The 70,590-nt window shown below is 51.2% G+C and overlaps 1 protein-coding gene and 2 long non-coding RNA genes across 3 annotated transcripts; 1 reads left to right on the top strand and 2 right to left on the bottom strand.

Moving 5' to 3' along the window:
• Window positions 1-10,334: 10,334 nt before the first annotated feature.
• LOC132249441 (ral guanine nucleotide dissociation stimulator-like 1) lies at window positions 10,335-26,416 on the bottom strand. Its single transcript, XM_059724572.1, has 8 exons — window positions 26,082-26,416; window positions 21,533-21,710; window positions 21,206-21,321; window positions 19,128-19,208; window positions 15,385-15,566; window positions 13,755-13,909; window positions 10,591-10,662; window positions 10,335-10,373 (listed from the first exon to the last, which is right to left on the bottom strand). Exons 3-8 carry the CDS (start codon window positions 21,316-21,318, stop codon window positions 10,335-10,337), a joined length of 642 nt encoding a protein of 213 aa, XP_059580555.1. The 5' UTR covers window positions 21,319-21,321; window positions 21,533-21,710; window positions 26,082-26,416.
• Window positions 26,417-29,825: 3,409 nt separating this feature from the next.
• On the top strand, window positions 29,826-33,977 carry LOC132249662 (uncharacterized). Its single transcript, XR_009461184.1, has 3 exons — window positions 29,826-29,916; window positions 30,529-30,706; window positions 32,984-33,977. It is a non-coding gene; the product is annotated as an uncharacterized LOC132249662 (long non-coding RNA).
• A 9,663-nt stretch (window positions 33,978-43,640) lies between these two features.
• Window positions 43,641-46,650, bottom strand: LOC132249666 (uncharacterized). The gene is made up of 3 exons (XR_009461193.1): window positions 45,531-46,650; window positions 44,336-44,982; window positions 43,641-44,236 (listed from the first exon to the last, which is right to left on the bottom strand). It is a non-coding gene; the product is annotated as an uncharacterized LOC132249666 (long non-coding RNA).
• Between the last annotated feature and the right edge of the window lie 23,940 nt (window positions 46,651-70,590).

Here is a 70,590-nt window from a genome sequence, read left to right as displayed (position 1 = left end):
TGCTGCCTCTCTACAACCCCAGTGAGAGACTTGTCGTGTCCCTCGCTTAGGAACAGAGGCAAAGAACTGGTTGAGGAGTTCAGCCTTGTCCCCCCTGTCCGTCACCAATTGCTTCTGCCCATTTAGCAGGGGTCCTATTCCTCCCTGGGCCTTCCTTTTACTCCCTATATATCTAAAGAAGAATGTCTTGTCCTTTACTTGGGATGCCATCCTCAGCTCCATGGTAGCTTTGGCCCATCTAACTGCCTCCCTACAAGCACGAGCAGAGGAGGTATATTTGTCTTTGGTGATCTCTCCCTGTTTCCACTTTTTATGTGCTCCCCTTTTGGCCCTTAGGCTGCCCTGGATTTCTGCGGTCAGCCAAGGAAGCCTCCTGGCCCCTTTCCCTCTTTTACCCCGCATGGGGATCGTCTCGCTTTGTGCCCAAAGGATCGATTCCTTAAGGCACAGCCACCCTTCTTGGGCTTCCATCATTTCAAAACTACTCTGCAGTGCGTCCTTGACTAATCGCCTGAGTTCACTTAAATCAGCTTTCCTAAAGTCTAGTACTTTCACCCTACTAGTTACCTTACCCACTCGACGTCTTATGGTGAATTCTGTTATTAGGTGATCACTGTCCCCCAGATGGCTACCGATCTGTAGGTCCCCTACCATGTCATCCCCAGTTGCCAATACCAGATCCAGTATGGCATTCCCCCTAGTGGGACCATGTACCTCCTGTGTCAGGTGGAGGTCCTGTACACAGGTTAGAAACCTGCGTGAGTGGTGGGACTCCAGACACTTCACAGATGAGAAAGGGACATGATGTGGTGGGGACAGAAGAAAGGGAAGGTGACGATTTTACTCATTCCAAAACTAGGTCTTACTTTGTAAAGCTGTATTCCTGCTGGGAGTCCCTTCCCTACTCAACCTTGAGTATATCTATATCTGTATCTGTAGCTATATCTATATCCTCCATAATGGTCCAAAGAATTTTGGAGAAAACTCAAACGAATTGGAAATCGCTAGGTATTCGTTTCTCTGAAGAGTCTCACGAGTAGGCTGCTCGTTCTCCATGCCCACTTTCTGCTGGACTTGTTTCCCCAGTACCAAGTGTTATCTGTGACAAATCTGATTAGGAACAAATTGTAAAAACGGTTCTCTATTTTCTTCATTTCCTACTGCAGTTTTCTGAGCAGCGGGTTGGGGTCCTGATGCCGGAGTCATTCAAGAGCTAACTGTCTGCTTTCCTAGCAATTATTTTCACTTTCCCGAGGGATGTCTGAACACCTGACGGCTGCTTGAGCATCCCAGGGCCAGGCACGTAGAAAAACACCAGCTAATTCCTAATGTTATCATAATTTCAGTAAAATATTAATAAATGTTGCATCGAAGAAGCATTCTGCCTTTTGAAAAGACATCTTGTTCAGGAGAGTACAACTGTTTAAAAAGATAACCTTTACCAGGACTTTTTAACTAATAAATATTTAATTGTCTTAAATAATAGGAACATAAACGTTTTAACTATATACATTTTGTCATCTCAGGAATGGAGGTTGTACAGCCATTCTGCAGACACTGTCCGGGTGCACGTCTGTGCTGTTGCCATGTTTAGACGAAAACTGGAACTGACACAGGCTGGGGGCTAAAAACCTGATCCTGCCAAACGTTCCCAGACCCCAGAAATCCCCTGCAGATCCTGCATCCCCATAAACCCTCCCATGGATTGTGCTTAGCCCGCATCCTCCCACAAATTGTGCCAACCCATTCCCCACCCAACCCCCCATGGCTTGCACCTGCCCCCCCACCGCCACCCCCCTGCAGACACCCTCTGCCCCCTGCCCTCTGCCGATGCCCCCCTATCTAGGGTTACCGGGGGGAGCAGGGAGCTGTGGGTTGGGAATGAGGAGCACCAGCGGGGCTGGAGGGTGGGAAAGGGGCTGTGGGTTGGAAGTGGGGGGCACGGGCAGGGCTGGGGGAGTTCAGAAGTGAGGGATGCTGGGAGGGCTGGGAGGGAGCAGGGAGCTGGACACCTGAGATGGAGCAGGCATTTTTCAGTTAAAAATGCTCTATGCACCCAGCCAGGGGTGTACACCGGACTTCAACAAGCCATTTATATGGCAGACGGATACCTGCAACGTGGCGTTAGGTGCGGTGCTGTCCCAGACACAGGAGGTGGGGGAACATCCAGTGGCCTACATTAGTCAAATTTGTTCTTGGGTCTACTTCCTGTGGGAGACACGTGGGTTCATGCCCATAGTGTTCCTGGGAGCCAAAGACCCGGACCTCCCAGTGAAGAGTCAGGAGGTAGGAGCTGGGCTGAGAGAGAGGGTGAGTGAGCACAGGGGAGCTTGTAGGGGGCTGAGGAAGTGTGAGCATGTGTGCAAGATTGTGTGTGCATGTGTACGTGTGGGGCCGTGCCGGGCAGGACATGTCGGCTGAGTGGAGCCCGGGAGGGAAACCCCCCCGCCCAGGTCCCTCCTTAGCTGAGCCCCCCGGGAGCCCTGCGAACAGAGCGCACAAGCAGGCGCAGCCCAACTAGGGAGCAGCGGTTTGCACGGGAGTTCGTGCAGAGGGGCGCGCAGAAGGCGCCCAGAGGGCTGGTCCGAGCAAGCGGCCTGATCCCAGAGGCCTGAAGAGCAGCTGCTGAGACCAGGTAAGTATGAGACGTAGCTCACAGCCGTGGCAGTGACTCGCCGTGCCCGTCAGCTTCAGCTTCCCCGCACGGAGACCCCACCCAGACAGAGCGTGCAGCCCTGGCCCTGGACTGCGGGGGCTGCCTGGGGTGGCAGCGGCTGCTGACCCCGAGCACAGGCGCTCCCCCACGTGTGGGATGTGCTCCTTGGTGGAGCCCCTGGAGCGCCGAGTGCGGGTGCCTGAGCAGGAGCTACGCCAGCTACGCACATCAGGGCCCATGAAGGCTACACTGACAACTACCGCTGGGCCCTACTCCAGGGAAACGGCGCAGAGGAAGGATGTGCAGGAGAAGGGGGAGGAGGTGGCCACAGAGAAGACTGGCAACAAAGACCCCCTGCAGCCACCTGGAAAACAGTTGTCTCCAGGTCCAGAGCATGCAGAGCTGGGGCCACTCCTCCCCGGCATGGCACATCAGCTAGCTCCCCGCACTATGCAGGAGGAGACTCCCACAGAGACGCCAGAGGAGGAGATAAGTGTTCAGGAAGTAAGTATTCCCACCCCGAGGAGGACACACCAGGTGGGGATGGGGACTCTCTCCTGAGGGGCACGGAAGGACCTATCTGCCATCTGGACCACTTTTCCCGAGAGGTCAGCTGTCTCCCTGCTGCCTGCATCCAAGATGTTGTGGAGAGGATCCCGAGGCTTGTCCATCCCTCTGACTATTGTCAGACTATGTTCTCTTCTGTGCTCCCTGTTGCAGCCTCCTCTCATCCAGGGCACAGATCTGGGAGGGCTACTGGGCTGTGCTGGACTCCTAAGAGATCATGTTCACACTTGAGCCCGGCCTCTTCAGCTTCATGCTGGCGCTGGGCCTCCTTGTCCACCATCTGCATCTGCCTCAGCTCCAGGTCATGCTTGAGGTTGTGCTCCTCAGCTTCCAGCTGCAGCTGGTATTTGCACAAGTCCCACTCAGAGGATGGCCCCTCAGGGTCTGGATGGACTCAAGGAGGTGATCTTGCAGCCTGGTCATCATCGCACAGGATCTTAATCAGGTCTTCTTTCTTCTGCTCCTTCTTCTCTCTTTCATCACCTCTTTCAAGCTGACCACAGGCATGTGGTCATACTCGTCAGTCACCCCAGCTATCTACACTGTCCACTTGACCAAGTGCCAAATGAGAGATTGTTTGCTCAAGGGTTTCCAGTGACTCTGTTCCCTTCCCCAAATGATGCCTTCAAGACAGCAGGTTGTCAGAACCCACCACTACTATCACAAGTGGTGGGCCAGTAGAGGGTGCTCCTGCATTGAGCCATGTGTCTCACTGCGCCCAACCACCTTCCAGGCTCCAAGTGCTTCTCTGGGGGTAATGAAGCCACCAACCATGATCTGGTCTGATCTTGGCACTATGCCCCATGGGCAACACAGGCCTAGTAGTCCTTGATGGTATTTGATCCACTGCAAGAACTTGGGGTGCTTCTCTGTCTGAAGCAGAAATAGTGGTTTCCCTTACTCAGCCGAACCAAGGGGATCCCAAGGTATAATCTACACCCTCTCCCAATGAGTCTCCCTTGCTAGGTACACAGGAGAAATGTATTGGTTACAAGAAGTAGGTTAGGAATATGGCACAGGATAGAGCAATATCAGAGAAGTCCCTTAGTGCAAACGGTGGCATGGTAGCCTTTGATCACACATGTGAGTAAATGCTGGCTATCTATTTAGTTAGTGAGGCTGTGCAAAATTTTGCCAGCTGTTTCATTTCAAAGCTGTTTAAAAATGTTTCAAGCTCAAAGCAGTGAAATTGAAACACAACTAAAGGAGTCAAAATGAACTAAGGGCACTTGTAATATTTCAAAAGCTTGAACCGATTTTGAATTTTGAAACAGGGCTTACTTGGCCTCAGCGCTGGTCTCTGACAGCAGCAGCAGCCTCATCTTATCCAGCTCACAGATCTAGGGGCTTGCATACCTGGGAGGAGTCTGGCACAACCCAGCAGCCCTGCCAGGGGTGTGAGCGCCCAGATCAGTGTATCAGATGAGGGGAGGCTGCAGCTGCTGCCTGGAACAGGAGGCAGCAGCAGTTCTCTCCGGTGCCGGGTACACTCCATGCCCAGCAGAAATCCAGGGGCTTGCACCCCGGGAGGACTGCTGGGCTGTGCCACACTACTCTTGGGGGACCAAGCTCCCGTATCTGTGCTGGATGAGGGGAGGCTGCAGCTGCTGCCTGGGACAGACAGCAGCAGCATTTATCTCCAGTGCTGGGTGCAGCCTGTACCCCGGGGAAGGCTGCCAGGCTGTGCCGGACTCCTTCCAGGGATGCGAGCCCCAGACCTGTGAGCTGGATGAAAGGAGGCTGCCCTGTCACCTGTGACTGGTGCTGAACCCGAATAAGCCCAGCTTCGAAACTTAAAATATTTTGACACTTTCGAAATGTTCTGAGTGCCCTTGTTTCATTTCAAAGCTGTTTCAAATCCTTTTGTCTTGTTTCAATTTCACTGTTTTGAGTTCGAAATGCATTGAAACAGCTTTGAAATGAAAAACCCAGCAAAATTTTGCACAGCCCCACTAACTAAATAGATAGCCTGCATTAACTCAGATGCGTGATCAAAGGCTACCATGCCACCATTTGCTGGAAGGGATTTCTCTGATATTGCTCAATCCTGTGCCATATTGCAAACCTACTCCTTGTAACTAATACATTTCTCCTAGCATGGGAGACTTGTTGGGAGAGGGTGTAGTTTATGCCTTGGGATCCCCTTGGTTTGGCTGAGTAAGGGGGACCTCTATTTCTGCTTCAGACAGGGAAGCACCCCAAGTTCTTGCAGTGGATCAAATACCATCAAGGACTACTAGGCCTGTGTTGCCCATGGGGCATAGTGCCAAGATCAGACCAGATCATGGTTGGTGGCTTCATTACCCCCAGAGAAGCACTTGGAGCCTGGAAGGTGGTTGGGCGCAGTGAGACACATGGCTCAATGCAGGAGCACCCATTTTCCCCCTCTCCCTCCCACTCCTTGTGCCCAACATCCCTCCTGAACATAAATTATATTCCCTTCTGCTCCCCATTCTCACCTAACCCCATCCCTCCCATGCCTGCACCCCAACCCCCCACAGGTTCCCAGTCTCCCCCAGCCTGAGAATGGTATTCGTGTCAGCTCCTTGTCAGGATGCTTTCATTCAGGTCTGACCCTGCTGCCTCTAAAGAGGCGAGGTAGGCGCCTCCTCTTTTTCTTGTCTGCAGCAGACAATGGGGAGGCACGGAAAGCTGGCTTTCTTCTTTGGCTGATGTCTGCGTTCCCCTGGCTGTTCATATAAGAAAGCACATTTGCTTCCTGTGGGAAGACTAGCTCTGCAGAAAGAGAAAAGCAAAGAAGCGTCGAGTGATTGACTCTGGATAGTAGCACTGCAAGCAAGCATAGAAAACTGGTGAGCATTCAGAGGTGCATGCTGGCTGGACACGTGCCACTTAGAAGTCCAAATAAGGTTCTTTAATTTGGTTTTTACTAATTATAACATCTCCTTTCCCACCAGCAAAAGTATGAGAAGATGTTGTACCGTCCAAAATTATGCTTCTGGAAGTCTGATAACACCAAACTTACCTGTGCACTACATGAAACAGTTTTCTGGCTCTGAGATCATTGACTACAGACAGTAGCATGACGTATACACACAGGGCTGTACATTTAGGTTGAAAGGCAATCATTTGACTTGCTTCCTTAATGCATCATTTCCATGTGTGGTTTTCTACAGCTTGCATGTGTTGGGTCCTTTATTCAACAAAAAGGTCAAGGCAAATTCTTTTCCATTCAGCTGAAACAACCCCTTTACCTCATCATTAACCAAGAGCAGGGATTGAACTTTGCCTTTTGGCATCAGAGGAGATTGCTGCTCCCTGAGCTCACAGGTCCCTGTCTGCTAGCAATGGGAGACAGCTGTTTTCCAAAAAGGTGCCTGTGTGGGGAGGGGGGACACTGGGGTGTTGGGTTGCTGGGTCCCAGAGGCGAGCAGAAAGAAACCTGCTCAACCTGGCTTTCTCCCCTCCCTTTGCATCCTCCCTCTCTTCACTGGCTCTGAAAGAGGGCTGTAAATCCAGTGCAGGGCCTGATACTGCTGCTGATTTGATGGTGATGATAGTTTGACCTCGCAATGGTCAGGGATTGATGGTAGACTCTCCTCCTGCCACTCAAGATACTCAGCAGGCTTAGGGCTTGCCAAACACTGCAAGTACAATGCCTACAATCCAGTAGCCCTCTGTGAAGGTGAAGCTATTCTGTGGGTGATGCTCTGGATTTATACAGTGCTTTCCCCAGTAGGGTCTTTGACCATAAGTATGGCTTTTCGCATGACAATAGTTCAAATAAATAGTAAAGATTAGCGTGGGCATGCAAAACCTCAAACAACTGGTGGCCAGGATCCCATGGACAGTAAGTTTAAAGGAAAAAGGAATCGGGGAATTTGGTTGTACCTTCGAGAGAATATTAAGGGCACTAGGATATGCCATCCCTGTGTAAGGAAGGTTAAGAATCACATCAACGGACTGGCTTGTCTAAACAGCAAATGCTTTTGTGACTTGAAACTTAACAAGGAATCTCTTCAAATGTAGAAACATAGCTACAATACTACAGATGACAAGAAAGGAAAACTCCAGGCAGACCAAGGCACTGCAATACAGGTAGTCCGAGACACGCAAGCATCCTGTGAAGTTACATGTCAAGGACCAAAGGAAGTGCAGGTCCATTACTGACTGGGGAAAGGGAATTAAAATTGCTCAATACGGAAAAGGCAATGTGTTTAATGACCTCTTATCTCAGTCCGCATAAAATGTGTCCTAGAGGTCTCAAGGAATTGAGCATACACTTAGGAAATCTGCAGATGATGCCAAGCGAGGTAGGACAGCAGATGATCTGGAAGATAGGTTGAGGATTCTCAATGACCTTGACCAATTGGAAAAAATGGTCTTAAATTAATGAAAGGATAGTATAATAGTTACAGGAGTAGAGCACAAGCTAAATATGAGTCATCACTGCAATATTCATACAAAAACTGATAAAGAGCAAGAGCATATGGGGCTGTATTAACATGCATGTTGTGTGCAAAGTAGGGGAAACCATTTTTCAATGATATTCAGCATTGGGGAGGCCTTAGCTGGAAAACTGTGGCCAGTTCAAGGCATCGTGCTTTACGACAAACAGATGAACTGGAAAGAGTCTGGAGAAGAGCAACAACAATGAGGAAGGGTCTAATATTGTCCTAGACAGGAAAGTTGGAAGACCTGGATTATGTAATCCTGAGAAAATGGAGGGGGTGTTAGAAATCTTCAGAAAGGGTTGTTACTTGTAAAGAGGATCTCTAGTTGTCTGTGATGATAGCAGGTATAGTAACGGGCTTCCATTGCAACAGGGGGCATTTAAGCTGGAAATGAGGAAATACTTCCTAACTCTAGAAGGTGGGGCTAGGCCCTGGGTGTCCTGCTCCCTGGATGAGTAGCCTTCCCATTAGCTTGAACATTAAAGTATGGGAGGGCCCTCATTCTCCTCCCACCTCTCCAATGAGCTTTTGGCCAGCCAAAATGTCATGACTTATAGTACGGCCTAGTGAGCGCATCTGACCTGTTCATGGCTCCAAACATGCTGAGCTGCAGCACAACCCTATCCAAAATGGCAGCTATGTGGCTGTGGCCACGCTGCTTAGGCACACAAGGTGAAGTGGGATATAGCCCCGTGACTCAGTTTACATGCACGAGGAAGAAAGGAGCTGTGCCCATTTGAAACATCTAGTAAACTTCAGTCTTCTCCAGGAAGTTATTGAAGTCAAGGATGTAATCACTCACAAGGAGACGGGACATATCAGGACAAAAAACGGCTTCAGACAATACTTAACTAACTGGAGGAGAGGGAGGCTGTACTGTGCTGCACCAGAATTAATACCGTGATGCGGAGATTACACAAGTCATCACAAATTCCTGGTGCAGAGGTCGTAGATTCTTTTCAAGCAGGATGGATTTCAGGGAGTGGATCTGGACTGTGTCGTCCCTGTGGCTTTCTGGGCACCAGTCAGGGTACAGGTGACGCTCCCAGACCTTTCTTCTGTTTCATTTGGCCCTGACTTCAGACAGCGGGACACATGTCAGCGCTGGATCTCTAATTGTCAGTCTTCCCCAGCTGCACGCGTGACATCCCAAAGGGAGTAGAGGTGTGCTGACTCCTACCAGGTAATCAAGAGGGAGGTCTACTCCACCTGGCTATGAGATGCAACAATGCACTATTTCTAAAATGGATTCATAGGCATGTTCTGCAAATATGAGGAGGATATTTGAACCAGCAAAAAGTTTTGCTCTCTTACCTTTGTGTTCTGAAATGACCTGCACAAGTTGGTAGTTTCCAGCTTCCTCCATGTCCAGATCATATTTTCTCATAATTTTTGAGATCACATCTCTAGTTGTGTCTTGGCTCATTAACTGGAAAAAGCATTTTGCAGTGAAATATTTTACTTCCTTGTTTCTTGACATTTGTTTTCACTTTATCTATCTGGCATGTTGGTTTGGTGTCTCATCGCTGAGGTACAGACAGTGCACAAATGGAAATTACAGAGAGATGGAAATAGTGTTGTGCACAGAACATCCTAGCAAAGGGTGACGGTTTCTGTGTGTATTTTACTCTACCAAGCTGCGTCTCTAGATTTGGTTTGTCCCTAGTGTAAAAAAGACCACTATGAATGTTGTTTTATTTTGCCTCTGTCTCTCGGAAATCTTTCATTGCAGCGTGGTCACCCACACGTAGCAGAGTCTCAGAAGCCACTAGGCTGGTCCTATGCCATCAAGGCTTTACTTGCCTAAATCTACCTTGGGCCAGTGAGATGGCACAAGCAGCATCTCCCTCACCATGCATCTGGCCCAGGGTTTCCCTCTAAACGGTTTCCCTTTCACTGGAAAGTCCCATACAACCTTCTCACAAACAACTGGGAGAAACATGGGGAAAAGCAAATGACTCCAAAGCAGATAGACAACTGGCTCAGCAGCCACAAGCAAAGGTCATTCTGCATGGATCCAGGTGGGAACGGCAGGAGGCTTTGAGTGGACTCCTACAGGGATCTGCCCTGGCTCCGCTGCTGTTCAGATGATTTGGATGCAGGAATAAAGAGCTTCCTGAGCAAATTTGCAGAGAACTCAAGACTGGGAAGGACAGCAAACGCACTGGGAACACTGTCTCTTGGCTGGGGATTTGGACTCGGGTGTGCTGATTGCTCTTGTTAGAACTAAAAAAACCTACAAGTTCCTGGGTTTTGCTTCTCTGCTCGGGGTCCTACCAAGCACCACATTTGGGATTGGACCTCCGCCTCCTTGCTTTAACTGTAGCGGGTTATGGTTCTTCTTGGTGTTTTGGGCATTGAGAATAGTAGTTGTGTGGGAGGTTGGTTTCTGCAGTATTAAGAATAGGTCAGACATAACTTGAGTGGAAAGGTTTAGTTAGGAATCATCCTGCCTTCAGCAGGGGGTTAGATTAGATGGCCTCCTGATGTCTCTTCCAGCTCTACTTTTCTAGAAGAGAAAATGAGGGGTAATACACTATGATATTTAGAAGTATATGCCCTTTGGGATCCTAATTTTCTAGTGCTATACAGCATCTTTCGGTGACTTGCCACCAAGCTGCTCTTCAGTGTATCTGTCTGCCTACCTGTGCAGACATGCCCATTCATACAAATGGCGTGCATGGTTTCTTGGTACCTTAGTCAATGACTGAGGACAAGTGGTGGATATTATCCAGCTGAAAGCCCAGAGAAAAGTTTGGGAGGTGGAATGTACTTTGACTACTAAAATAACCATGTCAATTCACCTAAGAATCAAGGGCATGAGGTGGCCCCTAATATTTCAAAGCTTTGTCTTGGTGTGAATCAGAGCAGCAGAGAATTTACATGTAACTTGTCATCCCGAGTGAAAACACATCCTGTAATAAATCTACACAGCTCTTCCACATCACTTACCAGAATGCCTTTGTACACAGCACCTTGACTGTTCGGCACTGAGCAGTGAATGATGTAGGCATCTTCGTTCTTCTGGGAGTAAGGTGCAGACAGAGCAGATCAGAGGTGGAGGAAGGAGGAGGTGATGAACACGCGGCCATGGAAGGTACGCATGAAGGAGATGATGAGCATTCAGAGAGGTAAATAATGAAAAATAAATGAAGGGAAAAAGTCAGAAACATGATGGAAGCAGTAGGGATGAAAGAGCAGAACCAGAAGCAGGTATTTTGGGTCTATGCCTGGTTCTTGAATGTTGTTAGTGGTGGTGTCCTACCTCCAGGAGTAACTTGGTTTGGTATTTGTAATGAAGTATTCATATTTAGTATTCCATCTACAACTAACACCCCTGAAACACAGAAGATATCGATTTTTGCCGTTTGAAATGGGTGTTTAGTTGGTCTAATAAAAGACAGCACTTTTAGCCAAAGAACCTTGTCTGCTGAAAGAAATGGTAGCATTCCTGACTGCGCAATGAGCTTTGCTCAGGAAGGAGCTCCTGCAGGGCCGATGCGCCTACTGACCTTTCTCTGCCATTACCTATTGGGCAAGGTTGTGATATGGAAAGTAATATTCCAAAACCCTGGAAGCTTTGCTTCCATCTTCTGCACTCCTTTGTGTTTACAGACTCCTCTGACTTCTGCCCAGCTGGGGAGGGATGCATGGGACAGGGGCAGGAGGGCAGGGGAGCCTGGGATGCGGGCACAACAGTGCGGGGAGTGGGGGATATGCCTCGCTGCCTCTTACCCAGCCAGGACGGATGGCAGGGAGGGGCACAATGCAAACTCAGCTTGCTCCAGGCGGAAGGGGGCAAGCAGTAGCAGGGCATAGACCCCACTCCCCGCACTGCTGTGCCCACATCCTGTGCCTCTCTGCCCCGGCTGGGTAAGTGGCAGTAGGGCATCGCCCGCCAGTTCCCCATCTGGGGTGAGGGGGCACAGAATGCAAGTGCGGCAGTGCCGGGAGTGGGGGCTATGCCCTGCTGCTGTTTGCCCCCTTCCACCCAGAGCAAGCCGCACCACCCCCAACCCCCTCCCCAAGTCCCACATCCCCCTGCCCCGGCTGGGCAGCTTGTCCCAGCCCCAGCCCCAATCCCTTCCTCACTGGGGGGGCAGGGCAACTCAGCCGAGGCCTGGCCTGGTTTAGTATAGCACCATGCGCTTTTGGGTAGCTCTGGGCCACTCATGCTGTCACTTGCGGGTGCCCCGTGCCCCTCACGGGGACTGTGTGTTGAGGCGGGATGGGTCCTGCGTGCATGAAACAGGCCCCACCCGATGGCACGTGGTGCCCATGCACACAGGACCTGGGCCAGCATAACAGGTGGTCTCCGGGAGTGGGCCCAGGTGATGTGGCAGAGCAGCGGCCAGTGCCAAGCCGCACTGCTGTGCCACATGAGGGGATGTGCCAGGAGGCCCCAAGTGCCCTAGTGCTCACTGCTGCTCCCAGTGAGCTGCGGGCTGTGCATGGGGGGTTGAGGTATTGTGGGGGTAGGTTATGTCGGGGAGCTGTGGGCCCTGCAGGGGGCATGTGGGCCTGGCAGGGGGGGAATGCTGTGGTCCTGGGGGCGGCAGTCCATGTGCTGTGTTGGGGAGCTATGCCCTGTTGGAGGGCAGAGGACCCACCCTACCTGAGCAGCATCCTCCCACAGTCCCCGCCCACCCACAGCCCCCCCACAATCCCCCCACACCTATCCCCACCCCCTGTCCCACCTCACTCCTGCAAGCAGCTGCTGGCCCCAGGCTCTATCTCCCCCTCGCTGCAGATCTGGGAGGAGCTGGGCGGGCTTATTTTGCCCCAGATGGCACAACTTGCCCCACACCAAAGGTTGTGGCCAGGCATTTGGTAAGGCAGAAATCCCCGGCTCAAATACATGCCGCTCCTATTTGAGATGCTGCAAGCACACATGCTGCATGTGTGGACGTGCCATAAGGGTGCAGAGAGAAGTGGAGCTCCCAGCTCTAACTCAGAATGATTTTTGCAAAGCGTTCTGACTTCCTACATTGCCCGAGACCAAACAGAAGTTCACTGTTGGTCTGGAGGGGTGGGGATCTAGCTGCCCACTGGGAGCCTGCAAGCAGGTTTCCACAACAAGGGCCAAGCTCTGTGCCAGTGTTGGCTGTTTCAGAATGGGAGGGGGGAAAGGCAGTGGAGGGAGCTTGTTCTTGGTGCTCTGCAGCTGGTGTTGAGGGGTGGAGTGGGTGAATTGGAGCCACCCCACTTTGGGGGGCCTGTAATACACTGGCCGCACTCTGTAGGGGGGGCTGAAAAACCCTAAGACTCAACTCCTTCTGCTCCCTTGCCCCCCTCCCATTCTGAAAACACCCACAGGTTGGGAGCCCCAGCAGACACACGTTACACAAGACACTACGTTTTGAAACATCTTTAGCTGACACCACATGCAATGAGGGGCCAGATTTTCACCCAGTGGGCCATTTAAGCTGTTTGCAGCCGTGCACTTGTGTTTGGTCACAGCTATAAACAGCTTTCTGGGGGACAGGAGTAAACAATGCATGTGGAAATTCAATTTTCACTTATAAGACAAATATTGGCAATTCCTCATCCCCTTTTCATATTGAATACTTTGAACAAAAGGTTCTAGACCATACCTTTTCCTGAGGCAGGTTCCTGGGCTGGTCCCCGGGCAGGTCCCTGGGCTGGCCCTTGGGCTGGACTCTGGGCAGGTCCCCAGGTTGGCTCTCGGGCAGATCCCAAGGTCGGTCCCCCAAATGGTCCTCAGGCTGGTCCCTGGGCTGGCCCTCAGGCTGGTCCCCAGGTTGGTCCTCCGGCTGGCCCTCGGGCTGCACCCCGGGCTGGACCTCGTGCAGGTCCCCTAGCTGGCCCTTGGGCTGGTCCCCAGGTTGTTCCTCCTGCTGCTCCCCGGGCTGGCCCTCGGGCTGCACCCTGGGCTGGACCTCGGGCAGGTCCCCAGGCTGGCCCTCGGGCTGCTCTCCAGGCTGGCCCTTGGGTTGGACTTCAGGCAGGTCCCAAGGTCGGTCCGCCAGATGGGCCTCGGGCTGGTCCCTGGGCTGGCCCTCGGGCTGGTCCCCAGGTTGGTCCTCCGCCTGGCCCTCAGGCTGCTCCCCAGGCTGGACCTCGGGCAGGTCCCTGGGCTGGTCCTCGGGCAGGGCCCCTGGCTGGCCCATGGGATGGTCCCCAGGTTGGTCCTCCGGCTGCTCCCCGGGCTGGCCTTTGGGCTGCTTCCCGGGCTGGACCTCAGGCAGTTCCCCGGGCTGGCCCTTGGGCTGGTCTCCTGGCTGGTCCGCAGGATGGTCCCCAGGCTGGCCTAGATACACCAGTTTATTTTGAGCTAAATGAGGTGAGTGAAAATGGCTGTACCAGCCTTAGTTATGTATGGATAGTTTATGAAAAGAAGCCACATAAATAGAATTTTAACAATTGTTCACAAAAATCAGCTCTCTGTCCTCCATTTCTGATTCCTTCCCTCCCCAACTGGCATCTCCCCTCTCTCTCTCTTTATCTTAACTCAGTAAAATCAACTCTAAATCTTGTTCTACAAGATGTTAACCTCTTAATTTCCACTGGCATTTCCCCTATAGTCTAACTCATTGACACTTCTCAGTCAAGTGAGGTGTCTGTCACTCAAAGTTTAAGAACCTTTTTCAAATATTACTACAAGAAATAAATGCAAGAACAAAACCCCTGGAAACTTCTGCTTGCTTTGAACAAGAGTTGGATCGAAACATAGACCTGAACATTTTCTTGGCCCACTGGAACCAAATCCAGGACAGAACCTCATTAGACACCTATTAGCAACCTTGGACATATGAATGTTTTTGGGGCTGAAGAAAAAGTTGGCTGGGGAACTCCCTTTTTGAGGGATGCAATGCATCTTTTAACCACCTTTAAATGCCTGAGTTTATCTGGCGGTGAACCCAATTCTAAATTAACACCTTCTTTCTGGAACATCCACCAGGTCAAGTTTATGGGGTTAAAATACTGCTTTGCTTTTGTATCCTCTATTTCATATATCATTTCCTTTCACTTCTGTGCCAAAGCGAGACATTAGCACATTGCACCAGGTCCAAGAAGCATACCCAGCAAGTGATTTGCCACAGGAAAGTTTCTAACTGGGTTAAGGACCGTGTGTCAATTTGACGCTGGACATATAGCATTCTTGTATTGCCACAACTCACCATTGTTTCAGCAGGTCTTTGACCTGGAATGTAAGTTATTTCTCTGTCCTTGGAGGTCAGAAGCCCATCGCTCAAAGAGGAAACAACAGTCACACGCACTTCCTGTGCTATGGTGGTCACTAGCAAGACATGCTTCACGACAAAAAGGCTTTGCCTGAAGCTGCCTTTGGTCAGACCACGGTAACACCTGATGAGATTTTTCTCTTTGCAAGGGGAGAAGTAGGTAGAGAGCAGCTTTGGCCATACTTCCAAGGTGCTGAAAATGCAAAGGCAATTTGCCTCTTGGCTGCTGCTCTGACTCTTGTGCGCTGGCAAATTCTCTGAAATGCCAAGTTGCCAGTTTCCAATCCGCACGACCAGGCCTGTGATTCCCCACTGCAGATTTGTATTTCTACCCACTCTTTACCCACTCTCCCAGGAGAGATTCACCAGGGACAGAGACAGAAAAACCCAAAAGTCTACAGGGCCTGATCCTGTCGTGTAAGTGATATCAGGATTAGGCCCTGGCAATATAATTGTTGCTAACATTTACCTCCCAAAATGCAATTCTTTAGTGCAGTTTCGGAGATGATGAAGTGATAGCTTGAAAAAAAATATAACTTACTCTCATTTTCTGCTTCGTTTTGAAACTGGTGGAGGAGGTGTTTGGCCTCCATTTCCATGTCACAGCCAGGGACGTTCTTGTTCAGGTGTGCTATTACTTTCTGCAGTGTGTGGTACTTCGGCGGCTCTTTGAAATCTTCAGGGCTGAAGTGCAGCCAAGTTTTCAAGAAGAAGATGATTGGACTGAAAAGAAATACATGGACAAAATCCAGTCATAATCAGTCTTTGTAACAGTGATATTTGTCATTCAAACTTGTATAAAAAGATGAATCTATTCCTTCTGCTATGAGCAAGCAAGGAATTCTGATCTGGGCACCTTTTTCCGTAATCCTGGTCTAAACTCACTGACACACATTTTACCACTCTTAATTACTCATCAAACTAGTGAATGAACACTGAATTGTATCCTCAAGATGCAAAATATAGGACAATTATAACTATTTTTAGCGATATCACCATCCTCCAATTTGATCTAGTATTACAGCAAACAAAGTAAAAGAGACACAGGAAAACACGAACATCCTGCCCCAAACACAACCTTTACACAACACACAAATTGCCTGGCTTTCTCGCTTTCTACTTTTCTTGCTTTCTTTTCTTCTTGCTACATTTGGGCCACTTTCTGCAGTGCTTCTCTCCTAGTGTCACACAAAGAAGAAATGCCTACTTGAGTGGGTAAACTTCAGCTAAGTCACTACCACAGCTTTTGAGGTCTGCCAGTCTCTCCCCTTGCTCTCCCACAGACAGGCAGGAATAATGCCCATTCTCCTGTACAGACATGATACATAGGACCGTAAGAATCACAATCTGGCTCAGAGCAGAGGCCCCGCTATCTCACAACACTGTCTCCACAAGTGGTAAGGAGCAGATGTTTTGGAGGACAAGTAGGAGAAAGTGAATAGAGAGATGCGTCCTCCATCTTGATGTTTGCTAAGTCACCACGCACGTGGACATCCCTAAGCCCTATGACTGACAGCCCCAGATTGACAACTTTCGAAAGGGTAGTTGCAATCTTTTTCTGAACCTGGTTATAGTACTGGCCTCCACAACATCCGGGGGTGATGTGTTTCACAAATTAGTGAGGTGTGAAAAAGTGCTCCCTTTTGTTTGTTTCAAACCTGGTGCCTCATCATTTAATGAGGTGGCCCTAAATTCTTGTATCAGGAGACAGTAAATACAGGTTTCCTTCGATTTCTTCTCTACACGCATTCCTGGAGCACAGCACATCAGTCACATTTGCATAATGCAACCCCACTTTACAATTCATAGATTCATAGATGTAGGGTGGGAAGGGACCTTGTAGATCTGCTAGTCCGACCCCTGCCCTGGCAGGAGAGAAAACTGGGCTCAAATGACCCCAGCCAGGTAAACGTCGAGCCTCCTCTTAAAGACCCCCAGGGTAGGAGCCAGCACCACTTCCCTTGGGAGTTGGTGCCAGATCCCAGCCGCTCTGACTGTGAAGCAGTGCCTTCGGATGTCTAGTCTAAACCTACTCTCTAGCAACTTACGGCCGTTATTCCTTGTTACTCAGGGAGACCCTCAGGGGAACAAGGTCTCTCCCAAACCCCGCTGGTCTCCTGTAGTAAGTTTACAGATGGCCACCAGGTCCCCCCTCAGCCTTCTCTTGCAAAGGTTGAACAGGTTCAGGTCCCATAGCCTCTCCTCATAGGGTCTGCCCTGCTGTCCCCGGATCATGCGGGTGGCCCTCCTCTGGACCCTCTCCATGCTGTCCACGTCCCGCCTGAAATGCAGCGCCCAGAACTGGACACAGTACTCCAACTGCAGCCTGCCCAGTGTCACATAGAGGGGGAGGATCCAGCTGTTCCCCCATCCCCCACATCCGGGCCACTCTTCCCTTCCCCTCCCCCACACATCTGGATTGGGGTTGCCCTGACCCAAACTGCCCCTCCCCATGCATCCAGATCAGGACTGGGACCAGGACTGGCTGCGGCTCCCCACTGCAGTTTCCAGAGGCTCTGATAAAGCCTTAAGCAAAGTATATAGGGGATTAAAACACATCTGTTCCAGAGTGGGCAGTAGCCTCAGGAAGTCCTGGTTTCCAAGGCCATTACTTTAGCCACTAATTTATATTTCTTCCCAAGTAAACCCAAAGACAAGCAGGTTATTCAGCACTTTATTAACATCAGACTTAGAGATAAGATCGAGCTTCGACCATCTCAGGTCCAGACTCAACAGCTGCTGCTTCCCAGAACATGCCCTACTCGCACTTCACAACCCCACAGCCACCCAGTTAAGAGGATTTCCCGATGGTGGGACTGGTAGGTCAGATATTTTATAGCGTGTAATGGTAAGTATTAATAATCATTTTGTAGTGGGGTTTGAAAACCTGTGGCTTTCTCTGTAACACCCCCCTGCCAGAATGTCTTAGGAATGAGCAATGTTAAACTTCGGAAAACTAAAAACCCTATTCATGAAACTTTGTAGAAAGGTTGTTTCTGGGAGGGAAGATCCTGTGTAAGGGCTTGGAAGTTAGACTCTCGTCTTGGATTTACTAGTCCTGGGGTACTGACGAGATGGCACATGACACAAAAGGATGTGGAACTTGTTTTTTCCCAAAAGAAATGAAAGAATTGAAGCTACTTGAACCCTTGCTTAAATCCAATCATTGACAAGCAAGATCATGGGAGTTAAGACAATTTACTTAATGTGGGAAACTGTGTTAATTTACTTGCCGGAAGCTGTGCTAGCACTCTTACAGAGAAACTCAGAGCCATACGCTCACTGCCGAGAGCTGAAGGGAGTCAGCGGGATCAACAAGGGGGGGATCAAATATAATCCTTCAAGTCCTTTATACTGCCAGTGCATACCAAACCTCAGAGCATGCAGATGACAATGTATAGATGTGCTGAGGGAAGGTTCATTAGACTCCTGCCTCTTAAAAACTAAGTAATGGTCCGTATGGAACTAGAGGCAGAAGAAGACATCTTCTTTTTTCATTTAAGAAAGGTTCAGTTTCACCATTTTGAGCATCCAAATGTAAACACAATTTAAAAATCCACAAGGATGAATCATTAATCAAATGACCAATTAACCAATGCTTAAGCAATTCCAGCATGTAGGATTTGGGGGACAGGCACTTGCATGCACACAAACACATGCACGCAGACATACACACATACATGCATCACATGCAAGCACACAGAGATACAGTCATGCAGAAACATGCATGCAGATACATGCACACTTGTGCATGCACAGACACATGCAAGCACACACTTGTGCATGCCAAAGATGTGTGCACACACATGCATGTACACATGCACGTGTGCACACAGGCACATGCATGCACAAACACATGCTCACAGACATACACACATGCATCACATGCAAGCACAATCAGGGCTACATCCCCCCTAGAGTATGTCGGCATTTCCAGAATAGAAAATGAAATCCACAACAGACAATAACATGCATATTTGCATAACATGTGGTGAAAAGAAGCAAGGGCAACAAGCATGCTTTGTTTGTCCCCCAGAAATTATTGACCCCAAAATAAAGGACAGTTTCTGTTTAGTTTTGGGGCAGCATCCCAGTCTGTGTCAATTAATGTAGGCATGATACAGTGAATTCTTTGCTGATACCAATAAGGATGGCTCTGTGTGCATGTGTGTGTGTGTGTGTGTGTGTGTATATATATATATATATATATATATATATGAAAGATGATTAGTTTTACCACATCCCTTGAATCCTGACTGAGGTTTTGCTGTACAGCACACTTACTTCCTGAGGACTGCCCTGGAGTCCGCTGAGAAATCTGGACTTTCATCTCCTCTGCAGCTCAAGGTCTCCAGCTTTCCATGCCTAAACATCAAAATGGATATTTTAGAGAGTTATTTAAAAAACAAGCTCAACATACTTGGAAGGGCAGCACCACTAGACTCTTCAGCACCACTAGACCGCACAGCCTATCAGGGTAATAGGACCAGCAGGTGTGATCAGAGATCATGACGGACAAGAATGTAACTACGCCTTAGTAAAATGTCCTTGTCATATCCATTTACGTTCTTATCACTATTCTGATTAGTCTGCAAAAGCACAAAAGAGCAGCAGGAAAACCACTCCCCAAGTCAGAGAGGAAACCAAATCTGGCCAGTTTGGGGGGACAAGGATCACGTTGTGACCCTGAGCAGAGTAAAAGATGTGAGAGGTTTCTTCAGAAATCCCTGCCTTTCCCATAATTACTGGACTATCATGGCTACATCACGCTTTCACTGAGACTCAAATAAAATGTTTTTTTTCTAATAGTGAGGCTGGACAGCAAAGGGGGGATCTGGTTAAATGGAAGAGCTAGATTAGCAGACCTTGTCGTTGGAAAGGTGGGAGGGCTTGGAAGAAAGGAGAAGACTGCATATAGATCGGTGATAACTAGACCTGCTCCCACCCCAGGGCTGCTGGCTTAGTCCAGCACCAAAGAGAGGCTGTTACACATCGGGTGCATCTACACGTGACATTAAGGCGAGCCATAAACTCTGGTGCACTTGGCGCCAGAGTCAACTGCTCCCAGGCACAGCATCTGCACGTGCACCCAGGACCACAGCACTTTGTGCCAGGGCAGAAGAGTCCCAGGCTGAAAGGGAGCATCAGTCCCAGTTCGGGGGCAGCACTGGGCAATGGAGGGACTGGCCGGGCACGAAGGTGCTACAGAGTGGAGCGAGGAGGCAGGCAGCCCCTGTAGTTAGCACCCTTGTGCCCCAAGGAGTCTCTTTCTACAGGACTTTGGTTTAACATAATTTCTTCTCCGGCTGTCAGCCCACCCTCATCCTGCTGAGGACCAGATTGAGACTGCCCTTTGGGGAAGGGCTGCTGTGATAAGATTTCCCCTCCGCCCCTCATGTTCTCCATACGCGGAGAGGGGCTGTCGCATTTTCTGAAGTCGTGAGAGTATTGAGACTCCTCTCGCTGTTCACTCTCAGATGGATATCACCTTTCAGTGGCATATCACTACAAAGAGGACAGGAAGGAGGTCAAGTCTTAGCCCTGTCCCCCTCCTTCTTCTGCTTCCTTCTACACCAGGGCATTTCCAGCAACTAAATGGTACAATTTGGCCCACCCTTTCGTGTGACATTACATTAGAAGAATTAGTTGCAAAATAAAGATGTTAATTATTTGCTGCTAGGAAAAATAGAAGTCTTCTTTACCAACTGTTGTAGGGAAAAACTTGGCCGTTGCAAATCTATACATATTAAAGGCTGCCCACATTTTCCATTGAAATATGCTTGTGGGAGAATTTAATGCTGAGACATGGTGCCTAATGGTATGCTTTATACCTGTTCTGGAGACCACTGCTAGGGGCAGGCAGGAGGCAGGGCAGGGTGGCACTGAGACAATAACTTCTTCAGAGAGCTACAGACTTTTGTTGGCCTTCCTCAGACACTATGAACGGACTTGCAGAGAGCAGGGGGACGAGATAGAAAGGTCCTGATCCAGCACAGGCCGATTCATGCGGCAAAGAGTTACGCACAGGGACAGCGACAGCCTGGATTTGTTAACTCTGGATTTTCCCAGCAGTGTGTTGAGCTGTTTGGAGGACTGCTTGCCTCCAGCTGTCCTCTCTTTCCACTAAGGAACCAAGCAGTCCAATTTACTTATTGGTCTCCTTGTTTGAGGAAGTACTCAGCTCTGAGGAGGCATTTTCAACCCTGTTTCAACTGAAACACTGACTTTTTCAAGCTCGTTAGAAATACATGCATAGCATTAACTTCTTAAGTATGCCATCTTCAAAACTATTTGAGATCATTTCTTGCAACGTCCCACCTCTAAAGGCCATCACAGCTTCCTCCACAGCTCTTGGCTCTTACCTGCTGAGGAGCATTTCTAGGACCTCACCAGGAGAGGCAAAGGTCCTGTATGTTGCGAAAAATGTATGTATGTTCCCAAAATCCTCCAGAAGAGCATCTACATTTTTCTGCATGACCTGTGAAACAAAAGAAGAAAATCATGACATCAGTCATGAAACAAGCAGTCTCCCCGCTCTGAAACTCGGGGAGGGTGGCAGTGGTGCTGGGTGGGGGGTCGGGGGGCTATGGTGAATTTTGGAGTGGCTGCTGTCCCCCATCCCCAGAGCCCTACTGGGGCCTCCATCTGCCCCCCACCCACGGCCCTGTCCCCTTCCTCCACAGACTTACCTGCAGCTGCAGCTGCTGCCTCCATTGAGCCTGCAAGGTCCTCTAGTCTCCGCTGTCAAATAGCTGCTCCTGCCCTTCCTGGCTGCCTGCTCGGGGCCTCGGCTCTCGGGTGCGGAGGCGCTGGAGGAAAGAAGGCAGAGGGATGCAGCTGCACCCATAGCCCTCCTCCTGCTCTGCCCTGTTGAGGAGTTCAAAACCTGGTTAATTGGAAGTTATTACTTTCAGTAGTGTGAGGAGCCAAGATGATTAGGTGTTAAGATTCATAGACTGTCGAGTCGGAAGGGGCCACGAAGGATCATCGTGTCCGACCTCCTGCCTCGGCAGGAAAGAGGGCCGAGGTCAGAGGACCCCAGCCAGGTGCCTATCTAGCCTCCTCTTGAAGACCTCCAAGTTGGGTGAAAGCACCACCTCTCTTGGAAGCCAGTTCCAGATTCTGGCCACCCTTACTGTAAAAAATGCCTTCCTAATGTCAAACCTGAATCTACTCTCCGCTAGTTTGCACCCATTATTCTGAGTTACTCTCTGGGGTGCTCTGGTAAACAGCGCATCACCAATTCCCTGCCATCCTCTCTGATGAAGTTATAGGCGGCTTCGAGGTTGCCCCTCAGCCGTCTCTTGTAAAGACCGAAGAAATCCAGATCTCTCAACATCCCCTCACAGGGTCTTTCACAGAGACCACTAATTATGCGACTGGCCCTCCTCTGGACCCTCTCCAAGTTCTCCGTGTCCCTGCTGAAGTGGGCACCCAAAACTGGACACGGTACTCCAGCTGCAGCCTGACCAGTGCTGCATCGAGTGGGAGCATCACCTCCCTCCATCTGTTGCTCATGCATCTGCTAATACATGACAAGGTGCAATTGGCTTTGTTGATGGCTTCATTACACTGCCAGCTCATGTTCATCTTGGAGTCAACTGTGACTCCAAGATCCCTCTCAGCCTCTGAGCCACTGAGGAGGTCATGCCCCAACCTGGCGGTGTGCTGGGGATTCCCCCTGCCTCGGTGCAGTACCCTGCATTTATCTTTGTTGAACTCAATCCTATTTTGTTCCGTCCATTGATCCAACCTGTCCAGGTCAGCCTGTATCTGCTACCTGCCCTCCAGTGTATTAATTTTTCCCCATAACTTAGTATCATCTGCGAACTTGCAGAGGGTGCTTTCCATACCCTCCTCCAAATCGCTGATGAAAATATTAAATGACACCTGTTCAAGGACCAAACCCCATGAGACCCCACTGCCCACCTCCATCCGGGCCAAGAACGACCCAGCTACCACCACTCTCTGGGTGCTAAGCACATCTATACCTTTCAAAAGAAAACAAAAATAAATCAGAGAGACAAAAACAGAAAAATAAATCAACATGCATTGTGCCACTTCTTTGCACACATCAATCGTGTCCCGATGAGTGTGCACATGCAGTTTGTGGTACTTCAAACACGTTTCAGGCCCCATAGACCACACGTGGCACATATGCACTCCTTTGCCATGCTGCAGATTTATAGTGTGGTGCCCAAATTTGACACTGGGAGCTCCTGGTGTCAAAAAACAAAAGAAATCAAAGGTGGCACAGTGCACATGGCACCTACGTGTGCTGCCAGAAACAGAGCCTGGCTGGACAGAGCTATGCTCTGGCACCTGGGCAGGCTCCAAGCAGCAGGATTGCTGCCACTGCTGCCCTGGGAGGCCCCAAGTCAAGTTGCTGGGGCCAGCACAGCTGCTGGCTCCAGCCTCCCACCCCCACCCAAGACAGCTTGCCCTGCACCAATCCCATGTGCAAGGGCTTGCACCGCAGCATAAAGGAAATTTATGTCACCTCTATTTTTGCTGTGGCAACCGCATGCCCCTGCATGTGGAGACACACGCCTAATGACTGTGCCCTGCTTTTATATCCATGCATCGTCATTCATCCTGAAAGATTGCAAAGTGCTTCCCAAAATACAGACTGGACATACCACTGACCTTCGGCCACCCCCGGCAGATACACAGACACGTAGCACACCTGATAGCTAGGGCCTGAGGGAGAAGAATGAGGGGGAACGATGGAAAGACGTTATCCAGGGGACAGGTCTGAAATGACAGGACAGTCTCTCCAGGAGTGAAGGACTAGTGCTGAATTATGTGCACAACAAGTGACAGGGGAACCACAAGCATTGCAGCCAAGGTGGCAGAAGATCCATGTCAATGGGAGAGGGAGAAGTTAAAAAGAAAATGCGAGGATTATTAACTTAACTTCATTTCATGTACTTTACTCTGTGTCCTCTGAGCTGAGATATGTTGAATTAAGTTTCAGGAAGACTAAACAGTGGTGAAGATTTCCGTGTTTTGCATTTACATTGTAGGCAAGACAAAACACTTCTTGCAGTGCAGGGAAATGAAGTTCTAGTAACCGCTGTCCTGATCATCTTTTCTCATGTGAGCAATGGTCTGAATTACCATAAGGGGGTAACATGGACGGGAGGGAAACAGCCTGTGCCACAGCAACCTGGAGGGGAGGAGTCCATGAAAAAACCTCTCATCCAAACTGCTGGAAGAAGTGAGATTCCCCCAGGATTTATAAAGTAGAGCTTTGCGCCTAGGCAACACTGAGAGGATGACGAATTAGAAATGCCTGCCTAGGACACAGTATGTTTCTGTCTTCGATTGAAAATCTCCTGCAGCATCTCATGAATGAATACTGTTTTCCTCTTAATGGCATATAGTCTAATTTTGATAACTGATAGATGAAATGTATCATTCTTAAGACAAAAACCCTTAAAATGAAAGCTGAAGAAATGGATACAGAAGGTGAGCACAATATTGCTGAAAGCATGCATTACTAAAAGCAAAATGCAAAAACTTTTCTATTATTTCAGTGAGTCACTATGAGCTCCTATACGCGGGCAGGGAGCCTGCTCTGACACGCTGGAAATGCAGCACGTTGGAGCAAACTATATGAACCGAGTCTGCCAGAGCCTGGACATCACCGCGCTCCAGCAGGCAGTAGAAAGACAGACACCCAGAGTTAGTCCAATGGTATTAATACCACAGGATTCATAAAGAAGAATATTTCAACTTAGTGCCGTGGTCTTGTGTTTTAGAAAGAGGAATTGTGTAAAGAAAAATGGGGAAGATCCTAAAGTTAAAATTAAATAAATGTATATCCTTACTTTAATTTCAAAAGCATGCCATAATGGAGACACGGACCATGAGCACACTGCCACAGAGCCAGACCTCTTAACAAAAAAAGGAAGCAGGAAGGCATGAAAGAAAAGTGTTATGATATTAAATAGCAAGTTTTAGGAGACTGTTTGCATCAACTCGTTTAGAAAATGGAAATTGAAATCCAAAAGAAGCCCACAGAGCCTGAAGTCCAGCGTGAGAAGGGGAGACCAGGATGTTACGTGGGGAGCAAACTGTTCGTCGATTCATGCACTGTCAGGCCTGGAAGGACCTTGTCGATCCTCGGGTCCACCCCTGCACCAGGCAGGACAAGACACAGGGGGTCAAGTGACCGCGGCGCGGTGACATTCCCGTCTCCTCCTGAAGATTTCCAAGGCAGGTGACTGCACCCCTCAGGGTCACAGTCAGGGCGACCAGGATCTGGAACCAGCTGCCAAGGGAAGTGGTGCTGGCTCCTACCTTGGGGGTCTTTCCAAGGAGCCTGGATAACTACCCAGCTGGGTCACATGAGCTTCAACGTACCAGGACTCATATGAGCCCAGTATTCATTCCTGCCCAGGGCAGGGGGTCGGACTCGATGATCTGCTCGGGTCGCTTCCCACCCTACATCTATGAAGCTATGAACCACCACTGCGGGGAGTTTCTTCCAGGCTGGACACCCAATTAAACACATAGAAATACATTTTTAAAATAGATTAAAGCAGGAAACTTGGAAAAGAAACAGTGCATCGATGGGACTACTAAGGCATTAAAGGAGAAGAAGACCCCAAAGAAGACCCTTCAAGGCTATCATCCAACACAAAACACTTTAATAATCAGGTTTTGCTTATGTAAATCCCCCAGAGTCAATGGACGGCAACCAATGAAACTGGAAGCAGAATTTAGGGGTCAGTTCAATTACCAAAAAAGCCAACAGAAAAACTGTTCTTGTTGGGTTGAGCCCTCAGCCCTTTTCCTCAGTGTTCAACCAGGGCCAAGTTAGCCTCAATAGCATCTTCTCCTTCCCTAGAATAAAGAGGGGAAATGAAAATGAAGTAAGGCTTCATTGTCGTCTGCGGGCCTCGGGGGATCTTTTCTGGTCCTGCTCCAGAGCTCACTCCACCGCTATGCACAGACACCTGGCTGGGCCATCTTCTTTCCAGTGCAGCTCTCTGCCCTTCCCCTCGCCATGAAAACAGAGTCGTTACACGGAGATGGCATTATCACATTTAACATCACGTGCTGCTGTCGACAGCGACAGGAGTGTTTGATCACACGCACTACTCATTTCCTTACCACGCATTGTGAAGATCTGCTGAGCACTGCATTCTTCAAGTAACACCTGAATCTCTCAAATTCGGCGAGGCAAAAAAAGCGTATAACAGTGAGAATTGACATCTCTATTTGATTTACCTTCCTGTGTCTCCAAAGGATCCCATGGTTGTATCCTGGGATAACAAGCTCTCCAGTTTTCTGTAGCTGTATGAAAGAAAGAAGGAAGAGCAAGTTGAAACCACAACCAGTAATTCCCAGTTACTTGATGTCTGGAGTGAGGGGCAGCATCATGGCCCGGGGGGCAGGGTACTGCAGTTTGGGGGTGAGGGGCACTGGCAGGGCTGGGGTCAGTGGGTTGGGAGTGAGGGGCAGCAGCAGGGCTGGCGGGGGCTGTGGCTTGGCACTGAGGGGCAACAGCATGGGCAGTGACAGGGCACTGGCATGTCCCTGCCCTCACACTGTCATATCCCCCCGTCCCCCCTCCGCCATGTGACAGGTGTCCTGCATTTTGGACCTGGAAATATGGAAACCCTAAAGCAACCATCCACATCCTCACTGCCCCCTCCGCTGCACCCCTCACCATGCCTGCCCCGGCAAACTTCATCGCTCCAAGCACTCCCCCCGCCTCCCCCCATGGCAGGCAAGCACACCTAGTCTTCAGTCCTTGGCTTGCTACTGGAGCGGACTGAAGTCATGTTTAGGAAAGAAACGAAAGCATAAAAGTGACAATACCCCCAGCCACAAGTCACCCACCCTAGGACTCCCCAAGTGTGGGTGCAAACACCCCCCTCATTTGCCCACACTTACCCTTGCGGTCAGGGTGATCGCAAGGACACGGGTGTGACCTGACAACAACCAGTGTCGGGTCGGGAGCAGTTGACCTGCTGTGTGCGTCTCCAAGAGCCGGACGGCGACGAGCCGGTTCTAGAAGGGGCCATTGTGATGCGTGTCACGTTCTCCGGGTCTGCCCACCTGCACGTCTCGGCCGTGTCCGGCCGCACCGCTGCATCAGCCACCGGGTGTGAGACAGGGCTTGGCTTGCACACGACCTGATGGTACTCACAAGGAGGGACTCCAACCAGGACTGGACCCTGCAAGGGTTTCCCTCCAGGGCACTGTGACAGCGGATGAGGAAAGGGACTCCAACAACAGCTCCTAACGAACACCATTTATTGTGTGTGCACAAGAACATACGGCCCAGGTCTATCTCACACGTGTTCCCTGCGGTGACGTAACCTCTATTTCTGTAGGCCGGGGGGCTTCCGCTGGCTCCCAGCTCTGAGCTGGGGGAAATACACTGTATTACTTGCTGCCTACTGTCGGCCCTTTGACGGTGTGGATCCTCCCAGTCTCTCAGCATTGCACCGCTTTCATGGGCAACTTCCCTCAGTTTCCCTTCAAGCCCTTTCCCTTTCTGGAGGGCGAAATGTTTAACCAGATCCGTGCCCTGGATCTCCCTCTTCTGCCTTTGGACAAACAGCCCTTTCACCAGAGCTGCGGCTGAAGAGGCTCTTTCATGGATATCATGTGCTTACTGCGCCTTGAGGTAATGCTCCTTCTCTGCCATCCTCATGTTACCTTCCCTGCCTGCTTCCTTAACGATAATGGCGCTATCTCTTTCGTTTGGGATGAACGGACTGGAAGATGGACGTATCTTGGTTGAACGACTGTGTTGTGAGATTAGTCCTCGAGAGCTCGATGTCTTCAAATCCCTGAGAGGTGGCCATGGAGAGGATGGAGACGTGTCCTGTTTTCTTCAGCCACAGCAACAGACTCAGAGTAAATCAAGTATTGCAGCAGGGGATATTTTGGTTCGATGTAAGACCTTTCGCTCTATATGAGGGTGATTTTTTTTAGGTTTTTTGGAACACGGAAATGGGCTACCCGGAGAGTTGTGCAATCTCCATGCTTGCCAATGCGTACGAGCAGGGTTGATGCTTGGCTGGACTGGTTTGTAGGGCGTGCTCCTGCCTTGAGCAGGGGGTGACTAGACGGCCCCGACGTCTCTTCCAGTCCCATAGTTGGTGATTCGATGCTCTCTTGGTGTGCTACTCCAGGGACAGAAGCAGCGGCATAAGAAGATTAGATAAATCCCTTTTGTCACTAAGAGTGAAATACAAGATACATTTGTTATAGTGGCTCCGTGGCCTTGTTTGGGAAAGGGAGGTGAAGTAGAAGACTAAAAAGTCATTTTGTGAGCTTGGGGAGATCAGTTCATGCAAACATTAAAAAAAATAACTATAAAGCAGTGCCCACGTGCTAACCACCTTGGAAGTTGGTAGCGTGCTCTCATGACAAAATGTGAAGTCTCCTAGGTCTGAAGGCTGACAAAATGGTATACTTTAAGCACGGATTCACAGATTCACAGATGCTAGGGTGGGAAGGGACCTCAACAGATCATCGAGTCCGACCCCCTGCTTGGGCAGGAAGGAGCGCTGGGCCAGATGCCCCCAGCGAGGTGCCTATCCAGCCCTCTCTTAAAGACCCCCGAGGTGGGAGACAGCACCGCCTCCCTTGGGAGCCCACTCCAAATTTTGGGCACCCTTACTCTGAAGGAGTTTTCCCTGATACCTAGCCTAAATCTGCTCTCTGTCAGTTTGTGACCATTGTTCCTTGTGTGACTCTACTTACCACAGGGGCAATGTGTAGGGATGCACGCATGTACACATGCCCCCCCTGAGCGTGGCACTGCACCCCCTACAAAAACTCACCGCCGACATTGCTGGCAAGGTCTCTGGGTGGTTGCTGCCCCCTGGTCAGTGCTCGCCACCACCCCCCACCCTCCGACTGCTGACAACACCAGTGCCGCCTGCGGGAGCTCCCGCTTAGCACCGCCACTCTCCCGCCGCCACCGTCGTGCTCCCGTCACCGCCGTGGGCACGTGTCCTTCATGACACACCATCTCTCTGCACATGGGCACGCAGACACACACATATTCTCCCTGCCATGAACACAGACGCATACACATGCACGCACACACACAGAGACAGGTGTGCTCTCTACTCACTCTGCATGAGGACACATTAACACGCTCTCCATGCCATGAACACAGATGCATACACTCACGCACACATGCAGACAGGAGCGCACTGTAGGCACTCACTCTCTGCACATGGACACAGACACAAATATACTCTTCTGCCATGAACACAGACACATGTGCAGACAGGCACACACACATGAAGAGGAGCGCATGCACACACACATGCATGTATGCATGGACATGCACGCATGCACAAACAGCATACATGCACATGCAGGCAGGCACATGCACACATGCACATGCACACAGGCACATGCATGTATGAATGCACACAGACATGCACACACAAATGCACATGCATGCACATGCACACACATCAACACACATGCACATATGCACAGACATGCACGCACATGCACGCAGACACACGCACATGCATGCATGCACAGACACATGTACACTGACATGCACATACAGAATGGAGAGACGCACACCCTCGTGCCCGCGTGCGGGAATATGCATGCACACACGCGCACACACGCAGGCCGGGGTCCTTGTCCGGCGCGGGCGGCCCCCGCCACCCCCCGGGGCAGCCTGGGCAGCGCGGCCGGCGGAGGCCCGGAGCCCCCGGGGTGCCGGGAAGAGCCCGGCAGGTCGCGGGCGGCGCAGGGCCGGGGGCGGCGGGGCGGCTGCGGCCGGGCTCCCCCTCTGCTCCGGCCGCCTCCTGCCCGGCCCCGGCCCCGGCCCCGGCGCTGCCCCGCTCCGAGCCCCGCAGCCGGCGGGCAGCAGAGGGGAGGGAGCCCGGCCCCGCGGGGGGAGCGCACGGGCCGGGCCGGGCCGGGCCGGGCCAAGCGGGGCTGCGACCGCCGCCTCCCGCAGTGCCCGGCCCGGCCCGGCCCGGCCCTGCCAGCTGCAAACGCCCCGGTCCCCAGACAGGCACGGACCCCGTGTTGTTATATTGGAGTAGACATAGGTGCCTCTGTATACAAGGTACCGAGATCTGTATCTATCTCTCTCCCCCTCCACCCATGCGCCGCCCGGGTCCCAGTCCCAGTGCCCCCGAGCCGGGCCGGGCCGGGCCGGGCAGGACGAGGTGGGCGCGGGCAGGCGGCCGTGGCGGAGCTGCGCTGCCCGCACCAGGCAGGTCCCCGCGTGTCCTGCGCATCCCCGGGGCTGGGCCGGGGCAGTGCGGGCAGCACCTCTGGTCCCGCTGCACCCTCGGGCTGTGGCATCCCACCCACACGTGCTTGGCTTCCCCCGCTGGTCTGGTGCGTTCAGGGCTTTGCTTCTCTTTCTACCTCCTGTTTTACTGTGTTGGTGTCAACTGAAATAGCAGGTCAGGTCCTGCCCGTGGGCACGATCCGTTCTGCCCCGCGGGAGATTTTGGTGGCGGGTGGGGAGGGGGCGCGGGGCAGGAGCAGCTCTGGTTTAAATCTCAGGGCGTTTGGGGGGGGTTGGGGAGCTGCTGGGAGGAGCAGGACTGACTAGTACCACTGAGATGAGTTTTCTTTGGCACAGGTGCATGCAGAGCTCAGGAACACAGTTACTGTCTTGGCTGCCCATACGTTGCCTTTTTATTTGTATTTCATTTTATTCTTTTAGAGTCGCTGAGATTTTCATGAGAGGTGGGAGCTGCGGGTGACTCTTCTCGGGCTTGGATGTGAGATTGCAGCAGTTCCTGCATCCCCTGGTGTGACAGAGCTGGCAGATGGAGGCAAGGATGGAGACAGAGCGTCCTGTGCTCTGGGGGCTCCTCCAGCCCCTCCTCAGCCACATGAAGGTAAGAGACTGTGGGGGGTCAGGTGCTAAGGCCCCTTCTTGTAGGCCTGCCTGCCTGGACTTTACAGCCACCACACGATCGCACCATAAAATCCAGCTGCACTGCAGAGTCGTTGCATCCAGTGCCCCTGGGCTGGGCTGGAGAGCAGGTCCCTGCCTGCTTTCCTAGATGTGCATCGGAGGAACGACGCCTGTAATTCGCCCTTATTCACTGTTCATCTGACATCTCATAGTTCCTGAGTTGTTTGCAGGACAGCACCTCCTTTTTCCTCAGCCCCTTTCCATGGATGTCCAAATGTCCCTGCCCTTCTCTTCCTCAAGTGGATTTTTCTAAACCCGGGGTTTTCTCCCCCGCCTACTTCTGGACACTGAAGCCTGTCAGGTTCCTCCCAGAATAAATGTGTCGAGATAGATGGAGTCAAGGAGACCTGCAATCGTGTACGGGGAGCCCGGGGGTGAGCTGCGAGGATGCGTGCCATTCATGTGCCAGGCTGACGGGTGCAGGTAAAGACTCTGGATCTGCAGATAATACATGGATCAGTTTTGTAGGATGAACCTGCGCTGTACTCCGGTTTGTCCTTTGTGGATAGGTTAGGCTGATGTAAATGGCAATCGCCTCTTCCTGGATCGATACTGAAATGCAGAGTGTCCCTCCAGATCCTTTGTGTGAGAGATCCTTCAGCTGAGGAGTTGCTCGGGTTATCCCTGGCAGCCAAGTGTTTCTCTTTTCTTTTCTTTTCCCAAGATGGGAGGTGTTTGCATGCCTGGCTTGGTAAAACTCAACCAGAAGCCGTGCAGGATTTGAGCAGTGATGACTTGAAACCACGGCGAGCAGCGTGAGAACAGTGTACCGTGGCACGCACTGCAGACGCCTGCGCTGCTCCCCTTAGTCAGGGCAAGCCTCCGTTCACCAAAGAGGTTTCCTGACGGGAGGGATTCAGTAGCCGAGACTTGCTGAGGACCTGGCCAGATAATGAGGGACCCTCATCTAAATACACCCAGTAGCAAAGGGTGTAGGCTACACCACTAATAAATCACTGTTACATACCCCTCTCTAGGCATCAACTACAGAAATGATCCCTGAAAGTACCTACTCATAACCATTGTCACCACATACTCAATGTATGTTTAATTGGTGCGGGCTCTTTTCCACCCCGCAGAAGGGCTGAGAAATGATGGTTCAAGTGCAGCTGGTTTTATGAACCGAGGGATTTACTGGTGCAGGTGGGTGTGTACTGGTCTGGGTGGGAGCCTGGTGTTAATAATTGGCAGTAGATTTAGGGGAATGCTTTTTATTAGGGCAGCACTGAAAGATATTTTTGGGCTGAAACCAAAGACTGATTATTGAGCTGCCAAAGCGGGTCATAGGGATCTGATTGCTGCTCTGCAGCCCGGCAGCTTGGACAGCAGCGTCTGGCTGGTAGGTGTGGGGGGAAGGAGTGTGGGGGGGGGCAGATCGAGGGAGGGAGTCAGTAGGGCAGGGGCAGGGTTAGCTGGCCTAATAAAAAATATCACATTGACCCAAAGAGCCTTGTCTGCCCATGTCTTTAGACCAACACAGATAGCAGATTCAGGCTGACCTGGACAGGTTGGATCAATGGGCAGAGAGAAATAGGATGCAATTTAATAAAGATAAATTTAAGGTACTCCACCTGGGAAGGAGGAACCCCCAGCACACCTATAGGTTGGGGAGTATCCTTCTCAGCAGCTCGGAGGCAGAGAGGGATCTTGGAGTCATAATTGACTCCAAGATGAACATGAGCCGGCAGTGTAACGAGGCCATCAACAAGGCCAATCGCACCTTGTCGTGCATTAGCAGGTGCATGATTAATAGATCAGAGGAGGTGATGCTCCCCGTCTATGCAGCACTGGTCAGGCCACAGTTGGAGCACTGTGTCCAGTTTTGGGCGCCGCACTTCAGGAGGGACGCAGGGAATCTGGAGAGTGTCCAGAGGATGGCCACTCGCCTATACAACCTATACCCCTCAATGCCTACCGCCCAGTCGTGTGTAGAATCCCACCATGTCTCGGTTAGTCCGACTAGGTCGTACTGGGTGCTAGCAAGCAAGAGTGCGAGCTCCTCCTGCTTGTTCCCCATACTCCTTGCATTTGTATAAAGACATTTTAATCCCCCAAAGGGGGCTCTTGGTGTCCCTGTGCCTTGATGGCATATATTCCCTTTATTACTTACCTGGTGTGGTCTGGTGCCTTGTTTATGGCTTACCAACCCCTTAATACTTACCTGGTGCAATCTGGCATCTTGTTTGTCATTTACCAGCCCTGGGTTCTCTTCAACCACCGGTTCCCCAACCCCCGTCGAGCCTAGTTTAAAGCTCTTGGGAGGAGATCAGCCAAGCTGCGGGCCAACAGATACTTACCTCTGGGGGAGAGATGAAGATCATCATCTCCCAGGAAGCCTCCTCCCTGCAAGTGCTGGTCATGGCTGTAGAATCCGAAGCTCTCCTGAAGACACCGACTCTGGAGCCGCCGGTTGACTTCTTTGATGCAGGCACCCTGGCGTCTCTGGCTGCTGCCAACCAGAAGGATGGAAGAAAATACAACCTGTGCCCCAGTCTTCTTGAGGCTGTCTCCCAGTTCATGGAAGTCCTTCATGATGCAGTCAGGGCTGGTCCTAGCCGCATCGCTGGTTCCCACTTATCCCAGATCACCTGTTCCCTCTTATCTGGGGTGACCTGTTTCTGCGCCTGGGCCACCCGTCAGAGTTCCTCCAAACTGGGGTTTGAACTCCTGCCCAGCTAGGCAATCAGCAGGGAGTTCAAGTGCTTCCCTAAGGGGTGACCCTTCCTCCACTGGGATGTTCTCTAATTCCTCCCTGAGAGCCTCGGCTTCCTCTGCCACTGACTGACTGGGCTCCTCCCTGGGGCTGTCACTTAGCTTGACCCCGGGGTCATTGGTTCCCTCAGCAGCCAGCTGGTTGCTGCAGTCAGGGGGTCTCTTCCTTATCCCCCTCTTGCCTCCACAGCCACCTAGGTTACTTGGCTCTGGGCGGTTTCTCTATCTCCCCTCCTCACCTTCTTGCTCTGCCAGCGAGTCACTACATCAATGCGGATGGGATCTAGGATGTTTCCCCACACTGCTCGCTTATGCTCCAGCTCTGTAATATCCCTCCCCACCAGCATGGGGGCAGGAGCATTTTCCATTGCTTCTATCTCCACTTCCAGTCCCTCCACCAGATGGGGAGACGTGCTACCTGTACTTTGGATGGCATGACATTAAAAAAAACAGTTAAAATAAAACAAAATCAAAATGTGGCACGTTTTCTTTCCTAGGTGGAACAGTATGAGAGTTCATGCTGTTTGGGGGTGTGGGAGGGGATGCACGTGGCTAGGCATGGGGATCCCTGCCAACCATGGGTTGCCTAGAGATCCCGTGGCGATGAGAGTTGGGAGTGCCAGGTGGGGCTGGGGGGATGCAAGGTGCAGGGCGCCTATATGGGCAGGTGGGGGGAAGCTGTGAGGTGCAGGCATAGGGCAAGGCACGTGGTGGGATGGAGGGGGGCTGCACGGTCTGAGGATGCAGTAGGGGTGTGAGGAGTAACTGGGGCTTGAGCTGGGGCAACAGCTGCAGGCATGGGTGGGTGTAAAGCATGCCTGGAGGATCCCTTGTAGCGGGCAGACGGTGCTTGCCCTCGCTGGCTTAGGGATTACTGGTATAACAGTGCCTCTGCTGGCTCTAATCGAATACCAAAAACATCAGCTCTTCACTGAAACATTGTGTGTTGGAATCTTTGGTTTTAAAACAAAAACCCATTTGTTTTATTTGGTTTTTTTTTTTTGATTTGAAACCGTTTTTACTACCAGGAGTTTTCCCTTTTCACATTTCAATCAGAAGATATTTAGAGGAAAATCACAAACATAAAAGGCATTTGCAAAATTCTGCATGCTGGATATGGGTCATTGGCATTTCCTGCCCATAAGCAATCTGAAGTCTCTGGCAGGGTGGCTCAATGGTAGCACACCCTCAGCTGTTCCTTGCCCTAAGGAGTCCTGTCCCCTGAGCTCCAGGACTGAGACATGCTGGGATTCCCCTCTGAGCACAGACACATTTGAGCTTGTGACTGAGACTGCACACAACTAGACCCTGCTCACACTGGCCGAGGCAGGGGCAAGGAAGCCCATAAAGACTATTTCCCAGAGGACCGGGCGGGGGGGGTGTCATGAAGGACACTGGGAAGGAGAGCACAGAGCAAAAAGCAGAAGGGACATACCTCCAAGAAGAGCCAAGTCCCATCCATGAAGTGAAGGAGGGGAGGGCTTCTCCTAGCCACTGCACCGCTCCTGATGCCCACAAGCCTCCCTGACCCCAGCAGCCCCCAGCACCACCTGTCTCTCTCCATCCAGGGGAGCTGGCCAGAGACAGAAAGGCCCCAGCCCCCGGGCCCCAAACAGTGATGCCAGAGCCACCGGTGATGGCAACATATGGGGCATTCACTTCCCCATGGGCAGTGGCAGCAACACCAGGCCCTTGAGCAGCCTCCCCCTGCCCTGTTCCAGCCCCTCTGGCAAAGACTTTGCTCCCCACAGCTGCCTCTGCTCATGGCCAGGGCCCGCTCAGATGTCTCATGTCCCGCTCCTGGCCCAGGGGAACAGTCCTGCAGCTGCCTCTGGTGCAAAGGCTGTGCTTTGTGGGCTGCTGTCTCTGATCTCTGCCCCACCAGCACCCAGTAACACAGCAAGGCAAGCTGTAACCTGGCACCTTTATTGAAGGGGAGCAGAGGATGGGGGCAGAACAAAGAAGTCAGAGTACACTTTGAGTAAACACCACCTACCTGAGATGTACGAAGCAGGTATAGGGTCTCTTTTAAGACACAACTGGCCTAGACGTAACTCCTAACTGCTGGCTAGTTTCCAGGTTTTTATAGAAATTCACCAGGCAGCAGCCTGGGACACTCGCTTGTAGCTTTCAAAATGCCTGGGGAAGGAAGCAAGGGCTGTCTCCTCACCCTTGGAATTTTATCTGGCCGGGCCACCTGCTTCACCAGCCTGAACCAAGAAGAAATCTGGGAGAGACAGGGGTCACCTGGGATAACTCAAGTGAGGGGCAGAGAGGGAAGGGATTTCTTCACGGCACCTCTCAGTGGGAGACCTGCAGGATGCATGTTCAGAGGCGTCAGGGTGCAGCCCCCATACCTCTGTCTCAACATGCTCCCCTTGTTTCTACACGCTGGAACAGCTCAGGGGTCCCAATGAAGAGGAAGGTCTCCCTCCCTGCACTCCTCCCTCCTAGGGGATGCAGTGGTCTGGCTGGACTCCCCCTGCCTGGGACCAGGATCCTGGGGGGTTGCAAGGGTCCCTCAGGCAGCTCCACAGCAGTACATGTTCCCAGGACCTTCATTGAGCCAAACGGCTAGAGCACGAGCAGGAAGGCCTTAGTATTTCCAATGGGAGAATACATTATGCTGCATTTCACCCACAGAACATCTTCATACTTTCCTCACCCTTCCACAGGAGAGGCAGGACCTGCCACCGGCTGCATCTCCTTCACCCCTGGTACTCTACTGCCTCCTGCCCAGTGGTCCCTCCAGAAGGGCAGGGACCTTGCTGCACAGCAGGACAGGGGAGTGAGGCCTCGAATCAGAACAATTCCTGTTCCTGAGGGTTGGAACAAGCTCCAATGGTCTGGAAAGAGAAGGGCTGGGAAGTCACAGAGACATCTGGCCTGGAAAGTGTTGTGGGCCCTTGTCTGTTCCCATTGCATAGCTCAGGAAAAGACAGAGACCAACCACAGGGGTGCCATGTTGGGTTCTGGTGCTGGAGTAGCAGTGAATGCATTAGAGAGAGTAACATGAGGGGAAGGGAGCAGCAGGCACCCAGTGGTGCACAGCTCTGGAGAGGCTGAAAAGCAACACAAGCCATAAAGGCTCAGGGGGTGGTAGTAGCAGCTACTTGCAGACCCCACTGGGCATGGGGAGGCCTGGGAGAGGGGTGATGTTGCGGTGAGGAAAGGTGAGGTCAGGGTGCAGGGCAGAGAATACTTCCCAGCCACAAATGTCCTCCTTCCTGCTATTCAAGAGCCTCACACCAGAACATCAGGAGGGGAGAGAAAGCTGGCAGGCAGCAAAGGACAGTCCCTGGGAGTCATTTGAAGCCAGTTGTCTTGGGGAGGACACCCTATCATGTAGTCACTTCTTCCCCAGGGAGCACTGACTGGTTTTAGAGATTGCTGGGAAATGCACAGGCTCCAAGGGTGCTGCAAAAAATCATCTCCTCCTTATCTCCTCCCCCCAACACCTGGGCTGGCCTTGCCTGAGGTGTTCCTCATAATCCCTCCCCACAATCAAACCTTGGGGGGCTGGGCCTCTGGGCTTCTATTGTGCCCTACAACGGATAAAGCCTGGAGGAACTCTTTCTGCAGTCTACCAGCATGAAGATGCTTGACAAAATGCAGCCACTGGTGGGTGCTGAGCAGGGAGACAGCACCAAGCCCTTCCTGCACTGCTGGCAGAATTAGGGATGCTTCTGGGTGTGGATGCACTGATGCTGGGGTTGCTGCAACAGGAGAAGCTCCTTCCACACTCAGAACAATGATGTGGCTTCTCCCCTGTGCGGATGCGCTGGTGCTGGGCCAGGTTGCAGGACCAGATGAAGCTCTTCCCACACACAGAGCACCCATGTGGCTTCTCCCGTATGGACAAACTGGTGTTTGGCCAGGCTGGAAGAGTGGAGGTAGCTCTTCTCACACACAGAGCACTGATGTAGCTTCTCCCCTCTGTGGATAAGCTGGTGCCGGGCCAGACTGGAAAATTGTCTGAAGCTCTTACGACACTCCAAGCACTGATTTGGCTTCTCCCCGTGTGGATGAGCTGACCTTTGGCCACAGTGGAAGAGCAGGTGAAGTTCTTGCCAAAGTCAGAGCATTTATGGGACTTCTCCCTTGTGTGCATGCACCTGTGCCTGGCCAGGTTGGCAGACTGCCTGAAGCTCTTTTCACACTTTGTGCAGGAGTGTAACTGCTGCCTGCTTTGCACACACTGGTGCTGGGACAGGCCTTCCCTGTTGATGAAGTTCTTCCTGCACTTGGTGCAGTGGTGTGTCTTCCTTCCCAAGTGTGCGTGCTGATGCTGAACCAGCAAGAAGAAACATGTGAAGGTCTTACAACAAGTGACACAGCAGTAATGATTCTGCTCCCTGTGCACATGTTGGTTCTTCATGAGCTCTGAGCTGCAGACCACAATCTTTCCCCTTTTGGTGAAGCAATGGGGAGCTGTCCAGAATGGATCTGGCAGTGAGCAGCCGGGGTCGGGAGGCAGGTGAAGCTCTTCCCACAAATAGTGCATACGTGGGGCTTCTCTCCAGCATGCCTTATCTTGTGCAGAGCCAGGAGTGAGAGCCAGCTAAAGCTTTTCCTGCGCTGAGGGCAGGGGTGGGCTCTCCCCCTGGGCTTGGTAGTGAGCTCCGGTTTCCCTCCAAGGCCACCCCACTGCCTTGCTTTACATGCAGTCTCTCTCTTTGGTGGACCTTTTCTTTACGCCTCTTCAGGTCTCTCAGCACCAGAAAATCTTCCCTGAACCCAGGTCCTTTTCTGGCTTCTTTCCCTTCTTAATTCTCACAAGCAACTGGAGATGGGACCTGATTCATTGCTACATTCTCCTTTCACTTTGGGGGTCTCTCCTGGCCCTTGTGCCGTTGGTGCTTCATAGGGCTCAGGGAGTCTATCTCACCCAAACACCCTTGGGAAGCCCACGGTGGCTCCAGATTTGCAGGCCCTTCCTTAGGAGGCATCTCCTCAGCTCTGCTCAGCAGCCAGCTACCTCCTACAAGGGGAAGAGAAAATCCAGATTAGTCCCCACCCTGCTGCCAAGGGACACATACAGCTATTCCTTCTGCTGGGATGGGCCTATGGGGAGGACTGGACTTGGCACTTGTCTATCCTCAACTCAACAAGTTCTTCCTACCATGACCCCAAGTGCTGGGGATGTGGCAGTGCCAGGTGCCTGTGCCAGCCTAACCTTTCCTACTCACTGCAGTTCTGAGCCAGACTCTAAGGTTTCTGGCCCAGCTCTCAGTCCTAGCACCTAACGCCCTGCAGGGAGAAACACGTGGGCCATGTATGCTTGGACAGTATCTGGATGGCTTCATGTTGTAATAAGCTGAAGTTGAGACCAGAATGATCTGCTAAAAGGAAAAATGAGGCTCTTGAACGGCTTCTCTTTCCCACCACACTAGTGAGTCCAGGGGGAGATTATGCTGGGTAGGGGTGTACTGCTAAAGATTTTTTGGGCCAATTCTGATGGCCCGTTATTAATGAGCCATATAGGCCGAGAGTGACCTGATTGCCAACACGCAAGCCTGGTGTCTCTAGTGGCTTCTAGAATAGAGAAGATCCCACACAACTTACTGATTTGTTTGATGCGCCTGGATGGGGGAGTTTTTAGCTACTTGCACGATTTCACAATGATTGCACACTTAATTCATACACCACAATTTTATTTTAAAATTCTTTGCTACGCATATAACACTGCCTAGCTTTAAGAAATACCACAAACATTAAGAACACAATAACTACATATATCAGAAACAATGCTCCAAATGGACTTCTTTAAAACAATTACAATTACAACTAACTATATAGTTTTAACTAGAAAAGTTATTACTATATTATACTTACAGTCCTAGAATTCCAAGAAGTCAAACACCTAAATATAGTTTCATTCCTCAGTAGTACAATTTAATGGGTTGGCCTCAGTAGTACAGTTCAATGGGCTAGCCTCAGTAGTACAGTTCAATGGGCTGGCCTCAGCAGTGATAGGAACAAGTCCCCTTCCTTCAGTCCCACTCGGGCGCTCTGTGGCTTCAGCATGAACTAAGAGATTTGTGTTCACTGAGAGGGTGGTTCAGGTGATCAGTCTGATCTGGCCTACACTTGCGATTCTTCCTTCGTTGTTCTGTGTCATATTGAATGAAATAGTTTGAATGTTTGTAAAGGTTGCTCATTAGCCAGTTTCGGGAAGAAGATAAGATTTATCTCCTTATTTAGTTTATTGTTTTGGGGACTACGTGCAAAAGGTCCTGACTTCGCTTAAAGTCTTAATTTAAATTTCATCTTTTAGAAATCTTTTACAAAGAGAGCAAATATCCTGAATTCCAAAAGATCAAACCCTGAGGCCTTTTGACCAGGTTGGTAAGAAAAGGGCATTTGCAGTGATATGGAAGTTTCCCAAAGGTAATTTAAAATGCTCAACAAAGGTAAAAGAATCTGTTGAGTAAGATCCGGGCCCAAATTTGGGAGCAACCATATGTTGAGTAGGAGGAGCCCTCTGATGGCAACTCGCTCAATAAAAACGGTAACTTGCTGTCCCAATTTGGAGGTGACTACACTTGTAGAACAACGAAGGAAAAATCACAAGTATAGCCCGGTTCAGACTGATCGCCTGAAACCACCCTCTCCGTGAACACGAATCTCTTAGTTCACGCTGAAGCCGCGGAGCACCTGAAAAGGACTGAAGGAAGGGGTCTTAGTCCTATCACTGCTGAGGCCAGCCTATTGAATTGTATTGCTGAGCCCATTTCATTGAACCGTACTACTGAGGCCAACCCATTGAATCGTACTACTGAGGAATGAAACCATATTTTGGTATTTGGCTTCTTGGAATTCTAGGATTGTAAGTATATTATGAAAAATAATAGTATTGATTCAAATTTAACTTTTAGTTGTAATTGTAGTTGTTTTTGTAACACTAATTCTTATAGTATTGTTTGAGAAGGAAGTGCATTCGGAGCATTGTTTCTGATATATGTAATTATTGTGTTTTTAATGTTTGTGGTGTTTCTTAAGGCTAAGCAGTGTTATATACGTAGCAAAGAGTTTTAAAATAAAATTGTGTTGTATAAATTAAGTGTGTAATCATTGTGAAATCGTGCAATCAGTTAACTACTCCCCCAGCCAGTGCATCAAAACGAATCAGTAAATTGTGTGGGATTTTCTCTATTCCATAACCCACTAGAGACATTCTGCAAGTGAGGTTACCTTCAAATTGGGACAGTAGGTTACAGTTTGTATTGAGTGAGTTGCCGTCTTGGGCCCCTCCTACCCAAACCTGTCACTACTCCCAAATTTGGGCTCGGATCGTTCTTAACAGATTCTTTTGCTTGGTAATTAGTTTCTTTTGTTGACCATTTTAATTACTTTGAGGAATTTCCATATCACTGAATTGACTTTTATTTCCAATCTTTTAAAAGTCTCCTAGGGTTTGATCTCTCGGAATGTGGGATGTTTGCTTAAGGGTCATTTTTATGTTCACTTCTTTAAAGGCCTCTAAAGATAAAATTCAAGAGTTAAGACTTTGAGCAAAGCTAGGACCTTCCACACGTAGGCCAAAACAATGGCCTAGATCAGAAGATGAATCTTGTCTTTTTCCTAAACTGGCTAATGGGAAACTATTACAGGCATTCAGACTATTACATTCAATATGACACCTGGAAGCTTGGAGAGCAACGTCTAGCTGGTAAGTGTCTGGGGGGAATGGGGTGGGAGGGGCATATTGAGGTCCCTGTGTTGAGGGAGGGAGTGGGGCTGGGGCAGATGTTGCCCAGATGGGGCCAGAGCCCCAAGCAGCTGGTTCAGGAGTCATGGGATGGCTGTCTCCTGCCACAGTGCACAACCCCGGGAGAGGCATGGGGGGCACATGCCACCTGGATCTGTGCGCAGGGCAAGGGTGGACTGCTGCTGCAGGCTGGGGCCAGAGCTGTGCTCTTGCTGGTGGGTGTTTTGGCCAAGGCTGCAATCAGGGCAGGCAGCAGAAGTGTTGGGAGGGGGGTTACGGCAAATTTTGGGGTGGCTGCAGCCCCTGCTTCAGCGCCGCCACCTGCACCAAGTGCAGCCCCTGCCCAGCCCCACTGCAGCCCTGCACCAAACACGCACCAGGAACAGCCCAGCCCAGCCCAACCCAGGGTTGATTTCTGGGGCTTGTCAGCCGTCAGGAGTGTGCAGGGAGCACTGCCTTACACTGCACCAGCTACTTCTGTTGTACAGAAAATACTACTTCTGCTTGATAAGAAAAGCCCAGGTTTCAAACCTCATCCCTCCAAGAAATGTTCTGGAAGCGGAGGATTCAGAGCTGTGGTCTCCCTTCTGGAAGGAGCAGCAGGGTGCTTCCTACCTGTTCTGTAACAGCCAGAACCAGAGGGATTATTAAGCAATACTATGTGCTTCTTGGAGGCATTTGGTATTTTGCTTAAACAGGTAATATTAGTTAATATAAGCTTTTAAGTTTGTAAACTGCAAATGTAACTTGTCTGTCATAAGTTTAATCAAAATGATAAATTCACTGTTCATGGGACTGACTGGTCCCCAGAGGCAAAGCTGTAGCTGGGAGATTAGCTGGCCTAACGGTTTTTTGCTCAGGGTTCAGCCTTAGCGATAAAAACTAGATCTAACTGCTTGGCACACCCAACATATTCTAGGAAAGCATATCCCAAAAAAGCATATTCAAATGAAGCCTAAAAGGGGTTGGGATTTAGGCAGAGCGATGACAATTTCAAACCTTAAGGTGCTGCATCATAATTTGCTTATTGGATAAACCTGAGTCTGAGTAGTCATCTTTTATGATAGTTTCATCACCTTTCAATCCCATAGGGTAACAGCTATAGGGCAACATTATGAGTGGCCCTGAGGCCAACAGATTAACATAAGACTAGGTATAAAAAGCACGTGCATCAGGTAACCAGCAGGAAGGAGGGAATAGAATGGTTGTTTCTGGCCCACGCCCGGACCCCAGACTCCCAGTGTGAGTGAGGATCGGGTCCCTGTTCCTGATCAAGGGATCTTCCCCGGTAATCCCTCTGACAGCGTCGATCATCAGGGACCCCTGACTTCACTGGAATCACTTGGCGCACACCTGGCATCGAGGGACTATCGATAAGTTGCCAACCCATGTCTGTCTATTTGTTGTTTTGAACAGCCCAGTGTGGCTAATACCCTCGCAGTGCCCAGTTGGCCTACGACAGATTGAAAGATTCCTATGACCGTACATCCACTCCCTGCATGACAAGGACCATCATCTCCTGAAGGCTTCTCCCTGCTTTGCCTTCTCTTTCATCCTTCAGTCCCCACCCTTCACTGGCCATCAAGTCCTGAGTAGAAACCTTGAATTCATTGGATCCCTTCCCCAAATCCCAGTTGGTTATTCTGCGTCCAGTACCCAGTCAGAAACACGCTTTAACTACGGCCCCAAACAGGATATTGAGGTCCCACACCTGACTTAATCAGTGAGGACAGGTGCATCTCTGGGTCTCTGATGATGAGGACCAAGGGGAAATCTCGAGGTCAGAGGACCTGCTGCCAGGTGATTTGTGGCTGTCCCATCCACCTGACTCCCCTCTCACAAATGCTCCATGCCCAGGGTGAAAGGGGGCCTGAAAACTGCAGACCTGCCCCGTGCTGCCATCCCTGAGTGCTAACCTCAAATAGCTTATGCTGTCATGTGTCCAGGCAAGTGTTTCACTCTTTGAAATTCAGAGCTGTGGAGACAAGCACCTGTCCCATTGTTCTCCCCCTGACTACAGCTGTTAGGGGACAATAGAGCTTGCTGTCTTCCTTTTTAGGCTCAGATCTGGTTTCCTTGGGACACCATGATTTTAAATTTCTCTCTTTACTCCCCATTGTAGGAGTTGATTCCCCAGCCCAAGTAGCCATACCTCTCTAACACCCTCTCTCAGGGCAAGATGGGATTTGTAGTCCCCCATGGAAATCCACATGGTGTGCAGAAGAAGCTCTGCGTAGCCATGGCTCTTGGGTGAGAGAGGCTGGGGTTGTCCCTGACATCTCCTGGTTGGGTCGACCTGGAGCACAGGACGTGTCTAATCCTGGTCTTAGGCTGCATGAAGTGGCTCCATGGAGTTAGTTGGATTCAGAAGTTTTCTGTTGTGATGGGAAGGGAATACCCCATCGTTTGCAGCAGAATTTCCCCAAACCTGTTCCCACTCTTAGGCCCAGAGTGTCACAAAGCCTGAGACTCCCCCCAAAGTCCATGTGAAGGTTCATACCAAGGCCTTTGTCCCGGTGCAGATTCCTGTGATGTGGAGGCTCCCTGGGACTCATCAGCAGAGGAAATCCCCATGGGCTCATTCCCTGTACCAGACTTTGCCCTAAAAACAGTGTCACAGGCCTGCTAGGCACTGTGAGTGTATCAATTTTTTCACAGGCCAACTGGGCTGTTTGATTCAGTTTTGGATAGCGGAGGTAAAGTTGGGAGTGAAATAAAGGCAAATTTATTATAGCTTACACACACAAAACAGTTAACAGAAAGTTATCTTTCTTTGGGGAGCTGACCTATACCCAGTAGCCAACAGTTATAAGAGGGGGTTGGGGGTTACTGATGCTCTTTGGGTGTCGAGCCCTTGTTAACCATATATATCGAAAAGGCTGGTAAGGACCTGACTCTTGGTGTGTTGGCAGCTCATCATGGAGAACATGAGGCAGCTCGTCCTCGGGCCCTGGGGTTTCCTGCTCTCCTGCCTCCACCAGAGGCCTGTCCCCACGATGGACCTTTGGGTGCTGCACGCACTGTGACCTAGGGACAAGACAAATGTGTCACTGGGGAGCCTTGATCCTGGAGGGAACATCCCCCAGACACGTGGAGGTGCAGATGGCAGCAATCAAACACTCTCACCTGGAGCTTCTCATCTTCTGCCTGCCCCAGCTGAAACCCCTCGGCCAGGTTAACAGCCCTGGCAGAGGCCTCCACTTGGCACCCGCACCCCCAGCTCTGCATGTCTTGGGGCAGGATGGCCAGGACTTGCTCCAGCACCACCAGCTCCAGGATCTGCTCCTTGCTGCAGTGCTGGGGCTCCAGCCAGCGCTGGCAGAGCTCCCACAGGCGGCGACAAATCTTCCTTGGGCCCTCGGCTTCCCAGTAGCAGAGGCCACGGGAGAGCTGGTGCCAGGCCTCTGGGGTGGGGAGCTCATCCCACAGTGCCAGCTGTGGGGTCGCAGAGGGCAGCTCGGTCTCACAAGGGGGTTGCATGGCCTGCATTGTGTCCTGCCCCCAAAGCTCCCGGTGCTGGACTGGCTCCGTCTGCAGCTGCTGTTTTACTGGCTGTGATGCCGACCGCTGTAGGGACTCCTGCCCCCCGTCCCGCTCTGCACGACACGAGGGACTTCTGCACCCTCAGCTCCTCCCTGCAGATCTACTGCCACGGGCTCCAGTGCAGCAGCCACGTCTCCCCAGGAGAGATCTCAGCTAGAAGGCGGCTCGGGCTCTCGCTGTCCCTGCACTCACGCACGGCGCCTGTTGGCAGCGTCTGGTGTGTGGGGCACCTGTGGGAAAGGCCACAGGACAAATCAGACCATGGATCGGAGACCCGGGATTGGGACTCTGCCCCAGCCTGAGGTCTGCCCAGCCCCGACACCCCCGACTGCCCCCACTCCCAGCAGTGTCGGAGCCGTCCTCCCTTCTCTGCAGCCCTAGCACTGGCTCCCAGGACTGGACTAGCTGCACAAAGGGTGCAAGCCCAGCTCCCTGCCACATCCCTGCAGGGCGGGTGACCACCTGTCCCTAACCAGGCAGGACAGTCGCCGTATGGGGACCTCAAGCCCCGTCCCAGGACACACAAGCCCGGGGCAGCATGTCCCCCAGGAGGGGTTGGGGACCCAGGGGGGCAGCGGCTAGGCTGGTGAGGGGGTGCTGTGGGCAGGATGCCTGGATCTTGTCTGCCAAAGTCTTGATGGTCCCATGCCCTCCTAGGAATCCCAGGTACTTTGATTCCCGTCTTCCTACTACACCTTTTTTTGGATTGGCCGCCATCCCAAGCTCCCTCAGTTGGTGCATATGACAATATCATTTATGTATGCCAACATGTACCTACCATGTAAGGCCAAAGCTCGGTTCATCAGTCTTTGGAAGGGGGCTGCCGCCCCGTGCAGGCTGAAGGGCATTCTACAAAATTCATATAGGCCCCATGGGGTCCCAAAAGCAGCTTTGGCATCGTCTTTTGTGGCCATGGGTATTTGCCAGTACTCTTGAGACAGGTCAAGCATCGTTATGTAGCGGGCCTGTTCTATTCTTTCTAAAAGCTGGGGCATGGGGAAGGCATCGAAAGCAGCTCCAGCATTTGAAATCTACACTGAGACGTAAGGTCCCATCAGGCTTTGCCACAGACCCCGTGAGGGGACTGTTACCCCTCGTCCAAGCATCTTTCAGAGCTCCTGCTTCATGGGGCCATATAAATGGTTGGGGTCAGGGCGCCATCACTCTCACACCACTCTTCTAGGCAGGGTGTGCGACCCACCCACGTTCCTCTCGAAAGACATCGCGGAAGGCGCAAATAACCTGAACCAAGTCTCCTCCCTGACTAGCTGCCAGGCGCTCTTCAATTTGTACTCTTTCCTCCCCTGGTGTCTCCCTAACATCCCCGCTTATTTCAGGGCCAAGTTCTGCACTTTCTAGTTCAGCCTCAGCCAACCACCGCTCGGCCTTCTTCCAGCTTTTAACAAGTTTACATGGAAAATCTGTTGCTCCCATTGATGCCCGGTTGGAATAGCTCGTCATCCACCAGCCCGGCGTGCCTTCTTATTTCCAAGGGCCTTGCCACTTTGTCAGCAGGTTACCGGCCATGGTGGGTAATAGGACTGACACCCTGTTGTTGACTGGCAGCTCTCTCCTCAGCCGTTCTGTCATGATGCCTCTTTGGTTTCTGTTGGATCTCCCTCAAATTTTCCAGGGCCACCTGCCTCGTGGGCAGCAAACAGGCCCTCAGAGCTTCACAATGAGCCTCAGCTCCTGTTGGGCTCAATGTGGGTTCCTTAAGAACTGCTAATAGCCCCCTGCGCCTGCGTCCATGCTCTGCACATGGACACACAAACACACTTTCCCTGCCACGAACCAGGGTCAACGTGTAGGGGGTTCACACGGGTGCATGTGCACCCCCTAAGTGTGGTGGTGCACCCCCTACAAAAAGGCACTGCTGACACTGCCAGCAGCAGCTGTGCTTGGTTGCCGATGCTTGGTTGGCGCTTGCCACCACTCCACCCCCTCCCACCACTGACAGCCACTGCACTCCTGCCTCTCCTGCTACTGCTGTGGCCCCCAGCCATGGCACGAGTCGTTCATGCCATGAACACAGATGCATGCACGCACACACACAGGCTTGCAGCCATTATGGGTCGCGCCCAAGCCACAGGCTTTTCACTTCCCCCATAACTATTGTCCATGGCCTCCACCGCTTCAGGTTCCTTGGGCCTTTCCCTGGGGGCTTGGGGGGAGCTATTCTCTTTCCACCTTCATTACGAGTAAGCCCGCAGTCTCGGGCAGCGTGTCCCCCTCGCTCACATCTGTAACAGGTAATTTCTTTAGGGCGCCACCTAACGGGGTCTCATCTTCTCTCCCCGCCTTCGTTTTGGGGCCCAGGTGGTCCCAGCGAGCGGCTCTCTGGGACAATGACTTCAGCCCGTTTCGAGCTTCTTCGTAGCTCTGTGGTAAGTGTCTTCTCGCCCGCTTCTGGGTGTGCGCCTCCAAATCGCTAGGGAATAGCTCTCAGAGAATCTCATCTGTGCGTCCTTCCTGACCACGCACCGGTGCTTTAAGCCTGAGCACCCTTTTCCCCGGCACCCCTCCCCTTGGCCTCTGCAAAGCGCCCACAGTCGCTGCAGGGCCCCTGGGGGCCGGTCCTGGCTGTGGGAAGGGCACGTTTCCCACTGAGACCACGCCCCAAGACCCAGGTGCAGGGGGACCCCAAAATCCCTCCACACCTGGTGCCATCAGGGATGCCTGGGGCCCCCCAAAGCTGCCCACATCTGCCAGCATTGGGGACCCTGACACCTCCCCAGTCCCAGGGGGACCCCAAGACCCCCCCCCAGCTGGCAGCACCGAGCCCCCCGAGCTGCGTGCTGGGGACCCCGAGACCCCCCAGGACTGGCAGTATTAGGGACCCCGAGACCCCCACGGTGCCGTGTGCAGGGGGGCCGATACCGCCCAGAGCTGGCAGCACCGGGACCCCAGTACACCGCCAGAGCTGGGGTGGGGGGACCCCGAAACCCTCCCCGGAGCCCGGCGCTGCGGGACACTGAGCCCCCGAGAGCCGGCAGCACCGGGGCCCCCTCGCCCCGACCCCGGCGCGTCCCCCAGCCCCGGGCGGCACGGCCCTCCGCACCGGGGCGCGGGCAGGCGCCCGGGGCGTCTCCAGGCACAAGGGAAACTGCGGCCGGGCTGGAGGCTGGCGGGGGAAACTGAGGCAGGGCCGGGCCGGGGCGGGGCGGGGCTGGCGGGAGCGCGCGGGGAAACTGAGGCAGGGGCCGGAGGGGCCGGCAGGACAGGAGCCGCGGAGGGGGGCGGTCCGGTCGGGGCGGGGGAGACCGAGCAGGACGCTGCAGGTCCGGGGGAGCCGGGGCCCTGCCTCAGTTTCCCCACGGAGCAGCTCCTACCCCCACCTCCCCCGTCTTGCCAGAGGCTGCTGCCACCAAGGGGTTAACGCGGGGGCGGGGCGGCAGCAGCGGTACCGACCGGTGACGTCACGCGTGTGACGTCGATGGGAGGGGGCGGGGCGGGGCAGCTGCCGGGAGCAGAGAGCAGGTCCGTGCTGGGCGGGGCGGGGCGGGGCTGGGAGTGAGGGGCGCTGCCCGGCTGGGCAGGGGCAGGGGCAGGGGCTGCGGGGTGGGTTGGGGAAACTGAGGCTGGAGCCGGGGCAGAAGCGCTGGTGGGGGCACAGGGGGCTCCTGCGCGGGGCTCTTCCCGGGAGCAGGTGCAGGGGCGGGGGGCTCGGGGCAAACAGGCAGGGCCCGGAGGCATCTGGCAGCACTGGAGGTGCGGGGGGGGGAATGGAGAAACTGAGGCAGGGCCGGGGGCGGCCGGGGGTCTCCAGCTCTTGGAGCAGCCCTGCCCCAGGGGTCCTGCGGCGGTTACTGCTGTGGTCAGAGATTGGGGTAATGATCGGGGATGGGGAAATCGAACCGGAAGCGGGGGAAATGTTCAAGTCCCCGGCGCTCTGCTCATTCCCCCAGCTCTTCCTGTGGGTGCAGGACCCTGGAAATGATTAGGGAGCTGAGGGAAGCGATCAGAGAGCTTGGGACTCTCATCATGCGCGTGGTTCTTCTCTGGACTTTCTGAAGCTTCTCCACGTCGTTTTTGAACTGTGGATCCCAAAAGTGGGCGCAGTACTCCAGCTGCGGCCTCACCAAGGCCGAGTACAAGGGGAGAATGATGTCCCAGGATTTACTTGAGGATCGCTTCTCGGCCTCTTGAAGGCTCAGATCAAGTGTAGTACGTCACCTCGAAGTGGGACGCCAGCAACCACTTCGTGCCTAGCGGGAGCCTCACGCGCTTCGCGGACTGGCGCTTCCTCCACCGCGCCCGCCTCAACTGCCTGCCTCTCGACGGGGCCATCCGCTTCGGCCACCGGGACAAGAGGTGCCGACAGTGCGGCTACGCGGCCGAGACCCTCCCCCACGTGCTGTGCAGCTGCAAGCCGCACGCCAGGGCCTGGCAGCTCCGCCACAACGCTGTCCAGGACCGGCTGGTGAGGGCCATCCCGGCCGCTGCGGGGCAGGTCTCCGTCAACCGCACCGTCCCGGGCTGCGAGAGCCAGATGCGCCCCGACATCGTGATTACCAACGAGGAGGCCAAGAAGATCACCATCGTGGACGTCACCATCCCGTTCGAGAACCGGCGCCAAGCCTTCACCGACGCCCAGGCTCGCAAGCGGGAGAAGTACGCCCCGCTGGCCGACACCTTGAGGGGCCATGGCTACGACATGACGGTCGACGCGCTCATCGTGGGAACGCTCGGAGCCTGGGACCCCAGTAACAAGAGCGTCCTGCGTGCCTGCCGCGTGTCCCGCCGCTACGCCAAGCTCATGCGCTGCCTCTTGGTGTCCGACACCATCCGGTGGTCCCGCGACATTTACGTGGAGCACATCACGGGCCACCGCCAGTACACGGACCCCACCAGGAGAACAGCCGCCGGACCGGACCTAGAGGGGACCGTCTGAACCGCCCCCCTCTGCAACAGACGGACCTTCGCTTCAAGACGACTCACCAACAACGGACAACGACCCAGCGCCACCCGAAGAGGACCCCCGCGATAGACTGTATCTAGACTGAGATACTTCATCTTTGGACCACTTCTTCCACCATTGCGGACCATTGTCACGGGTATGTGTATTTCTATCCTCTTTTTCTCTCAGCGTCGCAAAACCCCCCCCTCCCTCCCCTTCCCCACTCCCCTCTCCCCTTACCCCCGGGCTTAGTTGGCTAACTTTGTATCGCATGTAACCTAGTTGCGTTCCCAACCTCACCCCCATCCTTTTATTGTTAGTCCCTCGCCCAGGCGTTCTGTATTTCCCTATCGGCTTTGTCATCTTTTTTTTTTGGATTTACCATCCTTACCATCTACTAATAAAAGTCAATCTGTTCTTATCCATTTGAGAGCTGATACGGTCCTGATGTGGGGCCTCTAGAAGGCCATGAGCGGAGCATCGGAGCAGACGGAGGGGACAGTGGTACGGAGAGAGATGGCAGTTACGAAGGTGCGGCCCGATATGCAGATTGGTATGCAGATGATGGTGGAGAAGAGAGCTGAGGTGGAGAGAGTCCGGGAGCAGAGGCGGCGATTGGCGAATCACATCGGCGGAAGGGCTGACGACGACGGAGTTGGTGAGCGAATGGTGGAGGAGGAGGAGGAGGAAGGGTGGACCCGTGTGCAGCGGAAAGGGAAGGCCCAAGTGGGAGCTGGGGGCGGGGGCAGAAAACCCCCGAAGAAAGAGGAGGAGCATCGTTGGTGGCAGGAAGTTGTCAGGAGACACCGGGCCGGCCAGAGAAGGAGGCGGAGCCTGAAGAGGAAGAAAATGGAGGCCAGGGGACAAAATGCAGGGTGAAGATAACCCTCAACCCGGAGGGCTATAAGGGAAACAAGACGCTGAGGCGTGGAGACTTTACGGCTGAGGTTCTTTTGAAGACTCTCAAAGTTAATCCGAGAGACTTGCACTGCGTGGTGGCCTTTGATAACAGGAAGGTCCGGAATGTGACTTTTGAAACTGGGAAAAGTTACGCTGCATTTTGGAAGGCGCACGAGGAGGCTTTGAACAGAAGGGAGCTGGAGGGTTTGGTGTTTGACATGGGGCGGACAGCACAAGAGAGAGTGCTGTACATCAAGATGTTTACAGACATGGCGCAGAAGGATGACGTGAAAAGATGGTTGGAGCAGAGGGTGGAACGAGTGACGTTTGCAGAAAAAGAATGTGATCGCTGGGGGCTTTGGACGGAGGCATGGAGGGTGAAAGTGGTGCTCCATGAGGTGGTGGGGAGCCCCGGGGCGGTTAAGCACTTAGCTTCTGCAGTGCAAATTGGGCCGTGTAGGGGATACGTGGTCTATCACGACCAGCCCAAGCTGTGCAATCAGTGCGGGCAAGAGGGGCACCTGGCGGCGTTCTGCCGGCTCACCGTGTGTTATCGCTGCAGGGGGCTGGGGCACACAGCTCAATTCTGTAAGGAGAGCTTTGTGTGTCAGGGTTGCGGGCAGGAGGGGCACATACAGCAGACGTGCCCCTCGTCCTACGCAAATCGAGTGCGGATGGCGGGGAGTCGTGAGGAGCCGGGGGGGGAGGCGAGAAAAATGGAGGAGGCGGAACAGATGGCTATGCCACAAGAGGGAGGAGAGATGTTTGTGGAAGAAACGCAGGTGGAGGAAAGACCTGAGGAGGAGGAGGGTAATGAGGGGATTGAAGAGGCAGCCAAGGGGCTGGTGGAGGAGGAGGGTTTGGAAATGCAGACACAGAAGGGAGAGGAGGAAGAGGGGGGGGATGCGGTATTGCACCATTTGATGGGTATGGTGGCGGAGTTGGAAATGGTGCAAAGAAAGGGACAGACGACGGGTCCCATACAAGAGAAGGGGTGGGCAGAGCAACTGGAGGAGATGGAGGCAATCGAACAAGGGCGAGAAGGGAGTCTCAAGAAAAGGAAGAAACCCGGCGGGGAGGAAAAGGGGATGAAGAAGCTGGGGATGCAAACTGAAGGTGGAAAGGAAGAAGGGAAAGGGAAGAAGAAAGAGAAGAGGGAGGGGGAAGGGGAAAGGAAGGAAAGTTTGGGAATTTTGAACCCAAGATTGGTGGAGGGGCTGTTGAAAACACCTGGGAAATGGAGGAAAGGGGTAGAGTCCTCACCGGAGGCATCGGAGACTGGGAGTGGGGAAGAGGTGTGAGGGGGAATTTTATCGCTGTTGCTTACCATGGAAGGGGCATTTGTATTTGTTCTGATGTATGTTATGCTATGTTATGTTAAGTGTTGATATTTAAGAGAGAACGGAAACGCTTTTGTGGTTTGAATCTGTAACAAAAGGGAGAAGCTTTTCTGTTTGGTTTTGTTTTGTACGGGAAAGTTTTGTTATGTTATGGCGTGAATGTTGTTATTTAGAGCTCTGAACCGGAAAAGAGAGAAATTTTGGTGGTGGTGGTGAACGAGGTATGATTTTAATAAAAAGAAAAAAAAAAATCTATGGATGCAAGCCAGCATTTTGCTCGCTTTACCAGCCGCAGCATCGCTCTGAAGGCTCGTGTTCATCTTGTGGTCAATCGTGACCCCCAATTCCCTTTCATCCGTGGTGCTAGCCAGGGTAGCACTGCCATAGCCAGGGTAGCACTGCATTTTTTGGTGTTAAACACCATCAGGTTCTCATCCTCCCATTTCATGAGCCTCTCAAGATCTGCCTGGATCACCCTCCTGTCCTCAGGTGTGGACGTTTTACCCCAGAGTTTGGTGTCATCGGCGAACTTGGCTAGCCCGCTACTGAAACCAATGTCAACATTATTGATGAAGATATTAAAAAGTAAAGGCCCTAGGACAGAGCCTTGAGGGACCCCACTGGCCACAGCGCACCGAGACGATCGACTTCCATCAACCACCACCCTCTGGATCATGCCACGGAGCCAATCCCCAGCCAGCGGATTGTGGTGGACCCGAGGCCGCAGTTAGCCAGTTTTGCAAGAGATGATCATAGGATACCAATGAGAAGGCTTTCTTGAAGTCAAGACGTATGACATCAATCTCTTCTCCCTTGTCCAGGTGATAGGTCACCTGGTTGTAAAAGGAAATGAGATTGGTCAAACAAGACCTACCTGCAACAAACCCGTGCTGGGTATCCCTCAGGATATTGCCTTCAGCTAGTTTGTTAAGGATGGCTTCCTTGATAATCTTTTCCAAGACATTCCCCAGGATAGAGGTCAAGCTGATGGGTCTGTAGTTTGCCGGATTCACTTCCTCCCTTTCTTGAAGATAGGCACCACGTTGGCCTTCTGCCAATCTTTGGGCACTTCACCTGAGCGCCAGGAGCTTTCGAAGATCCATGCCAGGGCCTGCTATGATGCCTGCCAGTTCTTTAAGTACCCTGAGGTGTAAACCATCAGGGCCAGCTGATTTGAAGGTATCCAGCCTGTCAAGGTGTTCCTTCACAAGGTCATCTTTGATGGAGGGTAAGGAATCTCCCTCACCTGGGCCTCCCTGTCCCGCAGTGGGCAGGGGCGTCCCCTGGGACTGGTGAAAAATTGATGCAAAGTACCCATTTAGCAAGTTTGCTTTTTCCTGGGCATCGCTTGTCAGTTGTCCCATCTGGTTTAGCAGGGGTCTGATGTTGCCCTTGCTTTTCCTCCAGCTCCCCCCATATCTAAAAAAGGACTTTTTATTGTCCTTGATATTTGTAGCTGGCCGGAGTTCTGTCGCAGCCTTGGCTTTCCTGGTTTGCTCTCTGCAGGTCCAGACCAGAGCAGAGTATTCCTCCTTGGTGACGGTTTCAGTCCTCCATCCTTTGTAGGTCTTCCTTTTAAGACGCAGGAGGTCTGCTACTTCCCTAGACAGCCAAGGGGCTGCTGTGCCCTTTTGCTGCTTTTCCTCCAAGATGGGATGGACTTTGCTTGTGCATCCAGGATTGCTCCCTTGAGGAGCAACCACTTGTCCTGAACTCCTCTCCCCTTTGGGTTGTGGCCCATTAGGGCCTCCCTGACAAGCCTCCTGAGCTTGTCAAAGAGCTTTCCTGAAGTCGAAGACTTCTGTATTACGGACTGACTTGCCAGCTTTTTGGCGGATGGTGAAGGCGATCAGCTCGTGGTCACTGTCACCCAGCTTCCCTTCGATCACTAGGTCGCTGATTAGGTCGCCCCTGGTTGCTAGAACTGGGTCGAGCAGTGCTTTACCTCTTGTCGGCCCATAGATTTCCTGTGTCAGAGGTTCGGACCTGTTGCAAAGCTCCAGCGGAGCAAGGGCCTTGGTGCGGCCGGCCTTGGGGCCCTTGACCACCTTGGTCCAACCCCTGGGCTGGACAGTAAGGGAGGTCCCCAAGTCCTCCCTTCTTCTGGAGGGAGGCCATGGTCTGCCCTGTGTCTCCTGGGGGAGACGGGCCTGGCAGTAGCAGCCGATCTCCTGTTCGCAGTTCCTGATGGCGCGCAGTCTCTGGACTGTGGTCTGGAGCTCCTCCAGCTGGCGCACCAGAGACCCCAGTAGGGAGCAGACCCCACAAGGGGAGGTGGCCATGCTCCTGGGCCCCAGAGCCTGAAAAAGCACAGGCAGCCCCCGCAGCTGAGAGCCAGGGGCTCCATCCGTGTGGATCCCGGGACCACGGGTCCGTCTGGGTGCAGGCCTCTGAGGTGCCAGAGGCAAGGCGCAGACCCCGAGGGGACCCTCAGGGTGTGGTGCGTGCCCATCCGCATCGTGCCACTGGTAGGCTGGCTGCAGCAGGGACTGTCTACTCTGGGGGGCTCACGGGCAGGGCCTTGGACCCTCCCACGCACCCTCCTGTGCAAACTCCCGCACTAACTCATGTGCCGCGGCCAGGAGCATGCCTGCTTGCGTGGCCTGCTCGCGAGGCTCTGGTCACGCAGCTCCCTGGGGGGCTGGGGCCAAGTAAGAGCCGGGGGCGAGACCCTCCTTGACCCACTCAGCCCGCTCCCAGCTGACTAGATCCCTCCCTCCACGGGCCCCTGCGTACCTGGGACAGGCCGGGGCTCATTGGGGGTCCGGGGGTTGCTGCTGGGGCCCCTAGGCTTATGGGGGCACAGTGGGCTTGCACCCGCATGTGTCACACTGGAGCTGGGACTCTTGTACAAACAGGCTGAAGCTGAGAAGAAGGGTTGTAACCATCAGAGCAGGAGGCTCTGGAGTAGGTTCCCCGTGGGAGGGAACAACTCGTTTGCAGAAGCAGATTGACAGATTTGAGCATGCGATGATATGGTGGGATTGCCTGTGCTGGCAAGGGTATGGGCAGGAGCCAGGAGGTCCCGTCCAGTCCCTCGGTCCCTTGTCCTCCCCATTCATTCCTCTGGAAAGCCACGGGGACAACACATCAGTTACACCCAGAAGAGGCCACTGGCTGTCACCGTGTCATACAAACCCCTGCGATGCCCAGAGTGCAGCTGCCTCTATTGAACAGGAGAAAACCAGTTCAGGTGGGCATCGCTGTAGGAACTAGGGTGATGTACTGGTCAGCAGGGCAGTCATCGTGGGGAGGGGAGAGCATGGAGAAGGCAGGATGCTGCTAGGTCTGTTTTGGGGTGTCAGTTCCAGGGATTTGACTGAGGCGACTCAATCTGCCCCAAGAAGATTTCTGGAGGCAGGGGAGTGAATATTAGGTGCAGGCAGAAATTATATTTTTTGCCCTATCTAAAAGTGCCCCTGCAAGCGCTCTATAGCTGTGAGCAAGCACAAGTGCACAGCTGCAGAGCACTTGAAAAGGACCTAATCCTGTGCCAAGCTGAACCCTCATTGTAGGAGTGTTTGGCTGAAGACACCGCAAAGTGGAGCACCTTCATTAATGTCTGTATTCGCCAGGGGTGGGCTAAAGCAGCTCAGCTGTGGTCGCAGCTCTGTCTTCATAATGGGGGGAGGAGGGAGAGATTGGAGGGAGCTTGTCTGGGGTTTTTTCAGCCAGCATTGGAGGGTGGGGTTGGTAGACCGGAGCCCCCTGAGGTCTCTGTTCCAGGGTTTTGACTGAGGCCATTCGATCTGCCCCTGGGGAAGGTTTCTGGAGGCAGGATAGTGACTATTATTATGGGCATGCACATCAGGAGAAAATCTTATTGGCGGGAGCTGGGGAGGTGCAGGACACTGCAGAATGCGTTGCCTGGCCCCCATGCCTCCCTCCTGCACAACCATAGTGGGGCCGGTCGGTGTGCACCGGGTTTGTACGCAGCAGAGGAGTGCTCAGAGGGGCTGCTGGGCTCAGCACTGTGGTGGCGGGGCATGGCGGTGGTGTGACAGGAGCCACATTTGTGGGGGCTAAGCTCTGTTCGCCCTGGCCTTCTGCCACCCGTGATGATGGAAAAGGGCTCTACTGGCTGCCTCAGAGACAGCAATGGAGTTAAGCCTCCCTCTCCATTTGCCTTAAATGTGTTAAATGTGCAGCTCCCTCCAGGTGCCCCGAGGGAAGAGGACTAGGTCTGGAAGTCCCCTCCTGCTGAGGGTAGGACAGGTGCCATGTCTGTTGCAGTAATTCTCTCTGCACCCTTGGGGCCTGGGGGTCCATCTGGGTCCTGGAGATCAAGCCACCTGGGACATGGATAGTGCCTGGGATCCCACAGGGACCCTTCTGTCTACCTGCAGGCTAAGAAATGGCTTCTAAAAAACATCCCAGAGCCTTATAGAGGATTTTACTGCTAAGGGAAGACCTGTTGGGTATGGACTGAGCTGGAAACGCATTGGAGCAGGTGAAGTCATGTCACAGGAGATGAGTGATCCCCAGGACCTTGCAGAGCTTTTTGCTGTGGAGAGGGATGGAGGGGGGGATTTGTGTTACAGGCTGGGTCTGGAAGAAATGTGTCCCTGGAAGCTGCTGAAGTCACGTCACAGGAGAGGGGAGATTCTCTCTGACTTTCCTCGGTTCCCCCAAGTTGCTTGTTGTGCTAACATCTGACTTCCTCTGCTGCCCCTTTACCAGTCTTTGGTTATTGCTGGAGAGGAGGCCCCTGAAGCTGCAGCCAGTGAACTGGAGGCAGATTTGCATGAAAGGGCTTTTCTTCTGCCCCGGGGGGCTTGAGGGATGCTTTTCTGATCCCAGCCACAGACAGGGAAGTGCAGCTGGTCTGGATTCCCATCACGGCCTGGGTTTCCCTCCTCCTTGTGCTGCTCACATACTGCGCAGGTACTTGGAAGGGGATGAAAAACCACACCGTGGCTTTCTGAATCTATTGATTCTCTGTAAGTCATTCATTTGAGATCAATTTCTCTCTTTCTTAAAGTTTCCCTGTCGCAGCCTATGCTGACCCAGCCACCCTCTGAGTCTGTGTCCCTGGGAAACACTGTCAGTCTGTCCTGCACACTGAGCAGGCAGTACAGTAACTACTAGTTTGCTTGGTCCCAACAAAGGTCGAGCCAGGCCCCACGATTTCTCTGGCACAGCAAAGGGATCAAAGGGGATGGAGTCCCAGATGGATTCACCGTTTCAAACTCCAGTGCCATTTGCTCTCTGACCATCACCAACGTCCAAGCTGTGATGAAGCCACTTCCTGGTGTGGTGCAAGGTATAAGAGTGGTGATGTTTACACGTAGAGCAGCATGACACAGTCAGATGGGAACCGAGACAAAAACCTCCCCTGTGCTCTTTGGGGCTCTGCACAGCTGGCACTATTGCTCCATGCAGAGCTTCGAGTGTCAAGAAACTTGCTGCTAGTTGGAGCCTGTAATTTCAGCTTCTCATCTAACGGGGCCCTCTTAAATTCATACAGTATGAGGGTGGGAAGGGACTTCAGGAGGTCACTTAGTCCAGCCCCCTGCTCCAAGCAGGACTATCTCCAACTACATCGTACCAGCCAAGGCTTTGTCTGCCCAGGTCTTCAAAACCTCCAAGGATGGAGATTCTTGCCCTGCTCTGCCACCAGATCCTTTGGCAAGGGGCAAAGCAGCTTTAGAGCGCTCCTTCTTGGAAGCTCCTTGAACTGAGTTGTGGATCCCTGTTCATCACCTTCTGTCTTCCTTTGCCAAAGTCTAAAGGGTCAAAAATATGTTTCCCCAGCTGGAATAGCCTTAGGCTGCATAAAACTTAGCTCAGGTAAAAGTGTCTGCAAATAGTGTCGTTAGAGCCATGGAGTTGGCAAGATCTTCTCCGCTCCAATTCCTGGTGATGTGTGCTCTGCTGTGCAAAAGGAGTCCCTTTCTGTAGGCCAGGAGCTGAGTCCACAGGCCTGTTAATGATAAAGGGAAATCCCAGCTCTAGATTAACAGCTATCAAAGAGTCATCCCTAATCACCTTCCAGCCCATTTGGACCCTGCCTCTGTCCCACAGTTCTGCTCAGAGGTCAGAAAAGGGAAGAGACAGCTTGTTTGGAAATGACTATCTGTGTCCTCCCCTTCCTAATGAGGTTCAGTTTTATATTGATGTAGTCACCAATAATCTCTTCCCTGTTGTTCTGTATTTGTCCATAAGTGGCAATATTAGCCCATCCTATTGCATGCATCTTCTGCTGCTGTGTTTTTCCCAGTATCTGTCTGATGAATAGAGACTGACTGGATACTCTGCCCTTACAGAGTAGTCGCAAAATTGTCAGGCAGGGCAATTTTGTCCTGTTCACAGGGCGCAATGGATCACGAATGGGTTTACTTTTTCCAGGTTTCTCCATTCCCACACAGAAAACAAATGACATGCCCCCCTCCTCCTCCCTTTGCTGTTCTGGGGTGTATAGTTGTGAAGGCTAAGATGAAAAACAAAGGCCAATTCCCCAGTGATCAGAGCAAACAACACCTTGGTTTATCCAATTTGATGGGCCATTTCAAGTCCTGTTCCTTCCAAGATAGCATTTCCCCAGTTCCTTCTTGTACCATCCTGTCTTTCATACTGTGACCCCTGTAAAGGACTGGGGCATGTCTGACCTCTGGGATCACGCTGGGGTCTGAGATGGAGCTTTGACTGGGATTTAGTCCAACCAGGGATTGGTCTGAGCTCGGCCCCTTCGTTATTGTATTCGTTTATTAGATGTAGATGGCTCCCTTCCCAACAACGGCTCAGGGAGGCAAAATACAAGCGAGAAGCCTCCCCTGTGCCCCGCAGAGCTGTGCGTGGCTGCGACCTGTGCTCCCTGTAGAGCGTCGAGTGCCGGCAAACCAGGTGCTGGCCGGTCCCTGGAACTGCAGCTGCTCCCCCCAGCAACGGTCGGGTCTTGTCCCGCTGTGTCGTTACATCCTTTGGTGAGGGACAAAGCAACTTTTCAGAGTTTCCCTAGCAACAGCTCTCTGCCCTGGGCTGCGGACACCTGTTCATCCCTTTCCTGTGTGGCTTGCCAAGGTTGGGTGCACCTGAGTTCACCCAGAGTTCAGAAGCCCAGGGTGACTTGGAGTCACAGACACGGGCATCTCAGGTAAAGCAGTAATCTTCACTAGGTGTCATGTCAATCTGGACTTTGGCTCCCCTTGGATCCCCTGGGATGTGCGCACCCTTCTCTGGAGAGCTGTCTGTGGAGAAGGAGCTGTATCTCCCAGACCCATTGATGAGGACAGAAAATGAGAGCAATAGATTCATGGGTACATGGAGCGTTACCGCAGATCAGACATGCTGCCATCCGGACTCATCTCTGAGCCAATTCTCTGTTCACAATTTACTTAGAGGGAGGGAACAATGGGTGGGGTAGGGCACCGCAGGATGCAGGACTGACAAATAGTTTCTTAGCCAAGAGAAACACCGGCTGAAATGCCCTCGGCGAGAGGATTTTGTCGTGGTAGAGAGCAGGCTTTGTTGGGCCATGGTTGGGGGTCTTGCGTGAGGGTTATGGACAAAGGCACAGGAGAGCAGCAGGTGGCTTTAGACTGCGAGTAGTCTTTATGCCAGTGGTTTTGGACTAACGGCACACCTCCATAACTTGGGAACTGAGCATGACTTCATTTCAGAGCCACATTGATCTATTCGAGGGCTCGCCTGCTTGGAGACGGGCTGGGAAGGAGGAGGAGCTGCCAGCAGGAAACAGCCTGTGCCACAGTGAGTGGATGGAGGAGCGGCTGGAAGGGAAGAGCCTGCACTTATCTCCTCACCAGCGCCTGCCTTTATCTCCTTTATCTTCCTTTTCCTGGAGGCACGCTTTAGAGCCTGTCCAGGCACCTGGTTGCGAAGAGGTGAACATCACCTTGGACGGTAGATAGACTCTAGCTAAAGTATGTATCTAGCTACCTGGCTGCTGTTTACGTGGCCTATATCACTGCTACATGAGCTTTTCCTGTGTTTGCGGTTATCTGGAATCATTTGTGGCACATTTCGAAGGAAGTAGGGCAGGACCTGGCTGCAGGAGCCAGTGAGCAGGCGACAGATTTGCACGAAGGGGCTGATCTCCGCTACCAGAGCTTAAAGAGAGACTTGGAGGGTCCCAGCCACAGACCCCATTTGCCTGAGGAAGCCGAGCTGGTCTGGGTCCCCATCATGGCCTGGGCCCTGCTCCTCCTGACACCGCTCCCGTCCTGCTCAGGTAACATGAAACACTGCATTATGCACATTGCTTCACTGTGTTTACGTGACTAATTTTCACCTTTTCATATGTTGATTCTCTTGGAAGATGCTGCATAGATACAGGCTTAAGAACAATAACCGCTTTATCTCTGGAGCCATTTCAGGCTCCCACTCCCAGCCGACGCTCACCCAGGTGCCCTCAGAGTCTGCGTCCCTGGGAAACACCGTTCAACTCTCCCGCACGCTGAGCAGCCAGCACAGTAACTGTGTTATCTCCTGGTATCAACAACAACCAGGCCAAACCCTGTGATTTCTATGGCACGGCTCAGGTACCAAAGGAGATGAAGTCTCAGATGGATTCACTCCGGTGCCATTCACTATCTTACCATCACCAACGCCCAAGCAGACGATGAGGCTGCTTACTGGTGTGCTGCAGATTATGGCAGTGGTAGCAGTTTTGGGTTTCACAGTGCCACAGTCAGATGGGGAACTGAGACAAAAACCTCCCCTGCCCTCCCTGAGTGCTCACATCAGAGCTGGGCTCCAGGCACAGCTTCGAGTGTCCACAAAGGAGCTGTATCTGGATCCTGGCATGCAGCTTCTCACCCCTACCAGGGATCATGACCTAGTCTGCTGTTACATTCCCTACATGTGGGCAGAGCTGCTTATTATTTTTGTGTCTCCCAAGATGTCTGTCAGGGCCTTACGGAGAGGTGTCCTCTGCCAACTTGCCTGCAGAAATCTGAAGACTCCGAAATACTTGTATCAACAAGCCACAGATGGGTTTGTGTTACAGAGAGAGACAGCTCAGATTCAGGAGTAATCTCTGCTTGGACCAAACCTTACCAAAACCTTCTCCACTCTTCTTCCCTGAGACAGGAGTTCCCTTGATGCAAAATGTAAGATCTGCTTGTGTGCCAAGAGCTGGAACACAGAGACTCATCAATGAGCGTGAAGAATCCCAGCAGCAGACTACCAGGTAGAAAGAAGGTCATTGCTCATCCATCTTGCTTCCACCCCAGGTGAGGTACAGCTGAAGGGACTGGTGGTTTGGGCAGAGATGTCCCGTGCTGCTGAAGTCAGTGGTGACTGTCACTAATGAAGACTTTCCTGCTGTCCTGGCACTGGCAGTGGCCAGGTGATGTAAAATGGAAGGGACTGGTAGTTTAGACAGAGATGTCCTGTGCTGCCAAAGTCAATGCTGACTGGCATTCATGAAGAGTTTCTTGCCATCCTGGCTTTGTCTCATAGACAGTGCTCTCTAGCCATCACGTTGTGGGTGCAGGCAGATGTCGCATTTGAAGCATTTCCCCGTACACGTGTACACTGAAGGCCTTCAAAACCAGGGTGTTTCTGATGTGAAGAGAGGTATGACCCTTGTTGTGCCTCCCAGCTGGAGAGTTTAAAGTCACTCGGTCTCCCTGCAGTGACTTGCTCTCTGGACCAGGATGCAATTGTGGGATGCAGTGACCTCCAGCTCTGCGCGATGCAGGGAGTGGAGGGAGAGGCAGAGCGGACTCTCAGTGTGGCTCTGCCACCCCGGTCTTCTGGGGGCTGTGGCTCCACGCAACCTCCTCCGTAGCTGAGGGAGAGATCAGAGTTGGTGTCTGTGAGAAGTCTCCTCTCCGCTTTGCCTCCATTCTCTTGGAAAACCCCCATTGCCAGATCCAGGATACCCTGGAACCAGGGGAGAAGAGGTATTGCTATATGTGCCTGCAAGTGATGTGAAAACTAGATGTACCTGCTGTATGTACATGCTATATATACATGCAAATGTGACAGCTCCCTTTCACACACAGCATAGGCCTGAGTCCCCAACATTGGGAATGTACAGCTGAAAACCAGGCACACAAAAGCAGAGGCAACAGTGCAGGCAGATGTGAGACATCCATTTATGGAAGGAAGTCGGCCGTGTGCGATTGGAGCCCCCACGTGCCAGAAGTGGAACAAGAACAGCTGAGACTTCCTGGGATGAACCGGCTTGTTCATCCTAGTGAGAGGCAGGCTGAGAAGGGAGCTGACTGCTCTCTGGAAATACTGCTGAGAGGGAGAAGAGCCACACAAGAGAAAAGACAAATGCCAGCCCCAGGAGAAGTGGGGAAATAGGGGTCACACATACATATAGGCTGAAGCTCAGAAGAAGGATTGTAACCATCAGAACAGGAGGCTCTGGAGCAGGTTCCCCGTGGGAGGGAACAACTAGTTTTAAAATACTGATTGTCGGACTTCAGCATGGGATCATACAGTGGGATTGCCTGCACTGGCAAGGATATAGCCATGAACAAAGAGGTCCCTTCCAGTCCCATGTTTCTTTGTCCTCTCCAGTCCATGGTCTGAGAGAGCCATGGGGTCAGCACACCATTTACACCCAACAGAGGCCAGTAGATATCTATCATTGGCATCATACAAATTTCTTCTCTGCCCAGAGTGCAGCTGCTGTCTGTTAAATAAAACCCCCCTGGGCATTGCTGTAGGCATGGGGGTGATGCGCTGCTCAGCTGGGTGGTCATCACGGGGGGAGAGCACAGAGAAGGGAGGATGCTATTCGGTCTATTTTGGGGGCATCTGTTTCAGGATTTTGGCTGAAGTCACTCGATCTGCCACAAGAAGATTTCTGGAGGCAGTAAAGTGACTCTTATGATGAGAAAGGGCCCTGCTGGCTGCTCCAGAGACAGCAATGGAGTTAAACATGCCCTTCCATGTGCCTTAAATGTGGAGCTCTTTCCAGGTGCCCTGAGGGAAAGGGGCTCGGGCTGGAAGTCCTCTATGTGCTGAGGACAGGGCAGCCGTCAGGTTTGTTATAATAATTCTTGCTGCAGCCTTGGGGCCTGAAGTTCCCTCTGATTCCTGGACATCAAGTCATCTGGGACATGGATGGTACCTGGGATCCTGCCGGGACCATCCTCTCTTATGTGCAACATGATAAATGGCTGCTAAAAACCACCCCCAGACCCTTACTGAGGATTTTATTGCCATGGGAAGACCTTTCAGGTATGGGCTGAGCCTGGAATACACTGGAGCAGATGAAATCATGTCACAGGAGAGGAGGGATTCCCAGGGCTTTGCCGAAGATTTCACTGCACATATCCAGTCTGGTCCCATCTCCTCTTGAAGACCCCCAGGGTAGAGGAGAGCATCACCTCCCTTGGGAACCCTTTCCAGATTCTGGCAACCCTCACCATGAAGAAGCTCTTTCTAATGTCCAACCTAAATCTTCTCTCCATTGATTTGTGGCCGTTGTTCCTAGTAACTCCAGGGGGTGCCCTAGTAAATAGAGCATCTCCTAGTCTCTGCTGTGCTTCCCTGATGAAATTCAGGCAGCCACAAGATCACCTCTCAGCCTTCTCTGGTGACGGCTGAAGAGATTCTGGTCTCTCCGTCTCTCCTCATAGGGCCTTGCCTCCACGTGGGACACTTGCTTTACAGGTTGGCTTAGGGCTGTGCAAGGCTTCAGACCGTACTTCAGATCTGGAGAAGCTTTGGACGCTTCGGCATCCGAAGCAGCATGTCTGGATCCAAGTGCTGGCTTCGTTAGACTTTCCAAAGCGCTTTGGAAAAGCTTCAGAGATCTAGCCATAGGGTATCATGGGGAATCAATGAAATATCTATAATGCTGTTGTTTTTTGTCTGATTTGGATGAAATATGCAGGGATGGTAGCCTCTTCTAGGAGCATGAAGCCTGCCACGTTTCAAGGAGGTCGGTGCAGGGGTTTGGGAGGAACTGCACCTCAAGCTGCAGACAAGCCAAACTCATGCCATGGGTGACACTGTGCATGTGAAGGCGCAGCAGGGCGAAAGCTGCAGGCCTGCTAGCTCCTGCTGTGGCCCCAACGTCTGCCAGCTGTGGAGGAGGTAGGGGCAGGGGGCTTCTGGCTTCTGGAGCCCTGCACTCCTAGCTGCTGACATGCAAAACTCACGCCATGGGTGCTTGTGGGACTGACTGTCTCTGTCTTGGGGCAGTTGATTGTATTGATTATTCCCTCTCCTGAATCTGTGGTTTTGTAGGTGTTAATGGTTGCTAACTGACTAATTATCTAGTAGCTACTAGTAGCTAGGTCCTGTGTATTGAGCTGGTCCCTCAGTGAATCATGATTGATTGGGAACTGGTAAGGCAGTAGCTTAGCAGCCAGGACTGCAGTAGTCCCCCCCAGTCTGTGCCACAAGACAGACACGATTGCACAAGCACCCATGTCACGAGTTGTGCCTGAGACACGGGAGGACACTCTCTTATCAAGACTTGCTCTAAATAGTGGAACTGAACAGTTCATATATTGATGTGTATTTATCTTATTAAAACAAGGCATGATCACACAAAATAAGGAGAACATCACAATCCTGAGAAAATGATCTTTATTTAATGAAACTAAAAGGCTCTGGGGACATCAGGCAGAAAGGACCAGGAGCTACTGGCAGGATCAGACAGGGAACACATTTGCAAGAAGGAGCTGATCTTCTCTTTGGAGGGCTAGGAGACTCTGAGTTTTCACCAAAGACCAGTTTGCCTCTGGAAATGCAGCTTGGGTGTGCTACCTTGGTCTTGAGCCATCCTCCTTCTGGCTGCTTGGTAGCAGGAAGAGGGTTTCTGTTAGATTTAGTGCCAGTGACTTTTCCAAGCTCTTGGGTCTGTTCCTGATTGCCCTGTCTCAGCAGGATGTGTTGCCGTTTGGCTCCCTGCCCTGAGAATGCAGAGGCTTCTTTCTTTCTAGAGTCTTCCTGTTTTACACGGACCCTGAGTGTAAAGGCAATGTCTCCTCCCCTTCTCCTCCCTCAGTACACAAAATCCATCTGATAGACTCTCGTAGCTGCAGTATTCCTCCAGGTCATTATTCGGGGTTGTGCCTCGTTAGGATATTCATCTTCTGCCCAAGAAGAAGCTTCGTTGTCTCCACAGGCCCCCTCATCTATTTCCCAAACACGGTGGTCCAGCCTCTCTTCCACCACCTCCTCCTTTAGGAGTACCAGCCTTGGCCTCTTCTCCAGTTGGATCCTTGATCAATACTGTTATTTTCATAACATACTTACAATCCTAGAATTCCGAGAAGCCAAACACCTAAATATGGTTTCATTCCACAGTAGTACAATTTAATGGGTTGGCCTCAGTAGTATGGTTCAATGGGCTTGCCTCAGCAATACGATTCAATGGGCTGGCCTCAATACTGATAGAACTAAGTCCCCTTCTTTCTGTCCCTTTGCAATTAGGGCCTACACTTTGATCCGGCCTACACTTGCGATTCTTCCTTCGTTGTTCTGCAAGTGTAGTCACCTCCAGTTTGGGAGAATAAGTTACAGTTTTTATTGAGTGAGCTGCCGTCTTGGGCCACTCCTACTCAAACCTGTCATTACCCCCAAATTTGGGCTCGGATCTTACTCAACAGATTCTTTTGCTTAGTAATTAGTTTCTTTTGTTGATCATTTTAATTACTTTGGGGAACTTCCATACCACTACAAATGACCTTTTCTTAGCAATCTGGTCAAAAGGTCCTAGGGTTTGATCTTTCGGAACTCAGGATATTTGCTTAAAAGATCATTGTTAGGTTCCCTTTGTAAAAGACTTCTAAAAATAAAATTCAAGAGTTAAAACTTTAAGCAAAGTCTGGATTTTCCTCACTTAGTCCAAAACAATGACCTAGATAAGGAGATAAATCTTATCTTCTTCCTGAAACTGGCTAATGGGCAACCATCACAAACATTCAAACTATTTCATTCAATATGACATCCCCCCGTGCCCATTAGGCAGTTTGATTACAATTATATTTCATTATTAACCCTTGCAAACTTATTATGATAATTCCATGACAACATACACAAAATTAATTTTCCTAAAATGATTAACCCAAACAATCCTATGATGCTTATTATAACATATATCACCCATTTTCCCAAAAATTCAGTCTTTATAGTGTTCCATAGTTGTTGTCCTATTGATCCTATTTCATGTATAGTAGATTTAACACCATTCCCCACTGCATTTTTAATCGTGGTTAGTCCTTCTAACACCGAAGCTGATGGTACATTGAGGATTTTGCTGGCGTTGAGTAATTGCAGGTAAGTAATGTGTTCTCCATAGTTCTTTGACAACATCACTAATTGTCCAGTTTCCAAGTTAAACGATATATGAGCCAAATTAATTCCTGCAAGTCAATGTCCCACGCAGATAGTTGGGAATGCACCTTATTCTCCTCAGTCGTGCTCCAGTGATCTACGGCGATCCATGGGATACCTGTTTTGGACCAAAGTACTACCTCCATACTGGAGTGTAGATCATTAATTTTTGGCTCTATTATGCACACACATTTCCTTGCAAATGTGTCTCTCCATAACTGAGCTCCAGGCTCACAGGGTGAGACTTAAGGGATATTATATTTTATTTCTATTATTTCCCCTGTATCTCTCCAGAACTGACCCTCTTGCTTACAGGGCTGGAGTTGAGGAATATCATATCCCATTTCTACTATTTCATAATACTGGGTTGCTTCATCTTGGGGGGTTAAGTCAAAAGCATAATCATAGTTTAATATGTTTACTTGAACAGTTTTAGTGTAGATTTTGCATTTGCAATCATCACATTGCACAATATGGGTTTGATTCCGTGCTTCCAATTCAGAACTTTTATCATTTAATTTTACTTGGTTGGTGTTTACTTGTGTGCAATTATGCTTGGTACACCGCATGGTGGGTAAAGTACCTGTATGTTTTCCTCCAATGCGGGTATGTACTGTCCAACCCATTAGTGGGTTCACTGAACAGAGTCATTGTACACTTCCCTGATTTTCGTGACTAAATAGCGTAATTATTTGACTATGACATTCTACATGAGGTATATGTCCAGCATCTGTGAATTTCTTCTTTAAATTTGTTACAATAAGTTGTTCAAAGGTGCTGGATTCATGAAATTGTATACAGGTGATGAACTGTAATCTAGCTTGGATTTTCCTCATGTTAGAATTAGTGATATTTTCATTTTGTTCAGTTAATGTTATGAAAGTTTGCATTCTTTGTGTAATGTTTTTTGTAATGGTCACATGTGTAGTGGCAAATTCCAAAAGTGACATGAATTCAGGTTTTACTGTTTCTTCCCATTCTTTATCTTGATTTTGCTGTGCCCAGTCTGTCCAGACTAACCTGCGCTTTCTTTGTGGTTGCGTGCAGTTAATGTTATCTGTAATGCGCATGGCAGTGCGGGAATATTCAGGAGATTTTAAATGCCAGGCTACTGTGCTTTGTTCTTGGTGTGGTGGATCCCTTATAATTAAGAGATAAGGTAATATCCCTTTTCTAGTATGTACTATAGTCCGACACCAAGTGCTAGTGGTAAGCTGGCCACTGTTCTGAACAATGTTAGGTTTCCAGAAAAGTTTATTCCCCCTGCATTGGATGATACCATAGGGGTCTATTGTAGCATTTTCAAATAACCCTACTGGGATAATAGTTAATTTTACCCCAAATACACCCTTTTCTGGGTGTGTTCTCACAAAACCCCATGGTGTTGGATAGTACTCAGTTTCATTTATCCCTTCTTCTGTTAATTTAATGCCATATGAATATGGTCCATTAATTATATCACGAGGATTTAATAATTTGGAGGGGTTCCATGGTCCTTCCCAAGGAATATTACATTTAAGGGAATAACCTGGTATTGTGAGAGTCCATATGTCAGCATTATATCCCAGAATCACGTTGGGTGGTCTATGTACTGGTCTGCATAATGTTGCATTGGTTCGCCACATCCAGTTTTCATCTCTGGGATCATTTTCATCCTGGATCTCCCACTGTTGCCACTTCAATCCTTGACACCTGTAACAAAATTAAATGATTGCTTAGGTCCTTGTGAGACCTAGCTTCATGAGGTTAGTGTTTGATTGTTTTCAGTTAAACAAAAATAAGTGTTGGGATGTTTCCCCAGTTGATCGATTGCACCTTTTGTTACTTTTTCTTCTTTGGGTAAGTGTATCCACACTTTATCATCTTTTTTATACTTATATGTCCACACTGGAAACTCTTTCTTTTCGTGTTTCAACCACATGGTTTTATCATTATTGCACTGAATTAAGGTTACATGCAATACTGCATCCCAGTTTTTAAAGGAAATTGATTTTAAATTTGTTTTCAATTGTGTCTTCAAAATGTGTCTCTCCACAACCCCATTAGATTGTGGATGATAAGGAGTGTGCACATGGTGTTGTATATTATTAATTTGGGCTTTTTCTTGATTTCTTCCTCCTGCACTATGGTTCCTATTTGATCAGCTACCTCCCAGGGTGTCTGCCCCACCAGCGGCAGTAGCCAGGCTTTTACTCCTGGAGTTTTCAGTACATTTGCTGCTACCTCTAACGACATCCTGTTGCAAGTTACTTGTTCAGGAGTGCTGATAAACAAACAATCATTCCTTAATCTCTGTTGTACTGCCGCTAGGGTGTTTGGGGGTGCTGTCCAATGGGCAAAACTAATTCCCCATATTATGTACCTGATGTTATTCATACCCCCTTCTAAATTTTGGGGAAAGTTTAGAGCTCCCAAATGATTTTTTACCCCGGTGGCAATTAATCCAGCTAAAGTTATGGGATACATGCCTCCCAGAATTATATTCATGGTATTTATGAGAATTGCCCCCTTACTGCTTCCCGAATTTCTCATTAGTGGAAGGGCCTCCTCTGAACTTAATAGGGTCTCTATTCCGTTTTCTTCCTCTATAATCCTTCCTAGCCACACATAGCAATTTTCATTAGTACGTCGTGCTGTTCTCCTAGCCAAATCCTCTATTTCCTCCCTGTTCCTTTCTCTATAGATATTCTGCCTAATTGCAGGATTTGTTCCTTGTTGTTTCCAGCTGATAGTTACTATAGGACATGCCTCCAGTATTGGCTCTGCTCTACCTTTAGCTACTTCTCCTACCTCATAGTCAGCTTTTAATTCTTTCAATTCTACTGTAACTTCTGCATATGGGGTTGGAGTGGATGGAGCAATTGGAGAGGGTGCAGTAGGTTGCACAGATATTTTACTTGGTTTCTCTCCATGCTCCTCTGTTTCATTCACTTTACTCTGGTTCATAACCAATTTTAAAACATTATTCTCGGCCACTAAATTTTCTACCTCATGCAATAAGTGAATGATTTCCCGAGCTGCCTCTCCTAAGAGGGACGGGTAATTAGGTTTTTTCAAAGGACCTCCTGATGCTTGTTTCCAACTTACTTCTAACTCTCTTAGTATCTCTCCTGCCCTTGAACGCGTTATCTCCCTTGCTAGTGGCAATTTTAACTGATCGTAAACTCCTTTCCCTACCACCTTTCGCATTCTCTCTCGAAAACCTCCCTCTTCGTTTCTACTTTCTTTCTTCCTACACACCTTTACTTCTGGCTTTACTTCCTTATTTTCTGAACTCCAACTTGTGGACCATATGATTTCTGAATTCCTCCCAAACAGCATCTTAAACTTTCTTGTGTAAACATAAGACTATACGTGATTGTTTCATCTCATTATTAAGATCCCTTATATTTACCTTCCAAGTTCCCTCATTATCATTGTGGAACGTGCAATGCTGCAACACATTCATCCCATTTTGAAATGGGCAACCAGCGCATCCTGTTCGTGACGCCATGTCTCTAGTGGGTTATGGAATAGAGAAAATCCCACACAATTTACTGATTCGTTTTGATGCGCTGGCTGGGGGAGTAGTTAGCTGATTGCACGATTTCACAATGATTACACACTTAATTTATACAACACAATTTTATTTTAAAACTCTTTGCTACGTATATAACACTGCTTAGCTTTAAGAAATACCACAAATGTTAAAAACACAATAACTACATGTATCAGAAACAACGCTCCGAATGCACTTCCTTCCCAAACAATGCTATAAGAATTAGTATTACAAAAACAACTACAATTACAACTAAAAGTTAAATTTGAATCAATACTATTATTTTCATAATATACTTACAATCCTAGAATTCCGAGAAGCCAAACACCTAAATATGGTTTCATTCCTCAGTAGTACAATGTAATGGGTTGGCCTCAGTAGTACGGTTCAATGGGCTTGCCTCAGCAATACGATTCAATGGGCTGGCCTCAATACTGATAGGACTAAGTCCCCTTCTTTCAGTCCCTTTTGGGCAATCTGCAGCTTCAGTGTGAACTAAGAGATTCGTGTTCACGGAGAGGGTGGTTCAGGTGATCAGTCTGATCCGGCCTACACTTGCGATTCTTCCTTTGTTGTTCCGCAAGTGTAGTCACCTCCAATTTGGGAGAGTAAGTTACAGTTTTTATTGAGTGAGCTGGTGTCTTGGGCCACTCCTACTCAAACCTGTCATTACCCCCAAATTTGGGCTCGGATCTTACTCAACAGATTCTTTTGCTTAGTAATTAGTTTCTTTTGTTGATCATTTTAATTACTTTGGGGAACTTCCATACCACTGCAAGTGACCTTTTCTTACCAATCTGGTCAAAAGGCCCCAGGGTTTGATCTCTCGGAACTCAGGATATTTGCTTAAGGGTCAATTTTCAGGCTCTCTTTGTAAAAGACTTCTAAA

Source organism: Alligator mississippiensis, chromosome 1, assembly GCF_030867095.1.
Source record: "Alligator mississippiensis isolate rAllMis1 chromosome 1, rAllMis1, whole genome shotgun sequence".
In the NCBI taxonomy this organism is placed as follows: domain Eukaryota; kingdom Metazoa; phylum Chordata; order Crocodylia; family Alligatoridae; genus Alligator; species Alligator mississippiensis.
Note: the sequence above shows the minus strand (reverse complement) of the source record. Positions and strands in the feature narration are given on the sequence as shown.

Excerpts from the sequence above, each read along its gene's own strand:
- LOC132249441 (XM_059724572.1), bottom strand. The coding sequence starts at position 21,318 with ATGCAGAAAAATGTAGATGCTCTTCTGGAGGATTTTGGGAACATACAT. Across the intron at positions 15,567-19,127 it reads TCCAGGGCAGTCCTCAGGAA|TCCAATCATCTTCTTCTTGA; the intron begins GTAAGTGTGCTG and ends ATTTCTTTTCAG. Across the intron at positions 10,663-13,754 it reads ATCCCATGGGCCAGCCAGGG|AAGAACGAAGATGCCTACAT; the intron begins GCCCTGCCCGAG and ends CCTTACTCCCAG.